Consider the following 72,089-nt stretch of genomic DNA (forward strand, 5'->3'; position numbering starts at 1 on the left):
ATTTCCATAAAAAGAAGCATTGGAGTTTTGATAGAAGTTGTATTGAATTTGTAGATTATTTGGGGTAGTATGGACATTTTAACAATATTCATTATCTCAATTTATGATCATGGAATTTCGCCTTTCCATTGGATTGTGTCTTCTTCCATTTCTTTATTGTTTGCAGATTTCAGTATACAGATCTTCCACTCCTTGGTTAAATTTTACCACTAAGTATTCTTTTAAACTGTTGTGAATGAGACTGATTCTTCAATTTCTTTTCCAGATAGCACATTGATAGTGTAAATAAATTCTGAATTTTGCAGCTTGATTTTAAGTCCTGCAACTTTATTCTTTTATGAATTTTACCAGATAGTGTTGGCTTTTTAGGGTTTTGTGTGTACAAGAACATGTCATTAGCAAATAAAGAAAATTTCACTTTGTTCTTCCCATTTGGATTCCTTTTTCCCCTTTTTCTTGTCTAATTGCACTGTCTCGAACTTCCAATACTATGTTGAATAAAATTCCCATTCTTCTTGACTCATTTGCTCAGAGGTTTTATTATGAAATAATGTTGAATTTTGTCAAATGCTTTTTCTGCATCTATTGAGGTAATAATAAAGTTTTGTCCTTAATTTTGTTAATATGATGTATCACATTTATTGATTTGCATATGTTGATACTTCCTTGCATCCTAAAGATAAATTATACTTGATTATGGCGAATGATACTTTTAATGTGCTGTTGAATTCAATTTGCCAGTATTTTGTCAAGAATTTTTGCATCTACATTCAACAAGTATATTATCCTGTAATTTTCTGTTCTTTTAGTATCCTTATCTGGCTTTGGTATTCAGTGTAATGCTGACCTTGTAAAATGAGTTTGGACATATTCTTTCTCCTTCAATTTTTTAGAAGTGTTTGAGAAGGACTGCTATGAATTAGTCTTTAAATGTTTGGTAAAATTCTACTATGAAGCTATCTGGTCTTAAGCTTTTCTTTGATGAGAATTTATTATTATTATTATTGATTTAATTTCTTTACTAATTATTGGTCTGTTTAGATTTCTATTTCTTCTTGATGTATTCTTACTAAGTTATACGTTTCTAGGAATTTATCCACTTCCAGTTTACCCAATTTGTAGGCATATAATTGTTCATAATAGTCACTCATGATCCTTTGTAATTTTGTGATATCAGTAGTAATTTCTCCTATTTCGTTTCTGATTTTATTTACTTGAGTCTTCTCTCTTTTTGTAGTTAATCTGGCTAAAGATTTGTCAATTACGTTTATCTTTTCAAAGGACCAATTCTTTTTATTGTTGATCTTTCTATTGTTTTTCGACTCCCTATTTCATTAATCTTTATGCACTCCTTCTTTCTAATGATTTTGAGTATAATTTATCTTTCTTTTCTATTTCCTGGAGGTGTACTATTAAATCACTTATTTGATTTCTGTTCTTTTTCTATGTAGGCATTTATTGCTGTATACTTCCTTCTCAGAACTACTATTGCTGCATCTCCAAAGTTTTGGTATGTCGTGTTTCTACTTTTGTTTGTCTCAGGATTTTTTGATGTCCCTTTCAATTTCTTCTTTCACCTTTGGTGTTTCAGAAGCATGTTGTTTTATTTCCATATATTTGTAAACTTTCTAATATCTCTCCTGTTACTGATTTCTAGTTTCATTCCATTAGAGTCAGAAAAAAATACTTGGTATGATCTTAATCTTCTTACATGTGTTAAGACTTGTTTTGTGGCCTAATATATAATCTATTGTGGAAAATATTCCATGCATTGTTGAAAAAAGATGTATTCTGTTTCAGTTGGTTGGAATATTCTATGTATGTCAATTAGGTCTATATCTAAAGTGTTATTCAGGTCCACTATTTTTCCAATGATTCTCTGGATGATCTATACAATGTTGAATGTGGAGTATTGAAGTCTCCTACTATGGTCTGTTTAGATTTCTATTTCTTCTTGATGTATTCTATTATGTATTCTATCTATATATAATATTATTATATTGCAGTCTGTCTAACCCTTCAGATCTATTAGTATTTGCTTTATATGTATATGTGCTCTGATGTAGGTGCATATATATTAAAAACGTTTATATCTTCTTGCTAAATTGACCCCTTTATCATTATATATTGACGTTCCTTGTCTGTTTACTGTTTCTGACTTAAAATCTATTTTGTCTAAGTGTAGCCACTCCTGCTCTCTTTTGATTATCATTTGCCTAAAATATGTTTTCCTTACCTTCACTCTCAATCTATGTTTATTGTTAGAACAAATTTTTTTAAGAGACAGGATCTTGCTATATTGTCCAGGCTGGAGTTCAGTAGCATGTTTAGAACTCACTGAAGCCTCAAACTTCTGGGATCAAGCTATCCTCTTGCCTCTATCTCCTGAGTAGTGGGGACTATCGGCATGCACAACCATGGCTGGCTAACTGAAATTTTTTTTTGTAGAGATAGGGTCTTGCTATGTTGCCCACACTAGTCTCAACTCCTGGCCTCAAGCAATCCTCCTCTCTCAGTGTCTCCAAATGCTAGAGTTATAGGCATAAGTCACTGAACCTGGCCTTATGTTTGTTCTAACGGCTAACGTGAGTCTCCTGTAGGCAGTGTTTTGATAGATCTTTGGTTTTTCATTTTTAATTTTTTTTTTATCCATTCAGCTTCTCTGTGGCTTTTAAATTGAGAATTTAATCCATTTACATTTAGACTAAAAGTTTTGAAATTCTTTTGTTCCTTTATTTCACTCCTGCTGTATTTCTTTATGATTTGTTTTAATCTTATAGTGGTATAATTTATTTCTCTCTCTGTATTTTGTGTATTTAGTGTTTTTTTTTTTTTTTTTGAGACAGTGCCTCATTCTGTCGCTCAGGCTGGAATGCAGTGGCATTATCTCAGCTCATTGCAACCTCTGCCACCCGGGTTCATGTGATTGTCCTGCCTCAGCTTCCTGAGTAGCTGTGATTACAGGCACACGCACCATGCCTGGCTAATTTTTGTATTTTAAGTAGAGACGGGTTTTCACCATATTGGTCAGGCTGGTCTCAACTCCTGATCTCGTGATCCTCCCGTCTCAGCCTCCCAAAGTGCTGGGGTTACAGGCATGAGCCACCGCACCCTGCCGAAGTTTTTGCTTTATGGTTACCCTGAGACTTACATAAAACACCGTCATATTATCATACTCTAATTTAAGCTGACAGTGCCTTAACTTCAATTGCATACAAGACACTGCACTTTTAATTCTTCTCCTCCACAGGCTATGCTATTGATGTTGTATTTTACTTTAACATTTTATGCTATTAATGTCATGCTATTGATGTGTGACATCAATTGATTGTGTATCTGTTAATTGATTGTGTATCTGTTAATCAATTTATTGTGTATCTGTTAATCATAGTTTTTTTAAAAAATGAATTTTGTTTTTAACTCTTATAGAAAAGAGTGATTTACAGACTACCTTTATAATATTAGAGTATTCTGAATTTGACTATATATTTACCTTTGCCAGTGAGTTTTGTACTTTCATAAGCTTCATATTGTTGCTTATCATTATTTTGTTTTAATGTGAAAACTTCCTTTAGCATTTCTCATAAAAATAGTTTCATGGTGATGAACTCCTTCAGTTTTTTGCTTGTTTTGAATTTTTTTAACCTCCCCTTCATTTCAAAAGGACAGTTTTTCAAAGGATAATTTTCCTGTTTGGCTTCTCTTTTTTTCCTTTAGCACTTTGAATATGTCATCCCATTTTCTCTTGGCTTGAAAGATTTCTGTTGAAAATCTGCTGATGGCCTTATGAAAGATTCTTTACATGTGACAAGTTTCTTCTCTCTTGCTCTTTTGAAATTCTCTTTGACTTTTGGCAATTTGATTATAATGTGTCTTGGAGTGTTCTTTTTTTGATTTGATCTTGCTTACCATGCTTTGGACCTCCTGAATCTGCATGTCCACATCATTTCCAAAATTTTAGAAGTTCTCAGGCAATACTTCTTAGAATAAGCTTTCTTCCCCTTTCTATTTCTCTTCTCTTTCTGGTACTACCATAATTTATATACTTGTACATTTTATTATGTTCTGTAGGCTCATATGTTTTTATTATTCTTTTTATATATTTTTTCTTTTTGTTCCTGTAATTGGCTAATTTCAAATGACCTGTTTTGAGTTCACTAATTCTTTCTTCCACATGATTGAGTCTGCTGTTGAAATTGTCTATTGAGTTTTTCAGTTCTGTCATTGATTTTTTCAGTTCCAGAGATTCTTCTGTTTTTTTTCTTGGGGGTGGGGGGTTGGTTTCTATTTAATTATTAAACTTCTTATTTTATTAATGCGTTATTTTTAAATTTTATTTAGTTGTCTATATATTGTTGCATCTCATCGAGCTTCTTTAAGATTATTATTTTGAAATTTTTTCCTGGCAATTTGTATATCTTCATTTCTTTGGAGTTGGTTATTGAAGCTTTATTGGTTTTCTTTGGTGGTAATATGTGTGCTTGATTCTTTGTTATCCATGCAGTCTTGCACTGGTGTCTGTATATTGGTAGTAGCAAACCCTTCTTTCATTGTTTACAGACTGGTTTCAGCAAGGTAAAATAATCTCCTGTTTGGTCTCTGGGCTGATGGGATTGCCTGTGGGATAGCAGTTGAGTGGGATTGCATCTGGGTCTCATGGCTGATGCTGCATCTGCAATGGAGAATGCAGTGAGCAGGTCTGTTACCAGGGGCTCTATTGCATGTGGGTCCTATCTGGTCCCTGTGTACACTGGACTTTCTCCAGTCCTTTGGTCTATGGATCTGTGCTATAATTAAGTCTTATTTCAGGGTTTGCAAACGGCAGGTCTGTTACCACATGCATGATGGATGTGGTTTTCACCAGGTCTCTGGAAGGGCTCCTGTTATATCACTGGATGAATCCTTGGGCTGGCTGTACTTTTCAAGTTGATGGCTAAAATGGGCTGGAACTGAGACATGAGTTTATATGAGGCCACAGCTGAGACCGAAATTTTTAGGTCTGTCTCTGAGGCCATTGATAGGGTGTCTCCCAGTAGTTTTCCAAGTGAGCAGGCCTGCTTTCCTACTGCAGTTGAGAAGTGATAGAGCCAATTTCCAGGACCATTTTAGGATTCACAGTGGGACTGAGGTCAATGTGTCAGCCTGCAGAGCACTGCGGGACATGCCTCCTTCTAGGTCTCCAGGTGGACAGAACTGCTCTAAGTCTACAAACAAGAGGGACTGGGACTGAGATCCAGGGCGTTTGAGGATTTGCTGTGGAACAAATTGCAAAGTCTTTCACAGGAACTCAGACGGCATATCTCCAAGTAGGATTCTTCCTGGGCAAAACTACTCTCAGATCACAGTTGAAAGATGGCTAAAACTGAGCTTCTGGGTTATTTCAGAATTTTCTGTGGGACAAAATTGGCAAGCCCAGCTCATGTCACTGGTGGGCAAGACTCCTAGCATATCTCTATGTGGGCAAGATTGGTCCCAGACTGCCACTGTAAGGAGATGGAACTGAAATTCAGGGCCCTTTTAGAATCTAATATGGAATGAAGTTTGGCAAGCCTGACCAGGAGTCTCCCAGCAATTACCTGCATAAGCAGGATATCAGTTAGTACTTAACATTTTTTTCTCTTACTTTCCATTCCATTTCATGTTCCATTTCTCCACAATTAACTCCCCCCAAATTTACAATACATTGCTTAGTACGGTGACTTAATTTTTTATTCCCAAACTGTTTGATCTTGCCTATATTTGATTGCTGTCATTTATTGTTGCTTATCACTAGATATGGAAATATTGAAAGACACCTCAGAGAAACCACTGGTTTAAAAACATAATCCTTTCAGACTCTGTTGACTAACAGAAATCCTGCTGCTTCTTTGTGAATTAGAATTAGAATTATGACTACAAACATTTAATACATCTTCTTTTACCTATTGGTTCTGTTGTATTAGGAACCCATAATGGTGAGGTAGTTTTCCCAATTTCCAGTTCATTGAAACAGTCATTGTGCCCTTGTAAAAGTTTTTTTTTCTTAGGAACATAGATCAAGAAATCATCAAAACAGTAAATTATAGGAATGGGAATTCTAAAATTTTGGAGGGAAGTTTTCAGGGTTATAATAAAAGAAGTCATTCCCATTTCCAACAATCCATTTCCCAATCTTTTTTTTCTTTTTTTTTGGATAGAAGAGAAACATGTACCTTTTTTTGTCATCAGACCATAAACTAAAATTTGTAGAACACTTCTCCAAACCCACCAAGTGTTATTATATGGAAAATGTCATATTTAAGTCTTCTATAAGCTGTCCCACTATATTATTAGCCTCATCACTACTTCTTCTTTTTTTTTTTAAGGAATGTTGCTCTATCACCCAGGCTGCTGAAGTGCAGTGGCACAATCTCGGCTTACTGCAACCTCTACCTCCTGGGTTCAAGCAATTCTCCTGTCTCAGCCTCCCAAGTAGCTGAGACCACAGGCACATGCCTTGACACCTGGCTATTTTTTTGTATTTTTAGTAGAGATGGAGTTTCACCATATTGGTCGGATTGGTCTTGAACTCCTGACCTGAGGTAATCCACCTGCCTTGGCCTCCAAATGTGCTGGGATTACAGGTGTGAGCCAGTGTGCTGGCTATGCTCACTTCTTCTGGATGATGGGGTACATAGTGATGTGAGTGATTCTCCTGAGTATGAATCTATTGCTTTACTTCCTTGCCGTACATAGGCGACATAGGTTATCGGCGCAGCAAATCATTCATTTTGTGAACTCATAGATGAGAATGAGGTCCAAACATTCCAGACGGAGAAGTGGCGATACCAGTGGGGACAAATTGCTGCCACCCCTGTGACTGAAAAGTAAAAGTTTATTAAACTGACACCAGAACTTACTGCTATACTTTCCTTCAGGAATATATACCATATGAAGGGCTTCTCTTTGATTCTTGCTATGGGCACTTTGGTCATTAAGCAGTAGAGGTAGCCAGATTTACCTTGGTGAGGAGAAGTCTATGGACTTGAGGCTACACCACTTCTATACCAGCATTCATTCTCAGTTTGCTAATGCGCCCACTGAATAAGCTAAAGGTAACAGGTAAAGAGGTTGGTGGACATTCACTGAATGAGAAATCTTATCTATGTGATTATTGCAGATTTCTTTCCCAGCATTTGTTTTTGAAAATATTTACACAGATACTATATATATTTACCTACTTTGCCAATTCTTGAGTTTTTCCTTAATCTACGCTAAACTTTCTCCCAGTCTTATAACTGTACAGCTTCTAAGGTATTTGTCATCTGCATAAATTATTAATCAACACATCTGATTGTTAGTATGGATGAATTAAGGTTCAAATGAATTATTGGAACCTCTGGGCAATTCTTTTCTTAAATGAAGTGAACAAACAGATGCCATACTCAAGGTTCTGCCTCCAAGGGGACTTCCTTTCACTGTTATATTTTATGTTTATGATGGCCAATTTTATGTGTGAACTTGACTGGACAGCAGGGTGCCAAACTATTTGGCCTAACCTTATTCTGGGCATGTCTATAACGGTGTTTTGAATGAGACTAACATTTGAATTGGTAGAATAAGTAAAGCGGATTATCCTCCTTAATGTAGGTGGCCCTCATCTAATCAGCTGAAGGCCGGAAGAGAACAAAAAGGCTCATCCTCCCACGTTTAAGAGGGAACTCCTCCCGCCTGACTACTTAAGCTGAAACACCTGCTTTTCTTGCGTGTGGACTTGAACTAAAACTCAGCTCTTCTTGGCTCTCGAGCTTGCGTATTCGTGGGCTAAAGGACCAGAACTTACATCATTGACTCTCCTGGTTCTCCAGCTTGCTGACTGCAAATTTGAGACTTCTCAGTCTCCCTCTCAATCAGTTTAGGTTGCTATAACAGAATGCTATACATTAGGTGGCTTAAACAAGAAATATTTATTTCTCACAACTCTGAAAGCTGGAAGTTCTAGATTAAGGTTCCAGAATGGTTGCGTTCTTGGTGGCAGCCCTCTTTTTTCCAAATTATGTCATCACATGGCCTTCTTTGATGAATGCACGCGGAGGAAGGGGGTGGGGCAGGGAAGCGGGATACAGAGGGAGAAAGAAAGAGAGATAGAGTGAGACAGAGAGAGGGAGAGGAGGAGAAAAAGAAAGGGAGAAGAGGAGAGAGAGAGAGCACTCATCTACTTTTCTTTTTATAAGGGTGTTAATCCGGTCATGAGGATTCCACCCTCAGAATCTAATCACATTTTAATTACATTTCAAAGGCCCTACCACCAAATAAGATTACACTGGGGTTTGGAGTTTTAAGATATAAATTTAGGGGTTGGGGCACAAACATTTGGTCCACAGCAGTCTCCATAACCCCATAAGCCATTCCTATCAGAATGGATGTTTTTTCTTTACCAGTCAGTTGTTTTTTTTTATGAAATCCCCTATGAGGCCATTGGATATGGATTGAAGAAGAGGAGGAAATTCAGGCAAAATAGATCTCATGAGAGTCTGAAATATCAGATCATAAAACTATTTGTGGTATCAGAATCTATAAAAGCCCATATTGGCTTTATGGATCCGATAATAGCTAATTGTAATCATGTTGGAGAGCTCAGACCTTATGGTTACTAGGTAAGATTGCCCATCAAATCTCTACTGTGGGTTTAATAGCAAAGTTGAAGTTTTTTTTTTTTTTTAAGGAGTTGTTATTTATAGAAAAAGACATGGCTTTTCTCCCAAACCTAGATGTTTGCCAGGTTTTTATTCCCTGTATGAATTTGTACAGATATTGTATGTACTGTTGGATATATTGAATCATAAGCTAGCATTTCAGTCTTATTTTGTTATAGACACCAACAAAAATAGCAACCTATGGAATTCTTATGAAATAGATAATTATAATTATTTATTTATTTATTTTGCTATTCTCCAACATGACAACTCAAATAAAGTCTCCAGATGGAGGATTTTATGATTTTTTTTCTAAACATTACATAACATGTTGGTATATTGGTTCATCTTTTTCAGTTCTAGAATCTTCATGATCAACTTGCTACTTCCAAAGATACCCAATGTGAAAATTATGAATATTGCTATTTCAATACTGCTGCCCATTTCAGTAACCACATTGGTTGTTAAATCAGTGACTGTTAAGTGCTACAATTTGGCTTTGTCTATAGTGGGATACTGGTATGCCTATTAACATCAAGCAGCCCAGTCCTCATTAGTTAATCCATGCCTGATGAATAAATACATCCAATGCAGAGAGCTTCAAGGGCGCTGGTACTTCCCTCACAAATGTATTTTCAATGCTTTCATGACATGAATGTCTTCTGAGGATCTTCCAAGAGATAACAGAAATAATAAACCCACTTAAACATCCCTATGTTTTTTAGCTTTGGCATTTGTTTATGAATATTATATTAAGAAAGTTACACTAACTCAAATTCCTTTAACATAGGATACCATTTAGGATGGATTTTGGTTATCCAATCAAGCACAATAAGCCAATTAATACATTTATTCCAGAATCCCTAGTTAGTGTGTTCATACTTTTACATTCAGCCACTTTAAATGCATTTTTCTTTTTTTATCATAATAGGTATAACAACCATTCCTGTAATAAGTTCCTTAGAAACTAAGAATAAGATTCTTTTCAGATAACATAGAATATCTCAAACCAAAGAGCAAAATATCTATATGTACTTCCATTAAAATCAGATAAAAAATGTCATGTATTACAATTTTTATTTGACATTGTTCTAGAAGTTACAACCAATGCATAAGATATGAAACAGAAATGTTGTATACAATAGACAGAAAATAATTTTCAGAAAAAGATAATATGCTTCAAAAGTGCAAATGAGTTAATTAAAATTATTGAAAAAATAATCAAAGGATCGATATATGAGATGGATTTCAAGAACTTCCTTTTATATTAGACATGACTAATTAGGAAATAACATGGAAAATATTCCATCCACTAGATAAATAGCTATTAATGGAAATATTGCAAGAGTGAAGAAATGTCTAAGTGATTATTTTTAGTTGGTAATTGTTGATAAATTTTATTTCTTCTGTAGTTTTTATTATTTTACATTTTCTATATTGATCAAGTATAGCTTTTAGAATAAAGAGGCAACTAAATAAACATTTAATCAAGCATTACTTTGTGTACACCTATACTCTTAGCTACTGGGGAGGCTGAGGTGGGAGGATGGCTAGCACCAAAGAGGTAGAGGCTGCAGTGAGCTATGATTGCAACACTGCACTCCCACCTGGGTGACAGAGCAAGACCCTCTCTCTAAAAAAAACAAACAAAATATTACCTTAGTAAGAAGTGACTTTGGGGACCTCCTCAGTTCACACTTGTAGTCTGCAAGCCATATTGTGAGAACCCCAGCTCTTAACCTCTTTTTTTAATTTAATTTAATTTTTCTTTTTATTTTTTATTTTATTATTATTACACTTTAAGTTTTAGGGTACATGTGCACAACGTGCAGGTTAGTTACATATGTATACATGTGCCATGTTGGTGTGCTGCACCCATTAACTCATCATTTAGCATTAGGTATATCTCCTAATGCTATCCCTTCCCCCTCCCCACACCCCACAACAGTCCCCGGTGTGTGATGTTCCCCTTCCTGTGTCCATGTGTTCTCATTGTTCAATTACCACATATGAGTGAGAACATGCGGTGTTTGGTTTTTTGTCCTTGTGATAGTTTGCTGAGAATGATGGTTTCCAGCTTAATCCCTGTCCCTACAAAAAAAAAAACAAACAACCCCATCAAAAAGTGGGCGAAGCATATTCTCACTCATAGGTGGGAATTGAACAATGGGAACACATGAACACAGGAAGGGGAACATCACCCTTCGGGGACTGTTGTGGGGTGGGGGGAGGGGGGGAGGGATAGCACTGGGAGATATACCTAATGCTGGATGACGAGTTGGTGGGTGCAGCGCACCAGCATGGCACATGTATACATATGTAACTAACCTGCACACTGTGCACATGTAACATAAAACCTGAAGTACAATAATAATAAAAAAAAAGTAAATTAAAAAAAAACTCATTAAAAAAAAAAGTGGGTGAAGGATGTGAACAGACACTTCTCAAAAGAAGACATTTCTGTCACAGGGAGTTTTTGATTTATGTCGCTCACTGTGAGGATTCAGTGAATAAGTCAATGCCAATTTTTGTGTACTCTCTGGTACACATATAATAGTTTGTCTGGTACTGTCATTTCCCTTTTACATGACATTTCAAAATGACGAAAACCATTGGTGATCATACACACACACACACTGATGATCAAGACATATTGATCTAGATCAGAAAGAATAAAAAATGTAAAAATCTAATTCAGTATACTCAATGATCAAATTGTGCTTAATGAAGCTTATAATTCATTTAATTTCCCCTACCCTCAATTCTCCTAAATTGTGCTTTTGTTGTAATTAGTTTAGAACATGGAAATTTGCAATGTATTTTTATTTTGAACATATCGTCTAAGTTGGAACTTTCCAAAATCTGTCTAGAATCAAAATAAAGAGAAACATCTTGTGAGCTTTTCAAATGTCTCTTTTAATAATACATGCTAAAAAATAGAGAATAAGATTACTTAACTTCATATGCACACACACATATCAATCACTCCGAGGATTCAGTAAATAAATTAATGGCATGTTCTTCTATATTCTCTGGTACATACAATAAAAAGTTTTCAATACACACAATTTTTGTTAAAAAATTATCTTTGGGTGGTGAGGGGCAAGGGTAGGGAGAGTATTAGAACAAATACCTAATGCATGCAGGGCTTAAGACCTAGATGACAGGCTGACAGGTGCAGCAAACCGGCATGGCACATGTATATACCTGTGTAACAAACCTGCATATTCTCCACATGTATCCCAGAACTTAAAGTAAAATTTAAAAACATTATCATTTCTAAATATGCATAAACATGTAACTACCCAATGGATGAGATGGACATTTAAAGCCAAAGGACTGCTATTTCTAGTAACATTGTCACAGGATCCTTGGGGTGTTGGTTTTCTGGCCAGAAACCTCTATGGCTGGTGGCACCTTTGCCTGAGTTTTGCTCAGGCCCACTGGGCTCATTCTACCCACTCAGACTGGCAGGCTGACCTTGGCTTATGCTACTGGCCTGTTTCCCATGCCTGTCAAGGGCGAGTCAAGTGTGGAGCTGTGAGGCGGTGTGAGCGAGTGAGCATGGGATCTGGTCACTGTGTACAGCTAGGCATGCCAGCTGTGGTGGGGTGGGCAGCTCCAGGTGCCAGCATGGGGGCTGGCTCCCTGCAAGGCTACAGCTGGACCATGCACAAGCAGCTTCTATGGCTGCCACCAGGGAACGTGGTTGCGCCCAGAAACTTACAGACACCGGGAACCACAGAGCCCCAAAGGGGTGTCACAGCCCTGGCTCAGGGAGCTCCCAGGTCTGGGTTCCGTAAATGGCCGCAGCTCTTCTCTCTTTCCCTCTTGTCTCCTCCTTGTCACCTGCAATGTGGCAAGCAAGGGGCATGTTTCAGCCCTGTTTGTGTTACGGTTCTTTCAGTCCCACCGTTTGATGGGTCCTGAGTTCTTGTCCTGTGTCCAGAAAGAATAAAGTATGTGGACAGGTGGAGGGTGAGTAAGGCAAACAATTGCTTTATTTAGTGACAGAACTGCTCAGAGGAGACCTATACTGGGTAGCTCCTCTCCACAGTCAGGTCGTCCCAATAAGTGTCCAGCTCTCAGCAGAGAGGACACCCACAGTGGGTAGCACCTATCCACAGGCAGGCTACTCCGTAATCTGCCCGAGTCTAAATGAGTCCAGGGTTTTTATGGGCTTCATAGGGAGGAAGTGCATGCCTGATTGTTCCGTAAGTGGCATGGGCAGGCCCGGAAAAAGCACGAGTTTTCACTCTGGTCCACGGAACAGGCAACCTGGAGCCCAGGCCTCAGGCCCTCCCTGGCTTGAAGGTGGGGTTTCACCAGGGACTTGACCCTTTCCACCCAGGATCCTGTTTGCTTCCTGCCACCATTAACCTGCCAGCCACGGTGCCCATGGCGCCCAGGCTGTTACTGCAGGGAGCCTACAGGCCCACGCCAAGCTGCCCCCCTCGGGCTGCCTCCCACGCTTGTTGGTGCCCAAAGTCCAGAAGGCACCAAGGTGGCAGGGGGCTAGCATTTCACTGCTGCCCCAGGCACGTGCACACCCCCCAGGTCGTGACAGTGCCTGGGCTCAGCCACAACTTTGCTGTGAAACGGGAGTGGGCACTGGGAGTGGGGAGAGACCAGGCAGCAGGAGCAGGCACTTCTGAGGTTGCAGGGGCGGGGGGCTTCCTGCACCTCCCACCCCCGCAAAGTGCAGGGATACACAGATCCACAGCCACGTCTAAGCGGATGCAGCTGTGCCTGTGAGGGCGGGGCTCTCGCCCCTCCAACTTGGAAGAGGGTGGGGCTACCACCTGTTCCCAGCTCCTGCCAGCTCCATGGAGCGGCGGTCCCAGCTGCGCCTCCCTCACTGAGCTAGCGTCATGGCAGCGGACACTCCAGACAGGCTGCTGCTGCCATCAACATTTCATTTTGACAAAATGTTTTGTGTTGTTTAACCACGTGAGCTCTCCAACAGCCCGTTGCTTCTGAATCCTGGATATGTCACATAAAAAATGCGGGACCTTGGACTAATTAATATGATTCAAACTCAGTTTTCTTATTTTTTAAATAGGGGTAATAAGAGTAACTACTTCAGAAGGTTGTTGTGAAGATTAGGCATCAGTGCCTGTACTGGCAAGCATTTAATAAATGTAAGCTATTGTCGTTATCACACATTTCCACAAATGGAAAATAGAGAATATATAAATATCTGGTAAAAAAATAGTGAATTTGTTGAATTATTTCCTTCAATAATTCACAAACATATTTCCAATTACTTCCTTCTTATGACACACAAGGATGAAAATATATCATGTTTGAATTTCCTAGCAGAGGAAGAGTATGTATTTCCATCCACAGATATTGGCTTGGTCATGTGATTTGCTTTGACCAATCTAATGTAAGTTAGTCAGAAGCTATTCAAGACATATGAACCACACCAGCTGTTTGAACACAGATATTTCATATAAACTAATCTTAATAATTAGATACTGGTGACAACTTAATTAAAAAGCAAAGGAAACACTACATTTTCATGGAGTAGCTGTGGAAAGCACTTACCATCCCTAAAGCTGGAGGTTAAAAAGAGAAGAGACTGAAACTGTTAATAATAGAAGTTTGGAGGAGAGTCCTCATTAAAATGGAACCTGCACTCCTGATAAGGTTGGTACTTGTACCTGAAGGCCTGTGAAGAAAGATTCTGTAGAACTTGGTTGCAGACCTTGAGGAAAGGGCACAATTCATTTCATAATGATGCCCTAGGTCTAAAAGAGGGAGCTTATTAAGAGGAGGAAATAAAATTCTGAGAAAGAGGCTTTGACCAGCTAGTGCTGGTATATTCTAAGTAGGCACAATGAGACTGGTTTGGGGAATTTCAGAAAAACTACAAGCCACTCTGTTTATTTATTTATTTATTTGAGACAGAGTCTTGCTCTGTCGCCCAGGCTGGTGGGCAATGGCACGATCTCAGCTCACTGCAACCTCTGCCTCTCGGGTTCAAGCAATTCTCCTGCCTCGGCCTCCCAATTAGCTGGGATTACAGGCGCATGCCACCACACTGGGGTAATTTTTTAAAAAATTTTTTTCAGTAGAGATGGGGTTTCACCCTGTTGGCCAGGCTGGTCTTGAACTCCTGACCTCGTGATCTGCCTGCCTTGGCCTCCCAAAAAGTGCTGGGATTACAGACGTGAGCCACCACACCTGGCCTTATCTGTCACTTTCAGGGTAAGGAAATTTAACTGGGGTTATACGCATGAGGAAGGAATAAGTCTCTTCTGGTTACTTCAGATTTTCAGTCATTTTCTTCCTTCTTCAGATTTCCAGATTTCTCCAGATTTCTAGAGCCTTCTATTGCTGTATCTCCAGCTGCCCAGCAGATTTCTTTTTCTTTTTACCCCTGCTCCTCCCTATGCCCAGCATATTTAAGATGGCATTAAATCTATCCACATAGATACTATCAAGAGAAACTAATGTTTTCCTTTATCATTTAACATCTTAGCCAATGACCTTTCAAAAGTATAGCACATGGTTATAAAATTCTGTCTTTGTTAAAACAGATTAACCTTGTGACTTTTGACATTTTTATTAATTTATTTCTACTGCATATTTCTCTGGATGACCCTTTGATATGAAAGCAAGAATCTGATGGCACATAATTGATTTATAGCACTGAGTTTTGGAATGGTTTGTTATTCATTAAGAGTTGACTGATACAAGTGGTTAGGTAAGCAGTTAGGTCAATGGATAGGTAGATAGATAAATAGAAGCCCATGAGGACAGGGCTTTCATTTGTCTTAGTTAGCACTACATCTTCCTCTTCTACTGGAATACTGCCTGATAAATTTTGATTAGTGAAATAGTCCCTAAATGAATGAATATATTGATTATAAATATTTAAATCCCTCATATTTTACTTAACTTTGCTCTAGAAACAGTTTACAATGTCATTAAAAATCCTTGCAAAATTTTTCCCGGGGGCTTTCTATGAATATATCATAATTTCCTTTACAGTCTCTTGGCAAGAAACATTATTTGGTTTCCAATTTGATTTTATTATAATTTTACTGTGGTTAATATTTTTATCCCTGCATGAAATCCTGAATCTCTAAATATTTTTATTTGGAATTTGTTAGTAAAGGATAAATTTTAGGTCAAAGGATCTACACACACATACATACACACTCCACACATACATAAAAAATTCCTAAGATATCACATATATGTTATTTTACTACAAATATTTCATGTCATGTATACAGAAGAGGGCATTTAATCTTTTCATGTAAGTATTATCTGGAACAACTTATATTTTCATGTATGATTTAACATCTTAACTAATGTCCTTTTAAAACTATAGTGCATGATCATAAAATTCGTTAGTAGAGATTAACTGTGATTTTGGACATTTTAATTAATTTATTTCCTCTAGAGATTTATTCACCTACAAAATAAGAATGACAATAATAATGCTTATTTCATGGTTTTGTTTTTATGATTAAATGTGTTAAGTGATCTAAGGTTCTTAGCATAGTGACTGAAACATAATATTAGTTTTATTAATCAAGGGTTGAATATTTGAAATAGTAGTTTTAATAAACATGGGATAATATTCTCATATTAGTCCATTTTCATGCTGCTTATAAAGACATACCTGAGACTGGGCAATTTACAAAAGAAAGAGGTTTAATTGGACTTACAGTTCCATGTGTCTGGGGAAGGTCTAACAATCATGGTGGAGGATGAAAAGCACTTCTTACATGGCAGTGGCAAGAGAGAATGAGAAGGAGGCAAAATGGAAACTGATAATAAACCCATCAGATCTTGTGAGACTTATTCACTATCACAAGAATAGCATGGGAAAGACTGGCCCCCATGACTCAATTACCTCCCACTGTGACCCTCCCACAACACATGGGAATTCTGGGAGATACAATTCATGTTGAGATTTGAGCAGGGACAGAACCAAACAATATCATTCCACCACGGCCCCTCCCAAATCTCATGCCTTCACATTTCAATGCCAGTCATGCCTTCCTGACAGTTCCCCAAAGTCTCATCTGAGACAATGCAGGTCCATTCTGCCTGTGAGTCTGTCAAATCAAAAGCAAGTTAGTTACTTCCTAGATACAATGGGGGGTACAGACCATTTGGTAAATACAGCCATTCCAAATGGGAGAAATTGGCCAAAACAAAGGGGCTACAGGCCTCATGCAAGTATGAAATACAGCACGGCAGTCAAATTTTAGAGTTCCAGAATGATCTCCTTTGACTCCATGTCTTGCATCCAGGTCACACTGATGCAAGAGGTGGATTCCCAAGGTCTTGGGCAGCTCCACCCCTATGGCTTTGCAGAGTTCAGCCTCTCTCTCAGCTCCTTTCACAGCTGGGCATTGAGTGTCTGTGGCTTTTCCGGGTGCACAGTGCAAGCTGTGGGTGACTCTGCCAATCTGGGTTCTGGAAGATGGTTGCCCTCTTCTCACAGCTCCACTAGGCAGTGCCCCATTAGGGACTCTGTGGGGGGGGGGTGCTCTGACACAACATTTCCCTCCTGCACTGCCCTAGCAGAGTTTCTACATGAGGGCCCTGCTCCTGCAGCAAACTTTTGTCTGGGCATCTAGGTGCTTCCATGCATCTTTGGAAATCTAGGACGAAGTTCCCAAACCTCAATTCTTGACTTCTGTGCACTCACAGACTCAGCACCACGGGGAAGCTGCCGAGGCTTGGGTCTTGCACCCTCTGAAGCCATGGCCTAAGCTCTGTGATGACCCCTTTCAGCCGTGGCTGGAGTGGCTGGGACACAGGGCACCAATTCCATAGGTTGCACACAGCACAGGGACCCTTGGTCAAGCCCATAAAACCACCTTTTCCTCCTGGGCCTACAGGCCTGTGATGGGAGGGGCTGCTGTGAAAGTCTCTGACATGGCCTGGAGACATTTTCCCTGTGGTCTTAGGGAATAACACTAGGCTCCTTGCTACTTAGGCAAATTTCTGCAGCCAGCTTGAATTTCTCCCCAGAAAAGGGTTTTTCTTTTCTAACTTCATCGTCAGGGTGCAATTTTTTTGAACTTTAATGCTCTGTATCCTTTTTAAAACAGAACGATTTTAACAACACCCAAGTCATCTCTTGAATGCTTTGCTGCTTAGAAATTTCTTGCACCAGATACCCTAAATTGGTATCTTTTGTGCCCTAACTGGCACAAGACAAGGATGCCCTCTCTCACCACTCCTATTCAACATAGTGTTGGAAGTTCTGGCCAGGGCAATCAGGCAGGAGAAAGAAATAAAGGGTATTCAATTAGGAAAAGAGGAAGTCATATTGTCCCTGTTTGCAGATGACATGATTGTATATTTAGAAGACCCCATCGTCTCAGCCCAAAATCTCCTTAAGCTGATAAGCAACTTCAACAAAGTCTCAGGATACAAAATCAATGTGCAAAAATCAGAAGCATTCTTATACACCAATAACAGACAAATGAAGAGCCAAATCATGAGTGAACTCCCATTCACAATTGCTTCAAAGAGAATAAAATACCTAGGAATCCAATTTACAAGGGATGTGAAGGACTTCTTCAAGGAGAACTACAAACCACTGCTCAATGAAATAAAATAGGATACAAACAAATGGAAGAACATTCCATGCTCATGGATAGGAAGAATCAATATTGTGAAAATGGCCATACTGCACAAGGCAATTCATAGATTCAATGCCATCCCCATCAAGCTAACAATAACTTTCCTCACATAATTGGAAAAAACTACTTTAAAGTTCATATGGAACCAAAAAAGAGCCCGCATTGCCAAGTCAATCCTAAGCCAAAAGAACAAAGCTGGAGGCATCATGCTACCTGACTTCAAACTATACTACAATGCTATGGTAACCAAATTAGCATGGTACTAGTACCAAAACAGAGATATAGACCAATGGAACAGAACAGAGCCCTGAGAAATAATACCACACATCTACAACCATCTGATCTTTGACAAACCTGACAAAAACACGAAATGGGGAAAGGATTCCCTATTTAATAAATGGTGGTGGGAAAACTGGCTAGCCATATGTAGATAGCTGAAACTGGATCCCTTCCTTACACCTTATGCAAAAATTAATTCAAGATGGATTAAAGACTTAAATGTTAGACCTAAAGCCATAAAAACCCTAAAAGAAAACCTAGGCAATACCATTCAGGGCACAGGCATGGGCAAGGACTTCATGTCTAAAACAACAAAAGTAATGGCAACAAAAGCCAAAATTGACAAATGGGATCTAATTAAGCTAAGGAGCTTCTGCACAGCAAAAGAAACTACCATCAGAGTGAACAGGCAACCTACAGAAGGGGAGAAAATTTTTGCAATCTACTCATCTGACAAAGGGCTAATATACAGAATCTACAATTAACTCAAACAAATTTATGAGAAAAAAAGAACCCCATCAAAAAGTGGGCAAAGGATATGAACAGACACTTATCAAAAGAAGACATTTACACAGCCAACAGACACATGAAAAAATGCTCATCATCACTGGCCATCAGAGTAATGCAAATCAAAACCACAATGAGATACCATCTCACACCAGTTAGAATGGTGATCATTCAAAAGTCAGGAAACAACAGGTGCTGGAGAGGATGTGGAGAAATAGGAACACTTTTACACTGTTGGTGGGACTGTAAACTAGTTCAACCATTGTGGAAGACAGTGTGGCAATTCCTCAAGGATCTAGAAGTAGAAATACCATTTGACCCAACCATCCCATTACTGGGTGTATACCCAAAGGATTATAAATCATGCTGCTATAAAGGCACATGCACACGTATGTTTATTGCAGCACTATTCACAATAGAGAAGACTTGGAACCAACCCAAATGTCCATCAATGATAGACTGGATTAAGAAAATGTGGCACATATACACCATGGAATACTATGCAGCCATAAGAAATGATGATTTCATGTCCTTTGTAGGGATATGCATGAAGCTGGAAACCATCATTCTCAGCAAACTATTGCAAGGACAAAAAACCAAACACCGCATGTTCTCACTCATAGGTGGGAATTGAACAATGAGAACACTTGGACACAGGAAGGGGAACATCACACACCAGAGCCTATTGTGGGGTGGGGGAAGGGGGGAGGGAAAGCATTAGGAGATATACTTAATGTAAATGATGAGTTAATGGGTGCAGCACACCAGCATAGCACGTGTATACATATGTAACAAACTTGCACGTTGTGCACAGGTACCCTAGAACATAAAGTATAATAATAATAATAAAAAAAGACATACCCAGGACTGGGCAATTTAAAAAAGAAAGAGATTTAATTGCCCTTACAGTTCCACGTGGCTGGGGAAGTTCTCACACTCATGGTGGAAGGGTAAAGGCACTTCTTACATGGAGGCAGCAGGAGAGAATGAGAAGGAAGCAAAAGTGGAAACCCCTGATAAAACATCAGATCTAGTGAGACTTATTCACTGTGATAAGAATAGCATGGGAAAGGCTGGCCCCTATGATTCAGTTACCTCCCACTGGGCACCTCCCACAACACCTGGGAATTCTGGGAGATAACAATTCAATTTGAGATTTGGGTGCGATACAGCCAAACCATATCAATTCTAACAATATAAAACATAATGTTTTATATTTTTCACTTAATATTAAGTTTCTTTCCATTACAAAGAATGTTAAAATTTACTTAAAATATTGAAATTTTTAGAGAAAAATCGTAACAAATAGATTATTTAGACGATTTGCTAGATATTTTCACTGTTAATAATAAGAAAATGTACTAATAGTACATTTTTAGATTCTTGAATCTTTTACTGAGAATAAAATTTCTCAATTCAACACATACAATTGTAGGTGTTAGAACTGGAAGAAACCTCAAATATCTTTGTTCTGGAAAGATTTAGACTCAGATTTCTGGGCTGGGCACTGTGGCTTAACTAAGCCTGTAATCCCAGCACTTTGGGAGACCGAGGCAGGTGGATCACCTGAGGTCAGGAATTCAAGACCAGCCTTGCAAAAATGTTGAAACCCCATCTCAACTAAAAATACAATAAATTAGCTAGGCATGGTGGTGGGTGCCTGTAATCCCAGCTACTTGGGAGGCTGAAGCAGGAGAATCGCTTGAACCTGGGAGGCGGAGGTTGCGGTGATCCAAGATGGTGTCCTTGCACTCCAGCCTGGGCAACAAAAGTGAAACTCCATCTCAGAAAGAAAAAAAAAAAAAGATATACACTCAGATTTCTAAAGGTATCAAAGAATTTGAGCTGGGGGAAAGTGGGGAACCTCACTAGCCTCATAGTTTAAGCTATATTCTATCCTATACTGTTGCTTGGTTGACAGATGCAAAGATAAGTGGTTAGGAGCAAGTCTCTTTTACTTGTCCTCCCTGAGGCCTGTTACCATTGCTCAAGCAGTTTATAGCCCACACATTTTAGCCTTCATCTGGCACATTTAATAACCAAATTTGAAACCTAATCTCATTCACTAAACAATACTTATTCATCAGAAAGCAGGACAGAAAGCAAGAGTGAAATTTTGTTCATAAGCCTCAGTCTGCAAATCTTCACTCAGGCTATCCTTTCAGAGTTTAAAGGAAGAGACGAATGGTATGACCAATTCAATGGTATGACCAATATGATGTGTCTGGGTGAGCTGAACTTTTACCTGTGTTGAAACACAGATAGATAGTATTGAGGATCACCAGAGTTCACGTCTTGGGACTCCATATACATGTGTATTGCCAGCAACTGACATTTACATCTTCCTGTTCTTTACCATATCTCTGCTTTTGATAGTGCTAGAAACAATGCCATCTTTAAAAAACGAAGAAATTAGCTAGGACTTTCCTGCTCAACACAAATATTTACTCACCCAAATATGGAAATTATCATTGTGTCAACTTGTGACAGGATGATGGACACAGTTATTAATTTACAGTTGTGCAGTTTTTACTGCATTGTTCAACACATTCCTTCCATCACTATTCATTACAACTGGAAGGCCAGAATCATTTGCCAGGGACTAGAGAAGAATGCTAAATTCTGTTTATGAGAGAAAAAGCCAAAGATTTGGATGTAAATTGGAGGAAATTTGAATGTTAATAGATTCTAGTAAAATTTATGTTTGTATTGGCCTCAAATATGAAATGAGCTAAAAATGGGGAGGCACAAAATTAGAGACAAGGAAACAGGTATAAGATATAAGATGGCAAATTTTTGACAAAAGATTATCTTCATCTTACTGATAAGAACTGAATTGAAGAGAGAAAGAAAAAATTAAATAAATTTTAGTGCCCCATAACTAAAGAAGTTTGGGGGCAATTAGAAAAGGCAACAATAACATGTCGTTTCCAGACTGAAGTTTGATTGCAGCAGCCTCAAAAATTATGCCAGAAATAAGTTCCGAGGTTTCAACATAGATGCTATTAACAAGAAATTAAGAATTAAAAAAAAATTTCTTGCAACTGAGCCTATTTTCATGTTTTTAAACCCCTACTAATCTTGTCACAGATAACTTAATCTAGATATTTTCAAGTAAATTCATTATCAATTCATATTAATTTAATTATTTATGTCAGCTAAATTCAACATTCACAAATAATTTCCAGTCCAATTTGCAAACACATTCTAGGCTTTTTTTGTTTTTGTTTTTGTTTTTTTTTTTTGCTTTAACTGCTACTTCAGGTCTCTCGTGAGTGTAAATATTAGAGTAGATTGCTGGTGGCATAAGGCACTCGGAAACAAGAGGAGCCCTTGAGCTCACCAAGAGTCCCATGGCCTAGTGAATCATGAAAAGTATGTACAAGTTTCTAATGTCCTTAGAAACATACTCATGAATAACTTGAAGAATGAAAGTCAGGCAAGCATCAGGAGTCTAACTGGAAGGACTTCTCTTGTCCAACTATGACAAGAGAAGTACAACAATATTTCCATGTTACCATTCATTCTATGTGATAACAGAGGCAAATGTACCACCAACAGAGCTACCACTGAGAATTACTCGTGCCAAGAGACAGGTTAGGAGAACATCAGCAGCGAAAGACAACAGGAACACAAAATTGAGCTTTACTCTCTGATTCTTCATCTTTAACAGGATCAAATTATGTCAATGGCACCTCTGCTATCCCTAGCTACCTTCTACTATTTGCACATATGCAGGACCTCATGCAGTGGTTGAACAACAACAACAACCAAAATTTAGAGGTGTTTGCAGACTGCACTGGAACTGTGCTGTGAATCTTGAATTTGCAGAAATACATAATTTGATTTAATCAAATTGATACGAAGATATCTAGATTTAGTTACTTGGAAATACTAGGTACACTGAGGAACGAGATTGTCTACTCGCAAAATAAAATTGTTTTTTACATCCTTGATCTCAAGTTAACACCACTTATATCAATACTGAAATCACTGTTTTTGCCGGTTTTAAAATGTACCATATTAGATGGTTCTATTTAGAAAGTCAATTCATTTTTGAAGAACATTTTGCATCTGCCTCCTTATGGTGGACCCATCATATGGTCAAGTTCCATTAAATCTGGCAAGCCAAAGAGCCCATATAAATTGCATTTATTTCGTTTCTTTTTTTTCAGTGTTAAGAGGCCAGTACTATTAGCAGCCCTTATAGTTCTCTAGGCCCAAACCATCTCTCCCATGATTTATAGCCAAGTAATTTGAGGTCTAGAACAAATAATTTCTCTACTTAAAATGGTTTATCTTCTTTGAAGGATGCTCAAACTTGCTGTATGTCTTGCTGCCACGATCTCATTTAGTATAAATAAATAAATAAATAAATAAATAAATAGTTTTTTTCCTTTATTATCAAAACCATCTCACTTTCACTGACTATGAATCTGTATATTCTCTGTGAACACTACAACATATTTTCAGTGGAAAATCAAGGACTTCATTTTAAATTCCAATTTCTGGGGAAGATCCCATTAAGACAATTTTTATTTTAAGTCATTTATTCACTAATGACTCATTTCTAGGTTTTGTGGGCTGTATAATATGCTAAGATTGAAGTAGTTACTGTTCTTAATACCTTTGGTTTACCTCTCTCAAATTTTGACTGCACATAGTTCCATTGCTTTTTCAATCTGTTGTTGAAGGTATCAAATACATTATAGTGTAATGCTATTTCAAATGGAATCTTGGGATGAAGGATTTGTGGAATTAGCAAGAGTTAAGGTTTCACCATTCCCAATGAAATTGCACATTTCACTTTATCAAACCATGAGTGTCATGCACTCCATTGTGTTTTCTCAGGTATTTGGCTTTTAAAAATCCAAAAGAAACCTTAATTTTAAATCACATGTAAGTGGAGCTGGATTAAAAAACTTACTTAGCAGTTGGCAACAGAATTTCTCTAAAAAAGCTAACTTTCTCTGTTATAGGAAAGTGTTCCCTAAATGTTAATATTTTATAAAATTTTACAATGTTTTTCCATGAATTCATCATTCCTCTATTATTTTTACCTAGTGTTTTGTAAATTGACTCATTTTCATTAAAGTACTTTTATTTTAAAATAAAATTTTAATTACCACAAATAAAAAGATATTCAAACAGAAACAATAAAAAGCTTCATTTTATTAGACACATTTGCCTTCTAGAACCCTTATCTGAGGCTTGTATTTTTGTTGTTAAAAAGTTATTAGCTAATGTTAGAAAATGTGTAAGACATAATAACCACAAACTGATAATTTCCTTCTGAGTTGAAAAGAAATATTGAAAGGAAGAAATTTCCAGTGATTGGATTTAATACTAATTAATGTTTTAACATGGTATTGCCAAACATTCTGTTCTTTACTACCAGAAATGATATTCGTGCTATGGGAAAATATTGTTAGCAAGAGTTGGAGAACACTAAGTGCTAAAAGTTCTGTAACAGAAATGCTCTGTTGGGGGTGTGGTGAAGTTGCTAAGATGCCATGTGTCAAAGGCAGCAATAAGAGAGAGGGATTGACGGAATTTTATGTCTGACTTTCCATTTAAGTTTGGATTGGTGTGATATTAGCTCCATTTCTCTCCACCAAAACTCAGTGAAGCTGTCCATACACACAAAGTTCATGTATGCAAGTACATAGGTAATTTATTTAGGTATGCAAATCAGGACTGAGTACCATATCTGGATTGATATGGTATGGAAAAAGAATTGCACATTCATCCACCTGAGCCAAGCCATAAAGTGAACAGATTTGGAAGAAGGAATTTCTCTGAAACAATGATGAAAATGAGAGGCTATGTTAACTATGAATTTATAAAGTATAGGAAAAACATTAGACTTTCCATAAATAGTGGCATAGATATTTCAGAAAACATTTTATAGATCTTAATGAGCAGTATTGATTTAGTTTGCACTTGGATTACATATGCTAGAGTCAATTTTTAAAATGTTTTTCCTTCCTTCATATTTTTTTTAATGTTTAAATTTTCCTGAACTCTCAGTTAGTGTATATGTATTCAATTCAGGTTTATTGGCTTGAAAAAATTATATTTATCCCCAAGTCTTGGAGAGGAAATCCAAGAATGAAAGTTTGATATTACTTTAAACAAATAAATAAACCCTGTAAGTATATTAAATTCTAGGAAATTTAATGTATAATTGTCAAATATTTAGTTTTTTAATGAAAATTTTTCCATACCTTGTTTTATAGATTTTTCAAACTTTTTAGGTGTTAAAAACAATATACTATTCTTTTATATTTTAGAAATATTAGTGAATTATGGACACATATATAATTAAACAATTGCTATAAAATCTCCACTCCGGGGAAAATAGATTTAGACAAATTTTTAATTGTGTTCTAAGCTTACTTAGCTTAATGTGTTTGCATATATTTTAGAATACCTTCAAACTGTATTGAGTTTAAATATCAATTTATCCCATACACGATATCTAGCCTTTGTGTTTTGTTAGCTTATCTTCTGTTTTATTAATTATTTATGCAAAGATCATCTAAACGTGCTTGGATCTAAATCTTTCTCCCAGTTGATGTGACTTGGCAATATTTAAAACTTGAAAGCAAACAAAAGTTGTTTATTTGGAAAATAAACAAGGTTTTGGAAATTTTTTTGAAAGGTTTATTATTTTACAAAATTGCAGGCCTCCTATTTTCCTTGATTAGAAACTGAGATTTTTGGCATTCTCTGCTGTTAACATTTTGGGCAAAAATACTGTATTTTAATTTATCATATTTAACTCAGCTGAATTTTTAGACTCTGGAGCTCCAGAATATTGCACTTTTGTGTGTGTGTGTGTGTTTGACTACAAATGCATACATCACTAAATAAATATTTTACTTGGTTTCTGTTGAATCCATGTAAGTGTAGTGGAAAGAAAAGAAACGGTAGAATTTTCGCTCAGCCCCTAGAAACCAGTTTTACATATTCAGGGAAAAAGATGATTCACTGTATATATTTCTACTCCATCATATTGACACACCTAGAGCCTGGTTGCTTTTTCACATTCCACAGCATCCTTATACACCAAAAAGCAGAACATCTAAATAATCTACCCTCATTTTCTTTAGGAAAAAAAGTGAAGGGATCATTATGTTTCATTTTAAAATCTTCAACTTTCCATTTTCTGCCTTGTTCCAGAGCAAGTGTTTTATAAATAATTAAAAGCAAGGACTTTGAATCTGCCAGATAAAGGATCAAATCTGGGTTCTTTCCTTTATTGAGTAACCTTGGAAAATACAAACAATGTTTCTGAACTTCATTTTTATTAACTGTAAAATCACAATTATAAAAACAGTATCATAAAATTATGTTTCTGAACTTCATTTTTATTAACTGTAAAATCACAATTACAAAAACAGTATCATAAAATTATTATTAATATTTAGTAAATTCATATACATCATTTGGCATAGAGTCGGCACTCAACAAATGATAACTCGTTATTATTATTTATGACATCCCGTGTGATTTATTTTTTAAACAATTTCTTCTCCCTCTCTCTGAAAGTTACAACCATTTTATGAATCTTTCATCACTGTGGAAAACTATGTTCTTTTACTTTACTGAAGCCTCCAAGTCCATTAGCCAAATGGTTTCATTGCTTTTCTTTTCCATTTGAACTTATATTCAACATAACTTTTGGAACTAACAGCCAAGAGATGGAATGGATATGTTTAAGGGAGGAAACAAAATTTTCCTCTACCTATCTTTGGTTCAATGACTGGGTCTTGCACATTTGATTGACAAGTTGAGGGAGCAGCAATATGGCTATGTGCACAGCGCCTGCCTCCTCCACAAGGAAGACCAAAAGTATTGCCTGACTGGATAATCGTACATTAAATGTAGTCTCTAAAAGAGAACTCTGGAATTCAGCAAAGCAGTGATGAAGAGCCTCTCAGGGATGGAAATAAAGAGAAGCAAAGCAGCCAACTCACTTGGAACCAGCGTGGAAGTAGGAGAAACTCCCTGGTGTAGGGACAAAAATAAGCAAAAGATCCCCAGCTGTCAACATTGCCACTGCTGACTCTTGCAATCCTAGCCACGGGAAAGCTTCTTGTCCTTTGCGGGCCCTGAGACTAACATTGAGAATTGCCTGGAATCCACTCAATGGTGTTGTTTCAGAGAGGCAGTTCATACTGCATTCCACCCCTTACCACCCCAAGATCCAAGCAGTTGTAGCATGGTGCCAATTTGGAAGCTCTGACCCCAGCAAATTACATCCTGTCCTGGTTCTGAGATGCCTCCGCATCTCCACATCCCTGGAGCTTCACTGACATTTCCTCACATCCACGCAAAGGGCTGCTGTATCATAATGCTGATTGGATCCAGTGATTTGACCTATTGACCAGATCCCTAGCACTGTAGCCCACACAGAGAGGAACAGGTGGCACAGCACACGAAAGAGGCTGCCCTAGGACAAAGGAGCTGGAGAATAGGCTACTCAGAGCCTGAGAACTGCCTTCCATGGGCCGTTGCCACTGATAGCAGCCATCCCCCAGCAGCAGGGCCATCTACCTGCATGTAACTTCGGGGAGTCTGGATGCTGGTCCATCTGGACATCTTTCTGCAGCCTAGTGTTGACCCAACCAGCCCACCACCACTGCCACTGTCATCCAGGGGGCTGGCTATAGGACTGTTCTCCCCAGCACCACTGCTGCCCACCACCACTGTTGTGCTGTGCCCATGTGCATGGCCTAGGGACCTGAGGACAGGGTGGCCCTGCCCACTGCCATCAATGCACCTACTTGCACCATCTGGGGGCCTGGGGAATGACCCACCATACCTGCCCCCACAGGCACCCATGCTTATTGGGTCTGGGGGTCTAAGGAGAGGTCTGCCCCACCCGCCACTATCCCCAGGCATTAATGCACTGTCTGGGGGTCTGGGGGTTGACCCATCCTACCAGATTCAGCCTGTACCCATGCACATGACCAGAGTAACTGAGGACAGGCTCAATTTTGCCCATTGCAACCCCTGCCAGTGCCTGTGTGTGTTGTCCAGGAGCCTGGGGATCAAACTACCTTATATCACTGCCTCTGGTGCTGTGTGTACCACTGTAGGAACCTGAAGACAGGTCTTCCCTACTGGTCACTGCTGGCACACACAGGTGCCCTCTGAGTGAGGATGGGCCTATCCAGATTGCTTCTGTCACCTTCACTGGCATCCATGTGAAGGTGTCATCTGGAAGCCTGGGAATTGGTTTTGCTTAGCTTGCCACTGCCACCGCTGTGCATGCATATGCCACTTAAGGGCCCAAGGGTTGGCCTGCAAGCCCTCACTCCCTTTGCCCATGCAACACATGCCATCCAGTGACCTGAGAACCCACCTGATCACTTATCCCACCACTGCCACTGCCAACACTTAAGCAAGTGACCTGGGGGGCCCAAAGATCAGCCTGCCCAAACCACCATCACTGGTGCTTATGTATGCAGCACAAGAGCCAAAGGACCAGCAAGAGAGGCCTTCCACCTCCACCACAGATGCCCAAGGACCAGCCTACTTAGTGTACCCATCCCCAGCAAATCCTCTCCAGAGCCTTCTAATAACTGAAACGTAAGCCACTGAAGAGCTCACAAACATACTGACACTGATTACAGCCAAAGAAATCATAAGGAGACTACACTACTATTTCCATCCAGAATCAAAGCCAAAGCATCCTACCAATCAAAACACATCAACAGGAAAAAGTCTTTCTCAAGGAAAGCCAATCCATAAAATTGGAAGAGGTGATTGTTACAACAGATGTGCAGATATCAATATAAAAACACAAAAAAAGGAAAAAGAAAGAAAATACGATGCCTCAAAAGGAAAACAATAATTATCTAGCAAGTTTCCCATGCAAAGGAAATCTATGAAACGGTTGTAAAAGAATTCAAAACAATGCTATTAAATATAGTCAGTGAGGGAGTCACTTCCAAGATGGCTGAATATGAACAGCTCCAGTTTGCACCGCCCAGCGAGATCGACGCAAAAGATGGGTGATTTCTGCATTTCCAACTGAGGTACCTGGTTCATCTCACTGGGACTGGTTGGACAGTGGGTGCAACCCAGGAGGGTGAGCTGAAGCAGGGTGGGACATTGCCTCACCCAGGAAGCGCAAAGGGTCAGGAGATTTCCCTTTCCTAGCCAAGGGAAGCCGTGACTGACTGTATCTGGAGAAACAGTTCACACCTGACCAAATACTGTGCTATTCCCTGAGTCTTAGCAACCAGCAGACCAGGAGATACCCTCCCGTGCCTGGCTCAGTGGGTCCCATGCCCAGGGAGACTTGCTCACTGCTAGTGGAGCAGTCTGAGATCCACCTGCCATGCTGCAGCTGGATGGAGGAAGAGGTGTCTGCCATTGCTGAGGCTTGAGTAGCTCAAGGTGTAAACAAAGAGGCCTGGAAGCATGAACTGGGCAGAGCCAACTGCAGCTCAGCAAGGCCTACTGCCTCTATAGATTCCACCTCTGGGGGCAGGGCATAGTAAAACAAAAGGCAGCTGACAGCTTCTCCAAACTTAAATGTCCCTGTCTGACAGCTCTGAAGAGAGCAGTGGTTCTCTCAGCACTGCGTTCGAGCTCCGAGAATGGACAGACTGCCTCCTCAAGTAGGTCCATGAACCCCGTATAGACTGACTGGGAAACACCTCCCAGTAGGGGCCGACAGACACCTCAAACAGGCAGATGCCCCTCTGGGACGAAGCTTCCAGAGGAAGGATCAGGCAGCGATATTTGCTGGTCTGCAGCCTCTGCTGGTGATACCCAGGCAAACAGGATCTGGCATATACCTCCAGCAAACTCCAATAAACCTGCAGCTGAGGGGTCTGACTGTTAGAAGGAAAACTAACAAACAGAAAGGAATAGCAAACATCAACAAAAAGGACATCCACACTAAAATCCCATCTGTAGGTCACCAACATCAAAGACCAAAGGTAGATAAAACCACAAAGATGGTGAGAAAAGAGAGCAGAGAAGCTGAAAATTCCGAAAAACAGAGCACCTCTTCTCCTCCAAAGGATTGCAGCTCGCGGTCAGCAAGGGAGCAAGACTGGATGGAGAATGAGTTTGACGAGTTGACAGAAGTAGGCTTCAGAAGGTTGGTAATAACAAACTTCTCCAAGCTAAAGAAGCATGTTCAAACCCATGGCAAGGAAGCCAAAAACCCAAAAACCTTGAAAAAAAGATTAGAAGAATGGCTAAATAGAATAAACAGTGTAGAGAAGACCTTAAATGACCTGATGGAGCTGAAAACCATGGCATGAGAACTTCGTGATGCATGCACAAGCTTCAATAGCCAATTTGATCAAGTAGAAGAAAGGATAACAGTGATTGAAGATCAGATTAATGAAATAAAATGAGAAAACAAGATTAGGGAAAAAAGAGTGAAAAGAAACAAACAAAGCTTCCAAGAAATATGGGACTACGTGAAAAGACCAAATATATGTTTGATTGGTATACCAGAAAGTGACGGGGAGAATGGAACCAAGTTAGAAAACACTCTTCAGGATACTATCCAGGAGAACTCCCCTAACCTAGCAAGGCAGGCCAATATTCAAATTCAGGAAATACAGAGAACACCACAAAGGTACTCCTGAAGAAGGGCAACCCCAAGACACATAATTGTCAGATTCACCAAGGTTGAAATGAAGGAAAAAATGTTAAGGGCAGCCAGAGAGAAAGGTCGGGTTACCCACAAAGGGAAGCCCATGAGACTAACAGCAGAAACCCTACAAGCCAGAAGAGAGTGTGGGCCAACATTCAACATTCTCAAAGAAAAGAATTTTCAACTCAGAATCTCATATCCAGCCAAAATAAGCTTCATAAGTGAAGGAGAAATAAAATCCTTTACAGACAAGAAAATGCCAAGAAATTTTGTCACCACCAGGCCTGTCTTACAAGAGCTCCTGAAGGAAGCACTAAACATGGAAAGGAAGAACTGGTACCAGCCACTGGAAAAAAATGCCAAATTGTAAAGAGCATCAACAGTATGAAGAAACTGCATCAATTAATAGGCAAAATAACTGGCTGACATCATAATGGGGATCAGATTCAAACATAACAATGTTAACCTTAATGTAAATGGGCTAAATGCCCCAATTAAAAGACACAGACTGGAAAATTGGATAAAGATTCAAGACCCATCAATGTGCTATAGTCAGGAGATGCATCTCATGGGCAAAGACGCATACAAGTTCAAAATAAAGAGATGGAGGAAGATCTACCAAGCAAATGGAAAGCAAAACAACAACAAGAACAACAGAAACTCAGGGGCTGCAATCCTAGTCTCTGATAAAACAGACTTTAAACCAACAAAGATCAAAAGAGACACAGAAGGCTGCTACATAATGATAAAACAATCAATTGAACAAGAAAAGCTAACTATCCTAAATATATTTACACCCAATACAGCAGCACCCAGATTCATAAAGCAAGTCCTTAGAGACCTACAAAGAGATTTAGACTCCAACACAATAATGGGAGACTTTAACACCCCACTGTCAGTATTAGACAGATCAACAAGAGAGAAGGTTATCAATGATATTCAGGACTTGAACTCAGCTTCTGGACCAAGAGGACCTAATAGACATCTACAGAACTCTATACCCCAAATCAACAGAATATCCATTCTTCTCAGCACCACATCGCACTTATTCTAAAACTGACCACACAAGTGGTAGTAAAACACTCCTCAGCAAATGTAAAAGAACAGAAATCACAACAAATTGTCTCTCAGACCACAGTGCAATCAAATTAGAACTCAGGAATAATAAACTCACTTAAAACCACACAACTACATGGAAACTGACCAACCTGCTCCTGAGGGACTACTGATTACATAACAAAATGAAGGCAGAAATAAAGATGTTCTTTGAAACCAATGAGAACAAAGACAAAAGGTACCAAAATCTCTGGGACACATGTAAAGCAGTGTGTTGAGGGAAATTTCTAGCACTAAATGCCCACAAGAGAAAGCAGGAAAGATCTAAAATTGACAACCTAACATCACAATAAAAGAACTAGAGAAGCAAGAGCAAACAAATTCGAAAGCTAGCAGAAGGCAAGAAATAACTAAGATCAGAGCAGAACTGAAGGATATGGAGAAAAAAAAACCTTCAAAAATCAATGAATCCAGGAACTGGTTTTTTGAAAAGATCAACAAAATATATAGAGTGCTAGCAAGCCTAATAAAGAATAAAAGAGAGAAGAATCAAATAGACACAATAAAAAATTATAAAGGGATATCACCACTGATCCCACAGAAATACAAACTCCCATGAGAGAATACTATAAAAACCTCTATGCAAATAAACTAGAAAATCTAGAAGAAATGGATAAATCCCTGGACACACACACCTACCAAGGCTAAACCAGGAAGAAGTTGAATCTCTGAATAGACCAATAAGAGGCTCTGAAATTGAGGCAATAATTAATAGCCTACCAATAAAAAAAAGTCCAGGACCAGACAGATTCACTGCTGAATTCTACCAGAGCTACAAAGAGGAGATGGTACCATTCCTTCTGAAACAATTTCAATGAACAGAAACAGAGGGAATCCTCCCTAACTCATGTTATGAGGCCAACATTATCCTGATACCAAAGCCTGGCACAGACACACAAAAAAAGAGAATTTGAGGCCAATAACCATGATTAACACTGATGTGAAAATCCTCAATAAAATACTGGCAAACTGAATCCAGCAGCATATGAAAAAGCTTATCCACCACGATCAAGTTGACTTCATCCCTGGGATGCAAGGCTGGTTCAACATACACAAATCAATAAACGTAATCCATCACATAAACAGACCCGATGACAAAAACCACATGATAATCTCAATAGATGCAGAAAGGCCTTCGATAAAATTCAACACCCCTTCATACTAAAAACTCTCAATAAACTAGGTATTGTGGAATGTATCTCAAAATAATAAGAGCTATTTATGACAAACCCACAGCCAATATCATACTGAATGGGCAAAACCTGGAAGCATTCCCTTTGAAAACTGGTACAAGACAAGGATGCCTTCTCTCACCACTCCTATTCAACATAGTGTTGGAACTTCTGGCTAGGGCAATCAGACAAGAGACAGAAATGAAGTGTATTCAATTAGGAAAAGAAGAAGTCAAAATGTCTCTGTTGGCAGATGACATGATTATATATTTAGAAAACCCTAATGTTTCAGCCCAAAATCTCCTTAAGCTGATAAGCAACTTCAGCAAATTCTTAGGATACAAAATCGATGTTCAAAAATCAGAAGCATTCCTATACACCAATAACAGACAAAGAGCAAAATCATGAGGGAACTCCCATTCACAATTACTACAAAGAGAATAAAATACCAAGGAATCCAACTTACAAAGGATGTGAAGGACCTCTTAAAGGAGAACTACAAACCACTGCTCAACAAAATAAAAGAGGACACAAACAAATTGAAGAAAATTTTATGCTTATGGATAGGAAGAATCAATATCATGAAAATGGCCATACTACCCAAAGTAATTTATAGATTCAATGCTATCCCCATCAAGCTACCAATGACTTTCTTCACAGAATTGGAAAAAAACACTTTAAAGTTCATATGGAACCAAAAAAGAGCCTGTGTTGCCACGTCAATCCTAAGCCAAAAGAAAAAAGCTGGAGGCATCACGCTACCTGGCTTCAAACTATACTACAAGCCTACAGTAACCAAAACAGCACGTTACTGGTACCAAAACAGATATATAGAACAATGGAACAGAGGCCTCAGAAATAACACCACACATCTACAACCATCTGACTGACAAACCTGACAAAAACATGAAATGGGGAAAGGATTCCATATTTAATAAATGGTGCTGGGATAACTGGCTAACTATATGCAGAAAGCTGACACTGGATCCCTTCCTCACACGGTATACAAAAATTAAGTCAAGATGGATTAAATACTTAAAAGTTAGACCTAAAACCATAAAAACCCTAGAAGAAAACCTAGGCAATACCATTCAGGACATAGTCATAGGCAAAGACTTCATGACTAAAACACCAAACGCGATGGCAACAAAAGCCAAAATAGACAAATGGGATCTAATTAGACTAAAGAGCTTCTGCACAGCAAAATAAACTATTATCAGAGTGAACAGGCAACCTACAGAACGGGAGAAAATTTTTGCAATCTACCCATCTGACAAATGGCTAATACCCAGAATCTTCAAAGAACACAAACAAATTTACAAAAAACAAACAAACAAGCAAACAAACAGAAAAACAATTCCATCAAAAAGTGGCAAAGGATATGAACAGACACTTCTCAAAAGAAGACATTTATGCAGACAACTGACATATGCAAAAATGTTCATCATTACTGGTTATCAGAGAAATGCAAATCAAAACCACAATGAGATACCATCTCATGCCAGTTAGAAGGGCGATCATTAAAAAGTCAGGAGACAACAGATGTTGGAGAGAATGTGGAGAAATAAGAGTGGTTTTACACTGTTGATGTGAGCGTAAATTAGTTCAACCACTGTGGAAGACAGTGCAGTGGTTCCTTAGGATCTGGAACTAGAAATACCTTTTGACCCACCAATCCCATTACTGTGCATATACCCAAAGGATTGTAAATCATTCTACAATAAAGACACATGCACACATAAGTATATTGCAACACTACTCACAATAGCAAAGACTTGGAACCAACCCAAATGTCCATCAATGATAGACTGGATTAAGAAAATGTGGTACACATACACCATGGAATACTTTGCAGCCATAAAAATGGATGAGTTCATGTCCTTTGCAGGGACATGGAGGAAGCTGGAAACTATCATTCTAAGCAAACTATCACAAGGACAGAAAACCAAACCTCGTATGTTCTCACTCATAAGTGGGTGTTGAACAATGAGAACACATGGACACAGGGCGGGGAACATCACACACCAGGGCCAGTCAGGGCTGGAGGCCTGGGGGAAGGATAGCATTAGGAGAGGTACCTAATGTAAATGATGAGTTGATGGGTGCAGCAAACCAACATGGCACATGTACACTTATGCAACAAACATCCACATTGTGCACATGTACCCTAGAACTTAAAGTATAATAAAAAATTTAAAAAATAAAAAAAAAAATAAAGACAGTGAGATATAAGAAGAAACAAATACTGAAGAATTCAATGAAAGAAATAAAAATATAATCCAGAGCTTCAACAATGAACTAGATCAAGCAGGAGAAAGAACTTCTGAATTTGAAATAACTCAGCAGAAAAACAAAGAAACAAACAAAAGCATTCAGGAAAAAAATAATAAAGAAAGCCTATGTGACTTGTGAGACACCATAAAATGACCAAATATTTGAATTTAGGGAATTCCAGAAGGAGAAGAGATTGGCAAAAGCATAGCAAACCTATTTCATAAAATAACAGCTGAAAACTTCCCAAATCTTTTGAGATTATAGACATCCAGCTATAGAATTAAAAACAGCAAAAGTGTGAAGTCACATATAAGAAAATCGCTATTAAAGTACCAACAGATTTATCAGCAGAAAACTTACAGTGCAGGAGATAATGGAATGCTATATTTCAAAGTGCTGAAAGAAAAAAAAAATTGTCAATCAAGAATACCATACCCAGAAAAGCTATCCTTCAAAAATAAAGGAGAAATATAATCTTTACCAGACAATAATAAAAAGGAGGGAATTCATTACCACTAAAACAGCCATACAAGAAATTCATAAGGAATTCCTACATCTGGAAGCCAAACCACAAATCTACCATCATGAAAAAAGGAGAAAATATAAAACTCATTTGTAGAGCAGACACACAAATGAGAAAGAGAAAGGTGTCAAAAGTTACCACTACAGAAAACCACCAAACTGCAGTTATTTTCACAGAATTAGAAAAAACAATCCTGCAATACATATGATACATAAAATACCCTTACTAGCCAAAGTAATTCTGCCGAAAATGAACAACGTTGGAGGCATAACACTATGTAACTTCAAAACGTATTACAAAGCCATGGTAACCAAAATAGGATAGTGCTGGCCAAAAAAAAAAAAAAAAAAAAAAAAACCAAAAAACAAAACAACAACAACAACAACAACAAACAGATACATAGACCAATGGATTAGAAAGAGCACCCAGAAATAAATCCACATATTTACAGACAATGCATTTTCAACAAAGGAGCCAAGAATATACACTGGGAAAAGGACTGTGTCTTCAATAAATGGTACAGGGAAAATTGGATATCCGTATGCAGAAGAATAAAACAAGTCTCCTGCAGGGAGATCCCCCTGAAACTATTGCTACAGAATAAAAGATGAAATGCTCCTGATTGTTGTAAATACAAAATTGTATGCAGGACTGTGTAAAGACAATGCCAGGTTGGACTGCCAGAATGAGCCAACAGCATATGATGTGCTTTCCCCTGAAGAGAGCCTATGAACGAACATGCAGTCAGGGAGGTTTCACATCACCAAGATTCCTATCCCAGAAAAGCAGATGTTCATAGCTCTGGGACCCTTGTGGAGAGCCTATAAATGGATGCATGAGGGGTGCCTGTTCATATGGATAAGATAGGGCTATAAATGCCCTCATTTTGCCACAGCTCTTCTAGGCCTATTTAGGTTTAAGGCATACTCCCTTCTGAGAATTTCTGGTCTAACCAGTTGTCTAGCTTCGTGTCCTGTTTCTATGGATTGTTTGTAATCAGCTTTTGCTGCACTGTTACTGCTGATTAATATCTTGCTAATCATAGGTTATGGAAAGACTGTGTTTCTGTTTTAAGGCTCTGTTAGAAATTACTGATGCACACGCTATATTGTAAATTCTTATCTCTGTATACTGTACTTCTGCATACAGATGTTATGTTAAAGAATTACTTCATCCCCATGTGACCATCTCACCTCATAATCAAATGACCCTGAGTCCCTCACTAACTTACCCCCGCCCTCACTAAACTTAATAATAAATGCTGGCATATCCAGTGCATTGGTGGCATCGCAGGACCAGAAGGCGGTGACACCCCTGGACCCAGCTTTCACTATCTTGTGTGTGTCTTTTATTTCTTGACCTGTTGATCCACCTGGGAACAAAGAAAGAGCCCTGTTGCACTGTGGACTGTTGGCCAGATCCCGCAATAGTCCCTTATCTCTCACTATATGCAAAAATCTGCTCAAAATATCAGACCCCAAACTATGAAACTACTGGAAGAAAACTGTGGAAAAACACTTCAGAACATTGATCTGGGTGAAGACATTTTTTAGTAAGATCTCAAAAACAGAGTCAACTAAAGAAAAAATAAACAAATTAAAAAGTTTTTTCATATCAAAACTAACAGTCAGCAGAGGAAAGAGACAACTTGTTGAATGGGAGAAAGTATTTGCAAGCTATCCATTCAATAAGGGACTAATATCCAAAATATACAAAGAATAGAGACAACTGAATAGAAAAAAATTCCAAAAATTGGACAAAGCCCATGTGAATACACATTTTTCAGAAGATGTACAAATGGCCAAAAGATATATAAAAAAATGTTCAGTATCACTAACCATCATGGAAATGCAAATCAAAACCCTAATGAGATATCATTTCTCTCCAGTTAAAATGACTATTACCAAAAAGACAGACAATAACAAATGTTGCCAAGAATATCAAGTAAAGGGAACTCATACATTGTTGGTGAGAATGAGAATTAGTATGGCCATTATGAAGAAAAGTTTGGAGGTTTCTCAAAAAACTAAAAGTAAACAATCATATCATCTAGCAATCTCAGTACTGGGTATTTCTCCAAAGGGAGAGAATTAGTAAATCAAAAGGTTACCTGTACCTCCATATTTATTGCAGCATTATTCACAATAGCCAAGGTATAGAATCAATTTATGTCCATTACCAGTTAAATGGATAAAGAAAATGTGGCATATGTACACAATTACATACTATTCAGCCATTAAAAAGAATAAAATCCAATCATTTGCCACAATATGAATGGAACTGGAAGTCATATTATTGAGTTAACCCAGGTACAGAAAGACAAATATCATATATTCTCACTCATATATACAGGAGCTAAATATTTGATCCCATGGAGGTGGAGTAGAAGAGCTTCCAGTGGCTGAGTAGGGCCAGGGAGAATGAAGAGCAGGTACATAATGTGCAAAAACATACAACCAGATAGATGGAATATGTTCTAGTGTTCAAAAGTACAGTGCTGTGACTACAGTTAACAACAATTTATTGTCTATTTCAATATATCTAGAAGAGAAAATTTGAATTGTTCTCAACTCAAATATATGGTAAATGCTTGAGGTGATGGATATCCTACATACCCTAGTTTGCTCATTACACATTGTATGCATGTATCAAAATGTCATTGTATCCCATAAATATGTACAATCGTGTATCAATTAAAAAATTTTTAAATTAGATTGGCCAAAAAGATAATAACAGGAGAAAAACAGACAAAAGTTTATTAACACATACATTGTGCATATACATGAGAACATTCAGTGATGAGTAACTCCATGGCGAGTTTAGAACTTGAACTTATATAGCATCTTGGCAAAGAACAATAATTTGTACAAAAGTGACAAGGAAAAGAAGACAACTTGGAGCTTCTAGGTGTGGCAAATTGTGGGAAGGTAAATATTTTGGGGAGCCAATGTTAGACAAGGACTGGTTAGTAAGGTTTTTTATATAGATTCTTCTATATGTTCCTCTGTATGCCATCTTTTGGCTGATAAGCATCTAGAGTTGCCTCTAGCAGTTAACTTCATCTTTCCTGGTAGAGAGTGATGAGAAGATACCTTTACAAATTTATGTATTGCTTTTGGCACAAAGGGGAAGGCAGAGAAGTTTTTTCTGTATCAGCTTCCTCTTAATTGCCTGTAGCTCAAAATAAATCTTATGTCAAAGTAGTGTATTTTTGGATGCCATATTCTGTTACATTTTACACATGAATAAACACAAAATTTGTGTTTATTTTCAAATATATATTCTAGCCTAGCTACAGGGCATAGTACAGTGCTTTGTAGGTACTAAATGTGCAATAAAGAGGTATTGAGTAAATGAATGCATAGTATTTCATTATTTCTTTATTTAACCTCTACTTCTGCCCCATCTGTAGAAAGAGAATGTTCCTTCATTTGACTTGAAATAATAAAATTTGGGTTAGCAAGCATTGAAACCCGTGCATTTTCAACACATCTATACTGGGTCAATCAATATTGTAAAAAGGAGAGCATGAATTTGAAAGCTCAGTCATATCATCTGTGAGTGGGGTGAACTCTAAACTTTTTTCAGCTTCAGTGAAATTGTGATGTTATGGTTATATTTGTCTGACAAGATTAGTGTGAAGATTAAATGAGATAGTGTAGTTAAGCAGCCCTTGCTAAATGATAAACATGTACTAACTTTTACTGCTATTGAAAAAGTAATAATAGGAGATAAAACTTTCAAATCAAGTACTCATAATAGCATGAAGATTCTTCAAAATGGAGGAGAATGAAAAGTTCAGGAAGAATCTATAATGTCTAAAAATGAAGGCTACTTTAACATGTTATGACAGTTTTATAAAGGGAATATAATTGAAGCATTACAAAGTAAGAGGCAGATATTTTCATACCAATATGAAGTATTCTGAAGGCAAGTTAAGTGACAAAAATGAAACAGAATTGTATGTGTGATATATGATCTTTTTTTGAGATGGATCTATGTCTGTTTGTAAATATATGTTTACTTGCATATGCATGCTTTGAAGAATGTGTAAGCAATTGATTATATATATATATATAAAATATATTTTATTCTGGGCAAAAACGTGGTTGATTAGAAAAGGAGGAAGGAATAAGAATTTCTTTTACTATATATTTTGAACGTGTACACTGTTGTCTAGTGGTTAGCTACACATAATGCTGAATAACAAACCACTCCTAAATTTAATGGCTTAAATCAATGATCATTTATTCTATTTCAGGTACCTCTGGTTTGGCTGCAGTTCAATTGATCTAAGCTGGGCAGAGTTAGGCTTGAGTCCAAGATTCAGGTTGGGTTTAAATATATTCCCCGTGTTTTTTATTTTTCATAGACTTCCAGGCTAGCCAGCACATTATCTGCCTATGGTGATGCCAGAAACATGAATCAATACCTCATCATGCCAGTATGCTTCAGGTGTTTGCTTGTGTCACACCAGTAAATATTTATCTGATTAAAGCAAGTGACATGACAAAGCCTAAAATTTCAGAGATTTAATCTACTCACCATAACATAAAATAAAGTTACATGGCCAAAATCAGCACCTGTTGGGAGGAGAAATGTAGTTCTACTCTCAATCACGTGGACGAGGAAATGATTAGTATCCTAAGCAATCATCCACCATATTTATGACTGCGTTACCTACTCAAAATATATGTAAAGGAGAATTCACAAGAAAACAAAACAAAAGGGGTGGAAAAGTGTGCATCTATAGGTTAAGCACAAGAAAGATAATACACCTAATGGCAGCAGTACCAGAATAAAGATTCATTATGTAGTTTTTCCAGAGATGAGGAAAGCATATTATTGAACAAACTCACCATATATGGACATTATCCAAGTATCGAGGATAATCTAAAGAGAAAATTTAAAAAGATGGGATGTTAACTTTGAAGATCCACTGTTTTCTTCCTTTGATCTTACAGAGAAAATTAACTCTCACTAATACACAGCTACAGAATGATTTTTGTCCTTATTTCTTTAGCATATCATTTATTATGTAAACCATTTTCAGCCTGTTTTTTGTAGGGAGTTCATTTATTTATTTCATGTTTCTATAGTTGGACATTGTTCTAATGTCCAAATTTGCATTTGTTTATTCCTGTTCTGTTTGCAATTAAAAACAAAGTAAGAGCAATAGAGACCTCTGTAGTTTTCAGACAAGTTTGTGTTATTTCTCTTCCACTGTGTATTTATTAGTCTTTATTAAAGATTAAACAAATGATGGATTCATTTCAAAGGTACGTTGATTTTCAGTATTTTAAAGTTTATATATTAGAATTGAAAAATCAGTCAATTACATCAATGCCATTATAGTATTTACCACCAGTCTGGGAAATTTGTTTTTCCTGAAGGGAGTTTGAACAAATTTTCTCCTGAAACCATGTTATGCTGAAGGAGCTCTCTCCTCTGTAGCAACTCTATCAGAGGGGACAGAAAATTACTTTGTTTAAAGATCCAGAATAGGACACATGAGGCTAATCTTTGCTCTACCTTGACCAAGTTGCTTAGGTTATCTTTACTGCAGCCTCGTCTGCTAAATGAAGATAAGAAACTTTCTGTCCCTTCCTTAATTTTATATAAAATTATTTTTTAAATGTGGTACCTCCAGAAGGGAGTCCATATGGCAAGCACTTTACCACAGTAGATGACCCAGATTTAAAGCGTTAAATAGATAAGTAGAAGAGAAAAGGTACACCATGCTACCCATGGTCGAGCACAAATTTGTTGGCAAAATCTGGTGGCCATATGGCCTTCTGTAAAGCTGTCAAAAGTATTAGTAGAAGATAAGAAAGAGCCACTATGCCCATGATATAGGCACAAATCATTCAAAACCTGTTTGACCACATACACAGAAAGGACTAAAGAATAAATAGACTACCTTTTGGAGTTTGAATACTCTAGATCCAATTTTAAAAATACACTGGATTCAATACACTAGAACCAATCTGTAGTCCCTCAATATATCTGCCTATTCCCATATAAGCCAACAAGAGGAAAATAGTCACCTGCAATGGAAATTTACAGGAGGGATGTATCAAATACAAATTTTATCAGAGAGAGTTCAGAGGCAAGGAAGATTTTATTCAGGACTATTGCAATAGAGGGGAGAGATTGAACTCAACTCTGCGGAAACAAAAGACAGGAGGGTTTTAAGCAATAGGTGATCTGGTAGAAAAATCCTGGAAAATTTTAGTGGGAGGTTGATCAATCTGTTTAGGCTGTGTTTGCTAATTATACTTTGTGGAAGTTAGGTTCCTACCCTCCTACTGAGACTAGGAGATGGGTATTATCTTTCTTGATCATTGCATTTCAAAGGAATGGCTTGAAGAAAGTCCTTCAGAAAGACATTCCTGCTTTGTAAAATTGTCAAGAGTCTGGGAGAAGATTTACATCTCAAAGAAGCAGAGGTAGAATTAATAATTACAAGTTTTGTGAAGTAGATGCTCTAAAAAAGCAGATCAGGGCCCTATAATCAGGAACAAAAAAACTCCTCCACAAAGTTCAGACAGGCTAAAGAGAATATTAAGGCTGCTTTGGTCAGATGATAGGGTTAGTTTGATTAATAAAATAAGATGGAAGAAATCAAGGAGGACTGAGGGTAAAGAACGGAATTAACTCATTTGTTTATTTATTTATTAATTTTATTTTTTATTATACTTTAAGTTCTGGGGTACATGTGCACAATGTGCAGGTTTGATACATAGGTATACATGTGCCATGTTGGTTTGCTGCACCCATCAACTTATCATTTACATTAGGGATTTCTCCTAATGATATCCCTCCTCCAGGCCCCCATCCCCTGACAGACCCTGATGTGTGATGTTCCCCCGCCCTGTGTCCAGGTGATCTCATTGTTCAATTCCCACCTATGAGTGAGAACATGTGGTGTTTGGTTTTCTCTCCTTGTGATAGTTTACTGAGAATGATGGTTTCCAGCTTCATCCATGTTCCTGCATAGGACATGCACTCATCCTTTTTTGTGGCTGCATAGTATTCTGTGGTGTATATGTGCCACATTTTCTTAATCCAGTCTATCATTGATGGACATTTGGGTTAGTTCCAAGTCTTTGCTATTGTGAATAGTGCTGCAATAAACATACATATGCATGTGTCTTTCTAGTAGCATCATTTATAATCCCTGGGTTATACCCAGTAATGGGATTACTCTGTCAAACGGTAATTCTAGTTCTAGATCCTTGAGGAATTTCCACACTGTCTTCCACAATGGTTGAACTAATTTACACTCCCACTGACAGTGTAAAAGCATTCCTATTTCTCCACATCCTCTCCAGCATCTGTTGTTTCCTGACTTTTTAATGATTGTCATTCTAACTGGCACGAGATGGTATCTCATTGTGGATTTGATTTGCATTTCTCTGATGACCAGTGGTGATGAGCATTTTTACATGTGTCTGTTGGCATCACAGATGTCTTCTTTTGAGAAGTGTCTGTTCATATCATTTGCCCACTATTTGATGGGGTTGTTTGTTGTTTTCTTGTAAAAATTTCTTTGAGTTCTTTGTAGATTCTGGATATTAGCCATTTGTCAGATTGGTAGATTGCAAAAATTTTCTCCCATTCTGTTGGTTGCCTGTTCACTGTGATGATAGTTTCTTTTACTGTGCAGAAGCTCTTTAGTTTAATTAGATCCCATTTGTCTATTTTGGCTTTTGTTGCCATTGCTTTTGGTGTTTTATACGTGAAGTCCTTCCCCATGCCTATGTCCTGAATGGTATTGCCTAGGTTTTCTTTTAGGGTTTTTATGGTTTTAGGTCTAACATTTAAGTCTTTAATCCATCTTGACTTAATTTTTGTATAAGGTGTAAGGAAAGGATCCAGTTTCAGCTTTCTACATATAGCTAGCCAGTTTTCCCAGCACCACTTATTAAATAGGGAATCCTTTCCCCATTTCTTGTTTTTGTCAGGTTAGTCAAAGATCAGATGGTTGTAGATGTGTGGTGTTATTTTTGAGGCCTCTGTTCTGTTCTGTTGTTCTATATATCTGTTTTGGTACTAGTACCATATTGTTTTGGTTACTGTGGCATTGTAGTGTAGTTTGAAGTCAGGTAGCGTGATGCCTCCAGCTTTGTTCTTTTGGCTTAGGATTGTCTTGGCAACGCAGGCTCCTTTTTGGTTCCATATGAACTTTAAAGTAGTTTTTTCCAATTCTGTGAAGAAAGTCATTGGTGGCTTGATGGGGATGGCATTGGATATATAAATTACTTTGGGCAGTATGGCCATTTTCACAATATTGATTCTTCCTAGCCATGAGCATGGAATATTCTTCCATTTGTTTGTGTCCTCTTTTATTTCATAGAGCAGTGGTTTGTAGTTCCCCTTGAAGAATTCCTTCACATCCCTTGTAATTTGGATTCCTAGGTATTTTATTCTCTTTGTAGCTATTGTGAATGGGAGTTCCCTCATGATTTTGCTCTTTGTTTGTCTGTTATTGGTGTATAGGAATGCTTGTGATTTTTGCACTTGATTTTGTATCCTGAGACTTTGCTGAAGTTGCTTATCAGCTTAAGGAGATTTTGGGCTGAGATGATGGGGTTTTCTAAAGATACAATCATGTCATCTGCCAACAGGGACAATTTGACTTTCTATTTTCCTAATTGAATACCCTTCATTTCTTTCTCCTGCCTGATTGCCCTGGCCAGAACTTCCAACCCTATGTTGAATAGGAGTGGTGAGAGAGGGCATCCCTGTCTTGTGCCAGTTTTCAAAGGGAATGCTTTCAGTTTTTGCCCATTCAATATGATATTGGCTGTGGGTTTGTCATAAATAGCTCTTCTTATTTTGAGATACATTCCATCAATACCTAGTTTATTGAGAGTCTTTAGCATGAAGGGCTGTTGAATTTTGTTGAAGGCCTTTTCTGCATCTGTTGAGATTATCATATGGTTTCTGTCATTGGTTCTGTTTATGTGATGGATTACGTTTATTGATTTTCATATGTTGAACCAGCCTTGCATCCGAGGGATGAAGCCGACTTTATCATAGTGGATAAGCTTTTTGATGGACTGCTGGATTTGGTTTGCCAGTATTTTATTAAGGATTTTTGCATTGATGTTCATCAGGGATATTGGTCTAAAATTCTCTTTTTTTGTGTGTCTCTGCCAGGCTTTGGTATCAGGACAGTGTTGGCCTCATAACATGAGTTAGGGAGGATTCCCTTTTTTTCTATTAATTTGAATAATTTCAGAAGACATGGTACCAGCTCCTCTTTATACCTCTGGTAGAATTCGGCTGTTAATCCATCTGTTCCTGAACTTTTTTTGGTTGTTAGGCTATTAATTATTGCCTCTATTTCAGAGCCTGTTATTGGTCTATTCAGAGACTCAAATTCTTCCTGGTTTAGTCTTGAAAGGGTGTATGTGTCCAGGATTTTATCCATTTCTTCTAGATTTTCTAGTTTATTTGCATGGAAGTGTTTATAGTATTCTCTCATGGTAGTTTGTATTTCTGTGGGATTGGTGGTGATATCCTCTTTATCATTTTTTATTGTGTCTATTTGATTCTTCTCTCTTTTATTCTTTATTAGTCTTGCTAGCACTCTATCTATTTTGTTGATCTTGTCAAAAAACCAGCTCCTGGTTTCACTGATTTTTTGAAGGATTTTTATGTCTCTATCTCTTTTAGTTCTGCTCTGATCTTAGTTATTTCTTGCCTTCTGCTAGCTTTTGAATTTGTTTGCTCTTGCTTCTCTAGTTCTTTTAATTGTAATGTTAGGTTGTCGATTTTACATCTTTCCTGCTTTTACTTGTGGGCATTTAGTGCTATAAATTTCCCTTGACACTCTGCTTTAAATGTGTTCCAGATATTTTGGTACATTGTGTCTTTGTTCTCATTGGTTTCAAAGAACATCCTTATTTCTGCCTTTGTTTCATTATTTACTCTGTATTCTTTTAGGAGCAACTTGTTCAGTTTCCATGTAGTTGTGTGGTTTTGAGAGAGTTTATTAATCCTGAGTTCTAATTTGATTGCACTGTGGTCTGAGAGACAGTTTGTTGTGATTTCTGTTCTTTTATATTTGCTGAGGAATGCTTTACTTCAAATTGTGTGGTCAATTTTAGAATAAGTGTGATGTGGTGCTGAGAAGAATGAATATTCTGTTGATTTGTGGTGGAGAGTTCTGTAGATGTCTCTTAGGTCTGCTTGTTGCAGAGCTGAGTTCAGGTCCTGGATATCCTTGTTAACCTTTTGTCTTGTTTATCTGTCTAATATGGACGGTGGGGTGTTAAAGTCTCCCATTATTATTGTGTGGGAGTCTAAGTCGCTTTGTAGGTCTCTAAGGACTTGCTTTATGAATCTGGGTGCTCCTGTATTGGGTTCATATATATTTAAGATAGTTAGCTCTTCTTGTTGAATTAGTCACTTTACCATTATGTAATGGCCTTCTTTGTCTCTTTTGATCTTTGTTGGTCTAAAGTCTCTTTTATCAGAGACTAGGATTGCAACCTCTGCTTTTTTTGCTTTCCATTTGCTTGGTAAATCTTCCTCCATCTCTTTATTTTGAGCCTATGTGCATCTTTGCATGTGAGATTGTTCTCCTGAACATAGCACACTGATGGGTCTTGACTCCTTATCCAATTTCCCAGTCTGTGTCTTTTAATTGGGGCATTTAGCCCATTTACATTTAAGGTTAATAATATTATGTGTGAATTTTATCCTATTATTATGATGTTCACTGGTTATTTTGCCTGTTAATTGATGCAGTTTCTTCCTAGCATTGGCAGTCTTTACAATCTGGCATGTTTTTGCAATGGCTGGTATTGGTTGTTTCTTTCCATGTTTAGTGCTTCCTTCCAGAGCCCTTTTAAGGCAGGCCTGGTGGTGACAGAATCTCTCAGTATTTGCTTGCCTTTAAAGGATTTTATTTCTCCTTCACTTATGAAGCTTAGTCTGGCTGGATATGAAATTATGGGTTGAAAATTCTTTTCTTTAAGGATGTTGAACATTGGCCCCCACTCTCTTCTGGCTTGTAGGTTTTCTCCTGATAGAGCCCCTGTAAGTCTGAAGGGCTTTCCTTTGTGGGTAACTCGACCTTTCTCTCTGGCTGCTCTTAACACTTTTTCCTTCATTTCCACCTTGGTGAATCTGACAATCATGTGTCTTGGCATTGATCTTCTTGAGGAGTATCTTTGTGGTGTTCTCTGTATTTCCTGAATTTGAATGTTGGCCTACCTAACTAGGTTGGGGAAGTTCTTCTGGACAATATCCTGAAGAGTGTTTTCCAACTTGGTTCCATTCTCCCCACTGTTTTCATGTACACCACTCAAACGTAGATTTGGTCTTTTCCCATAGTCCCATATTTCTTGGAGGCTTTGTTCGTTTCTTTTCACTTTTTTTCTCTAACCTTGTTTTCTTACTTTATTTCATAAATTTGATCTTCAATCACTGATACCCTTTCTTCCACTTGATTGAATCGGCTATTGAAGCTTGTGCATGTGTCACAAAGTTCTCGTGCCACGGTTTTCAGCTCCATCAGGTCATTTAAGGTCTTCTCTACACTGTTTATAGTAGTTAGCCATTCATCTAATCCTTTTTCAAGGTTTTTAGCTTCCTTGCAATGTGTTCAAACATCCTCCTTTGGCTCAGAGAAGTTTGTTATTACTGACCTTCTGAAGCATACTTCTGTCAACTCTTCAAAGTCATTCTCTGTCCAACTTTGTTCCATTGCTGGTCAGGAGCTGCAATCCTTTGGATGAGAATAAGTGCTCTGATTTTTAGAATTTTCAGCTTTTCTGCTCTGGTTTCTCTCCATCTTTGTGGTTTTTATCTACCTTTGGTCTTTGATGTTGATGACCTACAGAAGGTGTTTTCTTGTAGATGTCCTTTTTGTTGATGTTGATGCTATTCCTTTCTGTTTGTTAGTTTTCCTCCTAACAGTCAGGTCCCTCAGCTGCAGGTCTGTTGGAGTTTACTGGAGTTCCACTCCAGACCCTGTTTGCCAGGGTATCACCAGTGGAGGCTGCCCAACAGCAAATATTGCAGAACAGCAAATATTGCTGCCTGATCCTTCCTCTGGAAGCTTTGTCCCAGAGGGGCAGCTGCCTATAAGAGGTGTCTGTCAGCTCCAACTGGCAGGTGTCTCCCAGTTCAGCTACACGGGGCTCAGGGACCCACTTGAGGCAGCAGTCTGTCTGTCCTCAGAGCTCAAATGCCCTGCTGGGAGAATGACTACTCTCTTCAGAGCTGTCAGACAGGGACATTTAAGTCTGCAGAAGTTGCCTGCTTTTTTGTTCTGCTATGCCCTGCCCGCAGAGTTGGAGTGTAGAGGCAGTTGGCCTTGTTGAGCTGCAGTGGGCTCTGCCCAGTTCGACCTTCCAGCTGCTTTGTTTACCTACTGAAGCCTTGGCAATGGCATATGCTCCTCCCCCTGCCAGGCTGCCACCTCGCAGATTGAACTCAGACTGCTGTACTAGCAGTGAGCAAGACTCCGTGAGTGTGGAACCCGCTGAGCCAGGAACTGGAGAGAATCACCTTGTCTGTTGGTTGCTAAGACTTTGGGAAAAGCACCATATTTGGGCGAGAGTGCCCCGTTTTTCCAGGTAGTCTGTCACGGCATCCCTTTGCTAGGAAAGGGAAATCCCCGAACCCCTTGTGCTTCCCAGGTGGGATGACGCCCTGCCCTGCTTCAGCTCACCCTCTGTGGGCTGCACCCACTGTCCAACCAGTCCCAGTGAGATGAACCAAGTACCTCAGTTGGAAACGCAGAAATCACCTTTCTTCTGCATTGATCACACTGGGAGCTGTAGACTGGCGCTGTTCCTGTTTGGCCATCTTGAAACACCCAGCAAAACTCATTTGGTTTTTGAAATTCATTCTGTGAAATAAGATTTCAATAAAATTACTCAAAGCTTAATTTGCTATATGCATGTGTCATGCATTATAAAATACAATTTGTTAAAGGAGAAGTGGTTCTCGTCTTCTGGGACTTTACTTAGTAAAAAATGTGATACATGTAAACACACACACACACACCCCATACACCCTTATAACTTTAAAACCAGGTAAAACTGAATAAGAATTCTCCCACAAAATGATATAGAAGCAAAAAGAATAATGGTATTCAAGATGACTTCATGAGGGTGGGTAGATTTTGTATAAAACTGATTTGAATTTGGTGGTAAAAGTGTAGGTTAGAGTTTCCAAAAGAACTAAATTAACTTCTACAAATATTTTTAAGGATAAAATTTTTAAAAGAAAAATTTTGAATGCAATTTTATAAATTAAGTATCTATGTCAGGCATGGTGGCTCATGCCTGTAATCCCAGCACTTTGGGAGGCCGAAGCAGGTGGATCAACTCAGTTCGGGAGTTTGAGACCAGCCTGACCAACATAGAGGAACCCTGTCTCTACCAAAAATACAAAATTAGCCAGATGTGGTGGCACATGCCTGTAATCCCAGCTACTCAGGATGCTGAGGCAGGAGAATCACTTGATCCCAGGAGGCGGAGGTTGCAGTGAGCCGAGATCGCGCCATTGCATTCCAGCCTGGGCAACAAGAGCAAAACTCCATCTCAAAAAAAAAAAAAAAGTGTCTTTGAGGAAAATTTGTTTTAGTATCATCTTTTGATTTATTTATTTTTAAAACTTCTTTGGAGTACCACATGTGTTACGCATCTGTTACCCATTGTGGATTCAAAGATAAATACTACATACCCCCTCAAAGTACTCATGGGTGCAAGTGATAACAGGTAAATGAACAAAAAATTACAAGAGAAAATAGTAGTTGTTTTGATAATGGTAAAAATCATAAGTAGTAACACATAAAAGGAGAGATCAAATGCCTTTGTATTACAGAAAGCTTCAAAGAAGTTAAAGCATTCAGAGGAGGACAAAAGTGATTTTGTAGCACTGTGCTGACAAAGCAAAATAGCTAAGGATGAAATTCTGTTACTTCTCCATCCTAACCCATCCTGTGGCTTTCCATCGTATTTAAATTTTTAAAAATTAATTTTGTTGGTCTGCAAGTTCTCTATTTCTCCAACGTCCTACTATAACTCTTTTCTTCCATGCTACAAATTTCAAATTCACTGGCCTGCCCTCAGTTTCTAGAATGTGTCAACATATGCCCCTGTCTGCTTTCTACACAACTGGATTCATCTCATCCCTCCTCTCACCTGATTCATATCATAATCCCATAGGTATCTTTCCAGAACATCTTACCCAGGTATCTCCATCACTCGTTATTCTCAGTAACAATAAAGTAACTTCTCTGTTCAACTTATCATTTACTTTTATTTCAGAATTTTAACTATTAATTATTCCCTCTTCTGAAAGAGGACAGTAAAGAAATTTCATGAATAAATAAATATACAGCTTTGTCTGGTGCCCACAGGGGAAACAAAAATAGGAAGCAAAGTATTGAATATAGCATAATAACATTTGTGCTTATATTTGTGAAAAACAAAACAAAACAAAACAAAACTGGAAGGCCAAAATGAAAACTAATAAAAATGTTTGTTTATACAGGTGGCAGGGAACAGAGGGAGAGGATAAGAATGAAAGTGAGATGTTTCTGAGCATATGTTCTTATTAATTCTGACTTAAGACACGCAAGATTTGTATATATTAAAAATAAATTACATAAAAGTGCAAGTGTTAAAAATTCAGATCAAACTAAAACAAATGAACATATCAAGTTGGTGATTAACCACACAGGCAAAAATTAATAATTTCAACATGATTCAGAACATAGTATTGTGGCAGTACATCCTTAAAGGGGATAGGTACAAAGGAAACCTAAGGCAAACCTTTATTCAGTTTTGTTGCTCTAGTTAAGATACCACTATGGTTATTTAAATGTTATTTTACATGTTGTAGAATAAAGCAAATAAAAGTTTGTATTTTTAGAATTTTTCTTGTAGGAGAAAGGAGTTAAAATTATAAAATTTTAAAAAGTTAAGGAAAAACTATAATATTGAATTTAATGTTAAGCATAAACTCATAGTTTGTTGCTGTTGTTGTTAAAAAATTTTCCCCATCTCTGTCCACTGAAAATGCCTAGAAGCAATGACAACTCAGTAGCTCTCAGCACTTACCTGTACACATCATGTTCTCTAAATATTGTTTCTTACTAAAAGTAATCAGGGCTGCTTGGAAAAATAACTTGTTTTGGGTCTAGGGCAGGATATACACAAAAAGATTGTAGAATAGTTTGCTGTGTTAGAAGTCAAGAAAGCTATCATAAGCTAATGTTGTTATGCCGAAAAATCACAGTGACAACTCTAAGGGGATCTTGCTGCCAAAGATGTAATCATTTAAGAATCAAAAATAATAATAATTGTAATTAATTTTAATAATAATAAGTGGCAACTATTAATTATATATTTTATATCCACATAGCTAAAAATAATTTCCAAAAATATAAAAAACTGAAAATGGTAAATCTTTTTATCATTATTGAGGATAGTGAGTACATTAGTTACTTTACTCAGAAGATCAGTAATGAAGAAAAAACATTAAATGTTTTCCTCTTTTTTTCTCTAAGAAGTGTATTTTAACTGACAGAATAACCTTGTTTGATAAAAAAGTCCTTTTTTATATGTGAATTCAAGTTAATATTAATACATCTATGGGAAACACAGAAAGTCACCATTTTGCCACCACTACTTAATGATTATATTAAGCAAGAATAATAAACTACTTAAGAAAAACATTTTTGTAAAAAGTTGATAGGGGATGCTTACTCTCAAAGATGGTAAGTTTCAGCCCAAGGATTATTTACTGATTTCAAGATTTAAACCAACACCAACCAACCAACCAACCAATAATGAGTTAACAATGGAGGGAACAAGCTGCCACTTCCTGAAACAACTGGCCAATCACTAATAATGTGACAGCCAGACACTATGTGTCTCATTATGATGCAATATGTTACCTAGAAGACCACCTCAAAAATGATTCTGCCAGAATGCTAATGTAAATCTAATCAGCCTTTAGAATTTAAAGGCTTAAAAAAGACTAAAGAAAAATAACAACCAAATGCAATATGTAGAACTTATATGGAGCCTGATTTGAACATCAAGTACAAAGAGATGTTTTTGAGAAAATTGAGAAATTTTAAAACATGAAATTGGTATCATATGATATTGAAGACTGCTGCTTTTTCAAGACGTCCTCAAATTTATTTTACATTCCTTCCATACTAACTCCTCTCCTTGCATGTAGACAGACTTGTGGCTGCTTTCAACGACTTCTGAAGTTAGGTCATTAAAAGTCATGCATTCTTTGCCTAGTAATCTTGGGTTACTCCCTCATGAGAGGCCAAGCTCTATCTAGGAAGTTCAACTACTCGAGACTGTCATGCTGGTGAGTATACATGTAGACACTCCATTCAACAGCCCAGATCATCCCACCTAAGGCAGGGTGCATATAAGTCAGTCTTGAATAATCTAGACTGGCTCATCGCCAGGTGAGTACCATTGAGTAACCATACAGAGCAAAAGAATCACTTAGCGGAGCACTGCCCAAATTTCTGACCCAGAGATTCATGAATATAACATGGCATTTGTTTCATAAGTATGGAATGGATGTTTTAATGGAGAATAGATGATGGAAAAATTAATTGTAAAATTTTTTTGTAGGTGGGTAATGGTATTAGAGTTAGGAGAATGTATTTATTTGTGAGAAATACAAATAACGTATTTAGCAGTAAAACAATGCCTGGGATTTGGATAAAGCATATATGACTAAATAATTATAATTGTTGGATCTATGTAATATGTATAGAATAATTTATTGTATTATACTCTACTCTTTTTTTGTTTTAAGAGTTTCTTTTTTGTTGTTTGAAGGACTCACAGGGACATAAGTAAAGATTTCTGTCAGAAAATTAAAGTGAGTAGGGGAAGACTATGGCTTCTTGTAATTTTAATCCAAATCCTAGAAGAAAGCAAGAATTAACATAGGATTTGAAAAAAAGTTAAAAGATAGATTTGGGAAGAATAAAAGGTAGACCGAAAACTAGGAGATCAAAGAACCTTGACAGATATGATAAAATCACTTTGTACTGTAAATCTCCATTTTATGTGGTGGTACCTCCCACCACTTTGTAAAATCATTTTGGGCAAGGACATTATCTTCACCTTTGTACTCCTAGAGGCCAGCATATTGCCTGGCATAATTTGGACACTCAGTAAATGTCACATAAAGGAAAAATAATGTTGGTGGAAATTGGAATTTTAAACACTGCACATATTAGTTCAAAACCTCAACACTGAATCTATAGGGGAATATCTATCATGTGTAAATGTCTGTATTCAGGGCTCAGAGCACTGGCCTGTTGGCGTGGATCCTACGGAGATTCCGGATATGGCATTCAAACTGTACAATGTGTAACTGGAAAGGAGAAATAGAGAGAGAAATAAACGTGGGAAATTAAAGTAACCTCAGCTCTCATTTAAAAGAAATACAAATATATTTAAGCATATAATAACTTCTCAGCAAGTTTTAAAAAAAACAAATATTAAGAGATCATTTTAGCTCTCAGAATAAAGATTGAAAGATGAATCATGATAATTATAGTCATCAACATTGACAATACCATTATTTATTGAATATCAGATACTTTATAATCATTGTTGCTAATATATACAACATCCTCTGTAAGGGGAAGTATTATTATTTTTATTTTACAGATAAGGAAATTGAAAGTCAGAGATTTAAGCATCTTGTGAAAAACATCACATGCAATAAATAGGTCTGAAATGTGACAGGAACTACAGAGGTAACAACAGTTAGCAAAAACAAAGTTAATATTACCTCTATTTCTCCATGAGAAAAATGAGATACAGAATCATGCAGTTTATAAGTGGCTAGGATATGAGGTCTGCCTAATTTGCAAATACTTGCCAATAAAGTCAAATGTGTAACCCTTTCTGTGTTACCAGATTGAAAGATACTAATTTAAATATACAGGCTCATAGTTGTAAATATTTATGAAAAAGTCCTAGGAAAAGTGTGTCAGAGGAACTGAGAATACTTTCATACAAGGAAAAATAAAGGTTGTATAATGTAACATGAAAGATGTTGGCTTTCCTGAACCTGCTATGGTAATAGCTGAAATTAATTTCTCAAAACTGCAAAATTTGGTAGAGCTTTTTGGAGGTTGAGAATATCCCTATGAGAACAAGAGGAAATTAAAAAATATAAGAAAGATGATCAAGGGTAGAGAATCCCTTCTCACCTTTCCAGATGTCACAAAGTGGTGGTTCATGTTTAAAAAATGATATAAAGAAAATTCCCCAGGGAAGGAAGCAAGCCAACAGATTTAAAGAGCAAAGTAGCTGCAGAAATGTTTAAAGGAGTACACACACAGAAAACCAGGGTGAAGACTTGGATGTAGAAATCTATACAGAAATAACAGGTCTGTAAAGATAGTCAGGGTGATGAGAGAAGAGAGGACGCCAGACAAAAGTAAAAGCACTTCCCACAGACACCTGAGGTTGCACAAGGAAACGAGACAGAATAAAGAGCAAAAAAGGCGCAGGTTAAGTTGGCACTGAAGAAAAACAATGGCAAAGCTTGTGTTGTCTGAATAATGAAAATGATATTTATAAAAGAAGTTGAGAAACAAGAAAGGAGAAGGAAGATGAGCTGATGCAGGGTGCCAACCAAAGAATAAGGAAGTGATTTATTGGAAATGATCACAGCTCAAGTAGTGAGGAACTCAAAGAAGAAAGTGCTCTAATGACATATTGCAGTCAAATTAAGCACATTCTTAGATATTAATTATGACAATATTTGAAAATACTCATTACAATGGAATCTCTAGTTGGTTATTTTTTAAGAATTGAAAGATGTGTTTTAAAAGTTGGAAATCTATGAAAGTAGACATTGATTTCAAGATTTTTTGAAGCGTAGCGTAGAAGACATGTGATAGGTGTTGTGGCAGGAGGGAAAAAAGCTGTTGGCTTAGGGAGGCTAAAGAGACAGCAGGCTGAAGGAGGAAAGTGGGAAGAACATTAATTTTATTTCAATGAAGCAAACGTTTGATCAGAAAAACAACAACACAAACAGTTTCTCTTCAAGACCATCTGTCTGAACATTGTTGAAATATGTGAAGACATTTCCCATCATCACCATCCGCAGCCCATACTCAGTGGTGGGAGAGAGTGTGTGAAGACTGTATACTTCGAGGTGCCGGAGAAACAAGACAAAACTACTTTTCCAGCTTCTCTGTGTGTGTATGATCTGAAAACTCTTTCTGAGAAGTTTTTTTTATTATTATTATTTTGAGATAGGGTCTTTCTCTGTCACTCAGGCTGGAAAGCAGTGGTGTGACCTCCCAGGCTGAAGCAATCCTCATGCCTCAGCCTGCCGAGAAGCTGGGACTACAGATGCATGCCACAATACCTGGCTTTATTTATTTATTTATTTAGTTAGTTTTGAGATGGAGTCTCTCTCTGTCACCCAGGCTGGAGTGCAATGGCGCGATCTTGGCTCACTGCAATCTCTGCCTCCTGGGTTCAGTGATTCTGCTGCCTCGGGCTCCTGAGTAGCTGGGACTACAGGCATGAGCCCACCATGCCTGGCTAATTTTTGTATTTTTAGAAGAAACGGGGTTTCACCATATTGGCCAGGCTTGTCTCAAACTCCTAACCTCAAATAATCTGCCTATCTCAACCTCCCAAAATGCTGGGATTACAGATGTGAGCCACTGTGCCCTGACTTATTTTTTATTTTATTTTTTACTTTTTAATTTAAAATTTTTCTAGTTAATTAATTTTTAGAGACAGGGTCTTAATATGTTGCCCCGACTATTCTCAACTCCTGTCCTTAAGTGACTGTCCCACCTTGGCCTCCCAAACCATTGAGATTACCGGTGTGAGCCATCAGAAACAGACCTAATGTATTTATTTCTTTATTTTATTTTATTTATTTTCTTTTTTAGAGACAAGTTCTTTCTATGTTGCCCAGGCTTCCTTCAAACTCCTGGGCTCAAGCCATCCTCCTGTCTCAGCCTCAGTACCTGGGACCGCAGGCACATGCCACCATGCCTGGCTAAAGACATTTTATAAGGAGATTCTTAGAAACTTTCAGGGAAGTAAAATACAAAAATGAAAACAGGATGCTAACACTGAGTGTGAAATCAATTTTATTTCATGCAGATGACACCACTCTTTGAATTACAGGAAGAGCACAAGGATGTACATAAATATAACTAACGTTCTCCAGAGACCTGAAGAAGAACAATTAAACAGATCAAAGCAGCAAAATCATAAACATGGGCACCAGATGCAAAAGTGGCACTGTGACATGTAGAATTCAGAAACGAGCTCAAGGAGAATTATTGGAGTGCACTTTATAAAGGAGACAATTAGGCAAAATAAAATAAGATATGGAAAAGGAAAAGAAAAATAAGTGAAGAAACTAAGGGGAAAGCTGGTATTGGAAAATAACACTAGGCTGACTGTATGGCTTCCAGCGACAGCTTTTGTACCTTATTTCTATACGCTCACCTCACAGGTATGTGGCACTTCTGGCACTGGATTTTTAAGATTCCATTGGAAAAGTAGGAAGGAGTTAAAAGAGGGCTCATATACCTGACTGAGGAAGAACTACACAATTTACTATTGTGTTTCCATGTTTCAAAGTGAGCTTTAACAATACAGTGCTTTGGGAAATAAACTTCAAATTCTACCAGCTCATATGAAGGAATGAGGGAGTGGGGGTGCTTTACTGAAGATAAAATATTTTTGAAGTAAGAAAAGGGCAAATTATGAAAAGGATATAGTGAAGTACATGACAGTGTAGAGTATAAAGCCTAAGACTTAAAAAGCAAAACTAGGAAAGGTATCACACTTAGAAATATCAAAGGCGATCTATATGTATAAAATAGAAATTGATGATCTTGAGGATGAAGATGTTAAAAAAGGTTTTTAAACATCTAAAGGAAGTAGTGGAACTGGGTCAAGGTAAAGATGTCTTTTTGGAATGAAGCAAACTTCTGGCTAAAACACATATAAAGTTCTACCCAAGAGAACTAGGTACAGAAGAGACCAATAAACACATATTCGCTAACTATAAAAGGCTTGGGAGTCAGATGGCTCAGGTTATACAAATTATAGTCATAATAGTGGCATATGCAATACATATATGCATACACATGCATGTAAATATACATATATATGTTAGTGAACTGCATACATCTTCTTTCACATATTGAATTAGTCCATCTTCATGCTGCTGATAAAGACACAACCGAGCCTGGGCAATTTAAAAAAGAAAGAGGTTTAATTGCACTTTCAGTTCCACATGGCTGGGTAGGCCTTACAATCATGGCAGAAGGCAAGGAGGTGCAAGTCACGTCTTACATGGATAGTGGCAGGCAAAAAGAGAGGGCTGGTGCAAAGAAACTACCGGTTTTAAAACTATCAGATCTCGTGAGACCCAATCACTATCATGAGAACAGTATGGGAAAGATCCACCCCTATAATTCAATAATCTCCCACCAGGTCCCTCCCACAATGCATGGGAATTATGGGAGCTACAAGATGGGATTTGGGTGGGGACACAGGGCCAAACCATATCACATGTGTTGCTTGGTGTTTACACTAATCTTTCAGGCTGGAAAGACAGTTAGTTTAATTTTCATTTTGCAGATGAAAACACTGAGTTTCCAAGAAATGTTTCAATATTTCTAAGAAACAAAATAGCTATAATCCTCCACCTCACCAGCTTTACCTACTTGCAGACTTAGCCTACCTATTCCCCAGGGAAAAGCAAATCTGGGAGTGTATTAACCCAGTAATCACACCTGAGTGATACTTTGGGGGTGTGTGTGCCCACAAAGCTGCAGCTCTTTCCTCTAACCTTTCCTAGATTGATGAGTCTTTATTTAGGCCTCAGTCCCAGCTGTAATTTTCTCTCCAGTTCTGTGATGAGCCTAGATCCTGCTTAGCTGGGTGTCTGCTCCCTTATCGAGGCATGGATGGCTTCTTATCTTTTGAGGGCTGGATCTTGTGCCTGTCTACAAACTCTTGTTTGAGGTTCTCTTTAATGCAGACAGAGTGCTTAGCACAAAAACAGTGGGACACAACAGACAAGGAGTGCTGCTGGTCACCCAGTACGCTGCATATTTTTATAGGGCCTACATTTGCCATGCCCTCTTGAACATAGCACATACATTTCAGGCTGTTGTCCTTGAGAGAAAGACAGTTAATTCCCTTCCCCATAAATAGCCCATGAGTACTGTTTATTCTGTGCCTTGGTAAATAAATGTCATTTATACAACAAATATGAGATAGACACAATTGTAGTGGCAGTGGAGGGAAGAAATGGACAAGCAACCATGGTAGAAGAACATGACTTGGGCACTTTATTGAGAGATTAAGGTATAGAGAGAAAGTGATGTGGTAGGAGCAGAGAATCCACAAAAAAGCAGTAATGCTAAAACAATGCTACTCAAAGTGAGGTTAGTGGGACCATGCTTGTCTGCTGTTTGTTACGGGTTCATCAACTAGATAAGAAATTGGAAGTAAGTATTTAGAAATCAGTCAATCAAACTTAGATCGACTAAGTAAACGAGCAAAAGTAGACTCATTTGTTACACTTAAAACTTGAAAATCTAGGCAATACCATTCAGGACATAGGTTTCATGAGGAAAATGCCAAAAGCAATTGCAACAAAAGTAGAAATTGACAAATGGGATCTAATTAAACTAAAGAGCTTCTGCACAGCAAAAAAAACTATCATCAGGGTGAACAGAGGGCCTATGAAATGGGAGGAAATTTTTGAAATCTACCCATCTGACAAAGGTCTAATATCCAGAGTCTACAAGGAACTTAAACAAATTTACAAGAAAAAAAACCAAACAACCCCATTAAAAAGTGGGCAAAGGACATGAACAGACACTTCTCCGAAGAAGATATGCATGTGACCAGCGAACACATGAAAAAATCTCAACATCGTTGATCATTAGAGAAATGCAAATCAAAACCACAGTGTGATACTGTCTCATGCCAGTCAGAATGGCGATTACTAAAAAGTCCAGAAACAACAGATGCTGGCAACGTTGCGGAGAAAAAGGAATGCGTTTACACTGTTGGTGGTAGGAGTGTAAGTTAGTTCAACCATTGTGGAAGACAGTGTGCCAATTCCTCAAAGATCTAGAAGCAGAAATACCATTTGACCCAGCAATCCCATAACTGGGTATATACCCAAAGGGATAGAAATCGTTCTATTATAAACGTAAATGCACATGCAGCACGATTCACAATAGCAAAGACATGGAATCAACCCAAATACCCATCAGTGATAGACTGGATAAGAAAATGTGGTACATTTACACCATGGAGTACTAGGCAGTGATAAAAAGGAACTAGATCATGTCCTTTGCAGGGACATGGTTGGAGCTGGAAGCCATTATCCTCAGCAAAATAACACAGGAACGGAAAACCAAACACCACATGTTCTCATTTATAAGTGGGAACTGAAACATGAGAACATTATGGACATATTGGGGTGAACAACACACACAGGCCTGTTGGGCATGGGGGTGATGGGAGAGCATCAAGAAAAATAGCTAATGGATGCTGGGCTTAATACCTAGGTGATGGGATGATGTGTGCAGCAAACCACCAAGGCACACGTTTACCTGTGTAACAAACCTGCACATCCTGCAATTGTACCCCTGAACTTAAAATAGAAGTTGAAGAAAAAAAGATATTATATATGGATCTATAGGTGCTTGTTCAAAGTGTGAACGATATGCAGATTTATAACTCTTGGTTTAGTAAAAATAGGAATCACATTATGAGTATAATAATGATTCTTTTAATGAACAAAGTTTACAAACTTTATAATTATTTTCTTTTTCCTAATGTTTGATATGATATTTATGGGGATGAATTTTGTGGTTTTAAATGCAATAGAAAAAGTTTGGGTTTGTATTTGGTATATCTTTTTTAATATTCCTTTTTCTTTTTCTTTTTTTTTTTTGAGACGGAGTTTTGCTCTTGTCGCCCAGGCTGGAGTGCAATGGCACGATCTCTGCTCACCACACCCTCCAGCCCCCTGGTTCAAGCAATTCTCCTGCCTCAGCCTCCCAAGTAGCTCGGATTACAGGCATGTGCCACCACCTCTGACTAATTATGTATTTTTAGTAGAGATGAGGTTTCTCCAGGTTGGTCAAGCTGGTCTCGAACTCCCGACCTCAGGTGATCCGCCTGCCTTGGCTTCCCAAAGTGCTGGGATTACAGGCATGAGCCACCGCGCCCAGCCTAATACTTCTTTTTCTAATGATTAATTCTTATTATATTTTATGGAATTATTGATCTGCAATTGAATATAAATCTGGAAATAAAACAAGCTTGTTCTTTACCACTGTATTGGGAGGCATTGAATTAGAATTCAGATCTTGTAGGAGGAGGATTAATAAGAGAAGTTACTTACATTGTAAAAAGAAAATAAGTCAGTTGGACACAGTGGTGTGAGTCTGTAATGCCAGCTACTCGGAAGTCTGGGGACAGGAGGATCATTTGAGCACAGGAGTTCTAGGCAAGCCTGGGTAACATAACGAGACCCTGTCTCTAATAAATGAACAAACAAACAGATGATAGATAGATAAATAGATAGATAGATAGATAGAACAGCAATAGGGAAAATGATGAAACTGGAGGGTATGAAATTTACAGCAGTAGGTAATTTTTAACATGTTTATAGAAGTATAATATACATATAATGTTCAAAATATTTTTATGAGATGACAATGAGATATTTTACAGCAGGTCCAACTTATACTAGGCATCTATTTTCTATATCACGCCATTGCTGACGTTATGGCAAACATCATGAGAAACGTGGAACAATGAGATCATCTGTGATTTAGTAATATTATATCTACCTATAAAAATTATCTATCACATTTATAGGTTTAGATGAAATAAAGAAAAACACAAAAAAGAATCAAATTTCCAATGCCTCAGAGATAAATTGTGTTAACGTTTTTGTGAACCTTATTGCAGTTTTCTACACACACACACACACAAAAAAATATTGGTATATTATAATTTAAGAGCCTTTTGCCAATTTATAGATCATGAATGATTTCCTGGTCATTCAATCATCCTCTATAATGCCATTTTAGTGGCTGCATATTTTTTTCAGTGGATATGTGTGTGTTGTCTGGCACATGCATAAGTAATCTGATAATTTTTTTCTTTGTTGAGTATTTACATCACTGACAATATATCATTATTTTGAAAATGCTGCGCTAAGTATACTTGAGGTGAATATGAACATATCTGCAAATATTTCTTCAAATTAATTTCTGGAAGTCTAGATTAGTGTTTTGCACAGTTAGGGGGTTTCTAGTATGTATTTCTATTTCTAATGCTAAATTGTGCTTGAGAAAAAAGTTTGAAACATTTTTTTCCTGCTCAGCTGTTATAAATGAGTGTCCATTTATTCATACACTTGTGAACAATGGGCACTATTACACTGATTTATACAAGAACAAAACAAAGACTAAAAATTAAAGGAGAATGCATGTGCATACTTTTCAATCATATTCTCACTGGCGCTTTTCTCTCTCTCTCGGCATATTAGCTGCTATGTTCCGGGTACTGGGCTCTGGTCTTTTGGTGACTCCTGGCCACTAGACTTTTCTGCAGTTGTCTTGGGGATTGAACAGAAGGTATTTCTGGGAAGAAAACGCTGGGGTTGAGGATGAGAGTGCAAGATCCTGCAGGTAGAGATGACCTAGGAGAAAGGCTGGTGGAAAAGTCTGAGGAGGTGGCAAGTTTGGAAGATCACAGGCAGAGGTCAGAAACTGAGAGTTTGTGGTTTCTAGAAAGCCTTCTGTAGAAAGAGGAATTAGATGAGGAATAGGCAGTTGCAGAGAAGTGGTCCTGAAGGCAGCAATACTGAAAACAGGTTTCCTAGAAGAACTCCTTGAACTTGGAGGTAACTAGGGCAAGAAAACAAGTTCTGCATCTGCTTGTGTATCGTTATTTATAACATGGAGCAGTGCTTGGAATTTTACCAAGAGAAAATCTACTATGGCCAACATGTACCTTATTTTCCAGTATAAATGAACAGAAACGGTGTGGGGATATTAATCAATCACATGTTAATGCAAATAAATGTGTGCCTGTTGCTTTTTTTCCCCCTAAGAGACATAAAATAATTTAGTCTTAAAAAAGAGAAATTGTAATTTGGTCTGGGTTTACAATTCTTTGGGATGTGGATTACATTGGAATATCAGAGTTCCTCTTTCTTGGTCTCAAAGTAGAGACCTGAGGAAATATATTGGACATAGGGGAAGGAAAACATGCACACACGCACAAACACACTTCCATTTTCTAACCACTTTCGTTGCCATTGGCTGTAGTTGTTTTGAGAAATAATTTCTTAAAGTGAGTATCTTTCTAAAATGGGTTAAAAACAAAGGAATGACGCTGGAGGGGGATGACAAAGATGAGTAATTATTTGACGGGGGGGGGGGGGGGGCTTTTGGCATTGTAAGTAGACCCATACAATGCAGGGAAAGTAAAATTTTCAGTGTCATTTTGGAAAGAAAATTTTTCATTTTGTGATGTTTCCGTCACTGTGGTCCTTATCCCTCCCTAAAGGCTAAACCTATAAATAGATTCACAGGATGGTGGTTTCTGCACCAGCATCAAACTCAGTTTGGGTTCTTTGTAATCATTTCAAAACCATTGGTTATGATCCTCCGTATGTGTATGTGCATGTGTGTCTGTGTGTGCTAGAGAGAGAGAAGGAGAAAGCGACAGAAAGAGACAGGGAGATGGAGATGGAAAGAATGAGATTGTTTTGTTTATAAACTTGGAAGCAGTGTGTCTCTGGGCCCTAATTTTTTATTGTTATTTTATTTTTCTTCTTTGCCATATCACATTATTTAATTGCTTCTTTTTTGTCTGTGATACCCATAATACATGCCAGCATATCTATTAACACTTTCTCATTTTTAAAGGTGGCAAAGTTACTAAATATGCAAGGCCTCATAGCTTAGATAGCAGCTGGCTTGTACTGCATCCAGCAAATGGACCTACACACCTGTGAGTACTTAACAGACTCTTTTCCCTCTAGATTTAAAAATCATTCCATACTAAAATATTTGGTATTTGGAAACTCATTTTAAGGTTACCACTGAAAATTATGGAATCTACATGCATCACCTTCTGGATAAAATAAGCCAGGATGTTTTATCATTTCTGTTAAAGTGGAAATCCCTAAGAAATAAAAATTTTAAGATTTCCGTCTGTAAAATTGATTCATTGAAATTCTGAAGCTGAGTTCGCATGATTTAATTTCTTTATAGATACACAAATAGATATTTATAATGATCCTCCTCTTTCAGCTTCCCTATTTAAGGGGAAAAGTTTCCAGACAAGCGTGTAAGCATATTGGTCAATCTGGCTTGATTGCTTTCCTCCAGCAATAGGCAATTTTAATTTCCTATCACATTTATAGTCATCATGTTTGAGAAAGGGCAAAAGAGGTTAATGAAATCATTATAATTTCATTCAAATGATATATATTTTAAAAGCTCAATTAAAGAAACAGATACTAGGGTACCACATTTTATTTTGCCTTATGGAGACCATTGCTCTACAGCACCTGTAAAGATACTGAAAAAACACATTTCCCAATGCTAAAATGAATGTGAAGTCATTACCATCACTGAACATATCTATAAAGTAAGTTTATTATGAAGATAAATGATGTTTTATTGAAAATGCATTGTTTCCTTATTTATTTAATGCATTTTTTTGTCAAATTCCTGACAGTTTTAAGGTAACATAACAAATTGATTACTAAAGAGTACTGTAATTCGACTGAAATATTACCAGTTACTTGGTTTTGAACACACTAATAAACCTCTTTAATCAGTGCTTTCTTCATCTGTAAGGTGAACATAATGATATTACTAGCCCCACCAAGATGGGGCAAATGACATAAGTAACATAAAATCACACTGACACTCATCTATAATAAGACGTTAATACATTTTCTCTATTATCATTATTACTATTGTTACTATTATTATTATGTGATATCCTTTAGAAATATGGAATATTCTGGGAGGCCGAGGTGGGTGGATCACGAGGTCAGGAGATCGAGACCATGCTGGCTAACACTGTGAAATCCCATCTCTACTAAAAATACAAAAAAATTAGCCGGGCGTGGTGGCAGGCACCTGTAGGCCCAGCTACTTGGGAGGCTGAGGCAGGAGAATGGTGCAAACCCGGGAGGCAGAGCTTGCATTGAGCCGAGATCATGCCACTGCACTCCAGCCTGGGCGACAGAGCAAGACTCCCTGTCAAAACAAACAACAAACAAACAAATATGGAACATTCTGATATGAATAAGACACTTGCTCACTTCTCAATTCCTTGGTGTCCAGGTGGGAAAGCAGATAAGATTATGTTAACATCGTACCACTCTGATCTGGTCTAAACATTTTATCTATATTAACTCATTTATACTGTCAATGATTATGTTAGGTAGGTTTCATGAGTATTCCTGTTGTACAAATGAGGAAATAGTGGCTTCACAGGATAAACGGTTGCTCATAGTTACATGGCTAGCTAGAGTTTTGCTGGGATGTGACTCCAGGCAGTTTTGTTCCAGTCATTATTTTTTTCTTTTCTACAGCTCTACAAGTGTATATAGACTTCCAAAGAATATTTAAATCCTTGAGCAAAAATGCCACTTAAGCAAATATGAAATACTTCAGTCTGTCTGTCAGTGCTCACTTCCTGTCTAGAAACTTTCAGTTGAGGAACACAATTCTGGAAATGGTTGTCCTCAACCATGTTCAATTCTTTTCCCCCAGTAATAATTGAGGCATGAGGACACCTTCCTGTGTGTGCAAAACCTCTCATATTTTTCAGTGTGATAAGCAATTTCTTCACCTTGAACAATTATTCCAGTATTCTTTTCCCAGGAGAAGCAAAATTATTGACAGCATTCAGCTATCATCTTTTCACAAAACACTATTTCTCTTTTAGGCTCCGGCACAAATGAACCATGTTCTTCACCTAAGTCATTTATGGAACATCTGCTTTCGGTTTAGTGTCAGGTAAGATAATAAGAGAAATTCAGTGCTACTGTCACTGCTTTCAGGAAGCTTACAACCTTTTAAACAAATATGCAACCATAGTGTATGGCCCTTTTATGGAATTTTGGAAGATGAATAATGTCTGTATATGAATAATGTCTGTATACAAAAATGTATGTACATACATATACAATATACTATATATGTTTGTTTTGGAGATAGACTTTATTCATCTTCCAAAATTCCATAAAAAGTTTATACATTATGTATGTATGTATATATGTGTATATATATTCACATACACACAATTATAATATTTGGTTATACATATAGTAAAGAATGCTACCCATTTTAAAATTATTTTCTGCCTTCCAGTCAATGAAAAGAATCCAGACATATTCATTGAAACAGGGGGAGAGGGACACTTACAATTCCTATTTCATCTTTACAGATACAATGCATTTCTTTGGAATTGACAGGGGAAACAAAGCAAAGAAGAATGACATGGAAGAATCAAAAAACATGAGCATGGCCGGACGCGGGGGCTCAAGCCTGTAATCCCAGCACTTTGGGAGGCCAAGGCGGGTGGATCACGAGGTCAGGAGATCGAGATCATGCTGGCTAACACGGAGAAACCCTGTTTCTACTAAAAAAAAAATACAAAAAATTAGCCGGGCGTGGTGGCAGCACCTGTAGTCCCAGCTACTCGGGAGGCTGAGGCAGGGGAATGGCGGGAACCCGGGAGGCGGAGCTTGCAGTGAGCCGAGATCGCGCCACTGCACTCCAGCCTGGGCGACAGAGCGAGACTCCGGCTCAAAAAAAAAAAAGCAAAAAAACATGAGCATAAGACCCATCGGGATTATAGACACATACATTCCTAAAATTAAACATTAAGCAGAATAAAAATAATCCCAGATTATATGGTCTGACATGCCAGAAGAAATAAAAAGCTAAGGAATTAGTTAAAATCTGTGCAAAAAAAAAAAAAAAAGACACTATGACTAGAAAAAGCACTATTACTAGTAAAAATAATGGTAATGAACTCTGGTGTCTAAAATATTGAACTAAATAGTTAACAATAGCATATACATTGAGAGAGTGATTGGGATTTACAGGTTCTTAATCCTGCTAACGTCAGGAGTAAGGTAGAGAGATAATGTTAGCAGAGATTTTGATAAATATGTATATTAAAATCTGTAGGGTAATCACTGAAACCAAAGTGGTGGATATAATTTATCAAATAATAGCAAACAAATCAAGTGAAAAATTACCAAATTAAGGCTGGGAGCAGTGGCTTACACCTGTAATCCCAACAATTTGGGAGGCTGAGGTGGGTGGATCACCTGAGGTCAGGAGTTAGGGACCAGCCTGGCCAACACGGTGAAACACCATCTCTACTAAAAATACAAAAATTAGCCAGGCGTGGTGGTGGGCGCCTGTAATCCCATCTACTCGGGCAACCGAGGCAGGAGAATCGCTTGAACCCAGGAGGCAGAGGTTGCAGTGAGCCAAGATGGCGCCACTGCACTCCAGCCTGGGAGACAAGAGTGAAACTCTATATCAAAAACAAAAACAAAAACAAAAACAAAGACAAATTAATACATAAAAGGCTAGAGAGCATGAAAAACAAAAGAGAAAAAAATAGCATTCAGCTATCAGAAGTTTGGGTCTAAAGGAAATAAATCTGTTAAATCCAGTAGTCAGACTCCTCAAACTTTGGCCTGCTTCTCCCAGATGAGATTATACCAAAACCAACCAACCTAATTGTTACTAAATTATTTGGTCAATTTGGAATTGAAATGATGAAGAAGAAAACACAACTAAATGGAATTGTACACCCAACATTATACACTAAAGTCAATTCCAGTTTGGGATAAAGAAAAATCTAAAAAATGAAAGTATACAACTTTTAGAAGTCATTTGATTGGGATATATTTATAATTTAAAGACAGCCAAAAAAAAAAAACAAAAAAAAAATTGGCACAAAACAAACAAAAAAGAAAACCTCTACTATATGAGTATATAAATTAAAAGTTTTTGTTTATCAAGGACCATAAAAAACAAAAACAAGAATCTCAAATTGCGAGAAATTATTTTCAGTGAATAAAAATGACAAGTGAATATTATTCAGCATGTATAACAAAAGCTTCACAACTACAAAAGGAAAGAAAAAAATATAAAACACAAAGACTCAAACTGCAGTTAACAGAAGGGGAAATTTGAATTTTTATCAAAAAACTAAAAATTACACTCAAATGTAATAGCAATATGAAAATACAAATTAAAATCATAATGTGGCACAATTTTACATGTAACCACATTGTTATAAAAATTCATAGCCTTCAAATATCAAATAGTGGTGTTGTGAAATGACAGATCTTTCATATATTGCTCACAGGCAGGACTCCAAATAAGTACAAACACTTTGGAAAATTACTGATATTACCTTTAAAAGTTAATAACATATAGGTACAAGGACTAGAAATTCTAATCTTAAATCTTTATCTGGAAGAACCTCATGTATATGTATTCCAAGACATACATATTTTCATAGGAGTATGTATCAGCCCATTCTTACATTGTTATAAAAAGAAACATCTGAGTATGGGTAATTTATAAAGAAAAGAGGTTTCCTTGGCTCACAGTTCCACACGCTGTACAGAAAGCATGATGCTGGCATCTGCTCAGCTTTTTGGGGGGCCCTCAGGAATCACAATCATGGTGGAAGGTGAAGAAAGGAGAGGCAAACACGTTTTATATGGCTGGGGCAGGAACAAGGAGAGGGGAAAGTGCTACACATTTTTAAACAACCAGATCTCATGAGAGCTCATTCACTATCATGATAACAGCACAAAGGGGGAAATCCTCTCCCATTATCCAATCATCTCCCACCAGGCTCCACCTCCAACACTGGGGATTCCAATTTGACATAAGATTTGGGCAGAGGCACAAATCCAAACCATATCAGAGTACTTTTTGTAATAGCAAAAAAATCCAAGAAAAATCTTAAATGTCCATCAGCAGTAGAATAAACAAATTGTGTTACAACCATACAATATAATACTCCATAGCAATATAGATGAAGACCTCAGCTACCTGTAATAACATTGAGGAGAGAACCTAAAGTTTAAGAACCTTAAGTGGAGCTAAAAAAGCAAATTTCAGGTAAATACATACAATTTATTTTGTTTTAATAAATATTAAAGCATAGGAAATAAATGATTAGTCGTTTAAAAACTTAAAATGAATAATAACATTTCTCTAAAGCAAATAAAAAATACATCCAAAATTTAAAATAGATGTTACCCACGAAGGGGAAAGTGAAGAGATAAGGGGAGGAGGATGAGAAGAAGGATGTTAAAAGCAATGAGACCGATCTTTCTCGTAAACCGAGTAGTTTACATGTAGGAGTTTGTTTATCAGTATTCTTTGTACTTTGTACCTCATTTTTTAATGAATATGGCTTAAATAATACAAATTCACTTGAAAAATGACTGTTTTCATGTGACTAAAAAAAGAATATAAAAAATGCCCTAAAGAAAAAGAAAATCTTTATATTTCAAGATTTAATATATTTTAATGTAAAATATTATATAATATAATTAAATGTATATATTTAATTTGTACAGATTGTCAATTCTACTACATTGATTGCCAAAATGCTACATATCTATGAGAATGTATATATTTATCTGAAAGTTAATTTATGCAAGTTCTGATAATGCATGTTTTATTACATCTGTGTGCAAAAAGGAACTGCTGCCCTCTTTAGATTTTAGCTTAAGAAATAAAAATTTTAGATAATGCCTAGTTTGAATCTGATTAACATGGTTTTCAAAGACGTTCTGCCTCATTCCATGTAAACATTTCTAATACAGAGATTCTCATAATTTGTATACAATTTAATATAATGCCCACTCTCAGAATTCTGAAATATCCAAGGCCAGAGCAATAATTTAAATTATTACTGCTATAGCAACTGATTCGCTTTCTGACTGAACCCCAGAGCTGGGTGAAATCTCACTTGTAGACTTCATTTTCTCTAGTATTTCTCTACAAATGAATTAATCTCAGTTTGAAATTTCTATCTTTCTCTCTGGTTGTAACTCCATGAGAATAGGCTCTTTGCTGTTCTATTTACTCAGGGTCTAGCACAGTGTCTGATAAGTAGTAGGTATTTGAGAACTGTTTATTAAATGAACAAATAGATCATTGATCACAAGTTAGTGTACAGAAAGAAGGCAAAGATAAAGGACAACATTTCAAAAGTCATATAAAGTACTAATTATTTCTACTATTTAATGCTTAGGTGCCCACATGCTTGCAATAAGATTCATTTATTTTGATTAAATTGAATTTTATTTTTTATTTGATAGTATATTTATATGAGTCAAATCTCAGTAAAAAATATATATTTGGAAAACTTGATTGTGCCAATTTCCTTCTCTACCAAATTTCTCCTCTTCTATTCCCTAAAATGATTTCTTTCCTAATGCATAAGAGAGCCTTCCAGTGTTTCATGAAACCAATAAGAAAATATACTTATTACCTCCCTTTAGATACATAAAATTAGATATTCTATTTACACTCTTCCACTCCTTACTTTCATCTCTTAAAAATATACCCTGGACATGGTGTGCACCTATAGTCCCAACTGCTGGGGGACTGGGGCAGGAGGATAGCTTGAGCCCAGGAGTTCAAGGCTATGGTGTGCCTGTGAATGGTCACTTTACCTCAGCCTGGACAATATGCTCTGGAGATTGCTCCATATTGGCACAGTGAAAGCTACCTTGATCATTTTTATAAATACATATCATTCCATTGTGTGAATTTATGGTATCTAATTGAATTCATCCCCTTGTGTTTTTTCTAGTCTTATACTCTTAACAATGCTCTGGTGATGTGCAACCTTGTCCATATATCATTTCTGATGTGTGCAGGCATGTCTAGATGATAAGCCCCCAGAGGCGGAATTGCTGTGCCAAAGGGTATATGCATGAGCAATTTGAATGATACCACTCCACAGCAATTGTACTATTTTGTGTTTCCACAGTGTGCTATTAATCCAGATCTTCCAAGAAACAAATGCCAAGATGGTATTAAACATGAAATGATTTTAATTGTTTACATGCCTGAAAGTAAATAAAGAGGGTGCCAGCTAAGGCTGAAAAAGTCTTCAGTGATATAAATTTTACCACACTTAAAGAGAGAGAGGAAAAGTTCAAGTGGAAGCTCCTACTCAGCCATGCTGTCTAAGGAAGATTTGGCAAAACCATCAGAATATCCTTGAGCCAAAGTCAGCCAACAGAAATCCCACTTTTCTCCAAAGAATGGATCTGCTTTACTATCTTGCTTGGTCTTATTGGTAGGAAGCAGCCAGGGGAACTCAAAGAGCAGCAGCAATATAATGCGGCTGGGTTCTCCCTAGTTGGAAGTTTGCTCTGTGTGTAAGACAAAGGCAAACATAAAATCAAAGGCCTAATTCTTCCTGTTGAAAATGGGAGAAGAGGTTTCCCTCCTCGACTTTTTCTTTTACAACATTATCTTCTTAGATTACTTTTAATGACAAATATTTTCCAATTTATTTGAAATGTATACAAGTATTTTCAAAGATTATATTGACTTTTTTCAGCTTTGTGACCTAGTAATATCTTTCTCGAGTGCATGAAACATCTCAGAAATGCAAACATCAAGGAAGATAGTAATCTTTTCTTCCAGTTTCTGTGTGAGGGTTAGAGCCTGACTCTGGTGGTGATCTTGCTCCAAATTATAGAACTACATCCTGTCATGAAGAGAAGTTTGTCTTCCCGATAAACCCAAGTAGCTAACAGAGATGGTCACCCCAATTACCAGGTAAAGTTAGTATGAATAATGTGTGACAAATGGTGTTGTCGAGTCCTCTTACTTGAAGACTAGTTATTGTTTATCTGGAAAACATGTCTGTAATTGGTTGTATCTTCTTGGATCTTTAAGAGGGTGAAATTTGTTTCTGTCTTTGCAATCACTTAGTGGACTGCCTGTGATGCACATCACATTCTGTTTTAATGCCTTCTCAATAGTGAAAGTGTTTTCTTTGTCTACTACCTTTGTGGAATAGATTTCTGGGTTGAGAGATTTTACTTTCAATTATATTTCCTCAATAGATACAACAGGCAGGTATTGGTGTCAATTTACCTACAGAATTATGAAAGTGCGTTGTCAAACTTTTCACTTAACTTTTCTAAGTGCTCAGTTTTCCTTCCATTAGATGGGCGTAATTATACTTGAATGCTGACCTACAACATTGTGTGCTGTGGAGAGGCTTTGAAAATCAAACAGCTTTGAAAATACAAAGCACCGTGTGGATGTGAGTTTATTAAATTTTGTTTTCATCAACATTCAGTTGAGGGTATCACTTCAGAAACATTATAAGATTTATTATTATCAATGCTTAGAATAGCATGAAATATACTGGAGAGATTTATATATGATAAGTTTAGCACACTATGTTTACAACATACCCAAAAAAAGCACACTTGTTAGCACTTCAATTTAACATGAATGGAATTTGCATGAATAGATCAGGGGAAGCATTGAGTCCCTAGTAGCAGAGAAATACCAGGAAAAATATTAGTGATTTTGAGCAGCAAAAGGGCTTTGCCTGAATTAATAAATAAGCTATCTGGTGATGGTAATTATAGCATTGCTCTCTACCTTTGTATGACACAAATATATCTGGGAAGAGCAAATAGACATGAGTTGGGGAAACAGACTATTAATATAAAGTATCATGTAATAGATCTTAGTTGAAAGATTGCATTCACTTTAAATAGGGCAAGTAGAAAATTATGAATTCTATAACTCTAAAACCTTTTACTTTGTCCATTTGCCGAGTCCCAGTTTTGACATAAAACATTTTTCTTCTCGTTGAATTTACTTTCTTCACTTTGCCACGCTTAAACCAGTTTTAATGAAAACTATTTCCTATGATGTGACATAGGAGCTCTAGCAGAAGCTTGTTCACTTGTATGTAATATGAGCATTGCGCCGAGCAAACACCATTTAGATACTACCACTATTAGGCTCAGCAATCAAACAAACATTTACCTAGAGTAGAGGCACTAAAATGCATATTCACAATGGAAAAATCTCCATTCAAATTAACGCACACCTTAAAGACCAAACCCGGCACTGCATCCTATATATCTAGACTGAGATACATGCCATTATCTTTGTGCCTTTCCTGTTGTGTG

The sequence above is a fragment of the Pongo pygmaeus genome, chromosome 2 (assembly GCF_028885625.2).
Source record: "Pongo pygmaeus isolate AG05252 chromosome 2, NHGRI_mPonPyg2-v2.0_pri, whole genome shotgun sequence".
NCBI lineage: Eukaryota > Metazoa > Chordata > Mammalia > Primates > Hominidae > Pongo > Pongo pygmaeus.